At 46.1% G+C, this 72,089-nt stretch overlaps 1 protein-coding gene across 2 annotated transcripts; it reads right to left on the bottom strand.

The window, feature by feature from the left end:
• Window positions 1-20,368: 20,368 nt before the first annotated feature.
• On the bottom strand, window positions 20,369-59,103 carry ERICH1 (glutamate rich 1). 2 transcript variants are annotated; one of them, XR_010664612.1, is made up of 7 exons: window positions 59,010-59,103; window positions 49,051-49,197; window positions 37,366-37,500; window positions 30,149-30,643; window positions 27,582-27,776; window positions 24,180-24,309; window positions 20,369-21,148 (listed from the first exon to the last, which is right to left on the bottom strand). XR_010664612.1 is itself a non-coding variant. In XM_065947206.1 (6 exons), the coding sequence occupies exons 1-6, from the start codon at window positions 59,029-59,031 to the stop codon at window positions 24,236-24,238; spliced, it is 1,068 nt and encodes a 355-aa protein (XP_065803278.1). In that variant the 5' UTR covers window positions 59,032-59,103; the 3' UTR covers window positions 21,155-24,235. The 2 variants fall into 2 exon arrangements, 1 of the variants encoding a protein (XP_065803278.1); XM_065947206.1 differs by lacking the exon at window positions 20,369-21,148 and having other exon boundaries at window positions 21,155-24,309.
• Between the last annotated feature and the right edge of the window lie 12,986 nt (window positions 59,104-72,089).

Here is a 72,089-nt window from a genome sequence, read left to right on the forward strand (position 1 = left end):
TGAGCTGAAGGTGACTGGGGGGCAGTGGTTCCCCTCCCTATGAAGCAGGACAGAAGTGCCCAGACCTAACTCCAGCTCTCCCCAGCTCTCACGGCCACCCACACACACCCACATCCTCTGTGATCCCTCCCCTCCATCGAGGCCTCCCCCAGGCTCCGCCCCGACAGGGCTAACACGGAACAGGCGCAGGAAAGTCTCCTGGAGCACCAAGAAAACCTCTGCAAGCTGGGTGAGAGGGCAAAGCAGGCAGCACGGAGCTCAGAAAACTCAGGAAGGACACCCTGGGAGGCAGTGTAGCCACCCAGCTCCCAGCTCGCGTGGGCCTCTCAGCAGGGCGTCGCTGCAACAGCTGACTCTGCCCTCCTGCTCAGGCACTGAAGCCTGGGTCCTCGCTCCCCTTTTCAATGCTGACTAGTAATTTTATCAACAAAGGTTGAATCTTTCCTAATTCAAGATGGTACAAGCATTGGGACTTCCCTGGTGGTCCAGTATTTAAGACTCTGACCTCCCCATGCAGGGAGTGTGGTCAGGGAGCTAAGATCCCAAATGCTGCAAAAAAAAAAAAAAGGGTATGTGCATAGATAAAATGCATCTTATAAAAAAAATAAGAATGCACATTGGAAATATGAGTGGCATCTGAAGGAAATTAGAGTCAACAATTAACCAACTTGGCCAACTTGGTGTTTTGATTACTGTTAGTTACAGATTCCCTTCAGCCATGGTTGCAGCAGCCACTGAGAAGGCAGAGGAACCAGGAAAGCAGATACAGTCTGCTCTTGGTCCCCAAAGAGCCTGGGCCACAGCTGGGCTGCGGCAGGAGCCTAGCCGGACACAAGTATTCATCCTCAGGGTGACAAGCAGGGCTGGCCTGCTTCTCCTCCGGGCCTAGACCTTCTAACAGACAAGGCCTCTGTGGTCTCTAGACAGGAGACGACACACCATGACTTACAGTGATAAACTCTGTTTTATTCTCACACTCACACCCCAAAGCTGCAGGCATGCTGTAAGGGCATCAAACATAGCAAATAATGAAGCCTGCAGAGAAATATATGTGTGTGTTAGCACAGCCAGGAGTCTCAGGATCTTCTGACATTTAAAAAATCTAGCATGAATTTCATTAGTGTTCTTTTGCTCTTTGCTCACATGGGCTTCAATTTTTACAAAAGTATGGATTTCATGTTTCAAATTACAAGTACTCTGGTGCACCAAATACCCACCCACATTGAGTAGCTAGTCTTTTCTTTGTTGACGTTGGTTGTCTGGTTGTGTGGTTGTGCTGTTGATTGGTTTAGTTCATTGTAAATTTGGTTGTGTGGTTGGTTGTTTGAGTGATTGGCTGGTTAAGTAACTGTGTTGTTGACTGGTTTCATTGGTTGTGTGGTTGGCTGAGTCATTGGTTTGGGGGTTGGTCGTTGAGCAACGGGCTGGCTAAGTATCTGTATTGCTGATGGGTTTAGCTGGTTGTGTGGCTGATTGGTTCTTTTATGATCCCAGCTGCTGAATTAATTGTGTTGCTCACTTTTCCCCACACAACCACTCCTGACCTCTGGTGTGCTTTCTATTCTCATTCATCATCTTATCTCTACTCCCTCTTCCCTCTCTTTGCCATGGGCAGTCTTTCTACCATGAGTCTTTTTATGTGAATACATTCTTGCAAAATTTCTACTATTGTTTTATTTACATGGATTTTTGTAAAAATGTTTTATGTGGTCAAGTCATCGTGTTTCTTACTTTCCCTCTGAGCATGTTCTTTTAGCACTGCACCTGTGAGGCTACATGTCCATCTAATTTGTTGCTTCTAACACACACACTACATCCCCATCCACAGTTGGATACAAGGCAGCTTCCTGCTTGCAGCCACCACAAGTGATGCTGATGCAAGGACCTTTGTGGTGAGCTCAAGGACCTGTGTGAACGTCCCTGAGCAATGCACCCAAAGCAGAGCTGTAGAGCCATAGGTGAGGCCCACGCTTGACTAAGGTGGTTCTTGGGTCCTCTCCAAGCTGGCTGCCCTGCCCAAACCTCCTCCAACACCTGGTCCGAGCCCACTTTCTAAACTCTTCTGGTTGCTTTCATTTGTTCTCCCACAAGACTTACAAGTTCTGTGTGCTCAGCTCTGGGGGTTTACGTTTGCACCATAGGAGCCCCTGTGCAGCTTTCTTCCTGTGCTTCGGAAGCTGGGGGTCCTCCCGGGCTCGACCACCCATCCTGTTCTTGGCACTCCTGTCTCTCACTTCTGGTCCATAGCAGCCTCAGACCTGCCCTCCCTCCTCACACCCTGCGCTGAGTCCCTGGCCGTCATCCACTCTTCCACTCAGGAAGCGTTCACTGAGTCCCACTGTGTACTGAGCCCCAACCCACTGCTGAGGACACAATGTCAACAGCAGGTGACACACTCCCAGGCCTCCTGGAGGGTCCTGGCACCCGCAGGCGGCACAGTCGCAGGTCACACAGACACGCAGGGGGCTAGATAGCATAGTGAGAGCCAAGAAGGATGAGTTCAGGGGCTGGCAGAATTGGGGAACAGCTGGGGGCCCAGGGGAGTGAGGAGGAAGTGGCCTGAGGGATGAGCAGTGAGTGGCGAACAGGGCAGACATCCCCAACACCCACTGTTGGGAGGGGAGTCCTGCTCGAGCTGCACCTGGCCCCATCCAGGGAACCTCTGCTATACCTTCTCCAGAGACCCAGGAAAAGCACAGATGCTGGGTGAGGCTCAGGGCTCAGAGCTTCTTAACTCACCCTCATCTCAGCCATAACCACCTTCTTTGCAGGACCTGATGTGGCCAAGTCCTGAGCATCTGGGCTTAGTCAGCATGGGCTGTCAGTTGCTCAGGCCATGTAACAGCGGACCACAGATTGTGGGCGTGTAAACCATAGACATCTATTTCTCAGTCCTGGAGGCTGGACCTCCAAGATCAGTGTTGGAAAGGTATAGTGATTAAGAGCTTCCTGGTTCACAGATGGCGTCTCCTCACTGTGTCCTCATGTGGAGGAGGGGCTGAGAGCTCCGCAGGGTCCGTTATCAGGGCAATGATCCCAAGCATGGGGACCCCACCTTCATGACCCCATCACCTCCCAAAGGTGCCCCCCCAAAACCATCACCTGGGGGTTAGGATTTTTGGAGGGTCATAGATCATAATAAGTTACAGTAATGAGATGCATAGATGAATTTGGGTGGGGGGAGGGCAAACGTTCAGTCCACAACCGGCTGCTCTTCCAGGTAAATCGTGTTGGTTCCTGTTTCTTATACCAACAGACCAGAATTACAGCTTCCAGTTCTGCCTTCCCCACCATTGTAGGTCATGAATCTGTGCCTTTAAAAAGCCTCTTCACTGCGCTTTGGGGGGGAATTCAGAAGGAGAGGGAAGAGAAGGGAGGAGAAGCTGTCTGAACACTGTTTCCGTTTCCTTCCTAGCTTCCTTCTGTGACACCCATTCCTGGCAGCCTTGCGTCTGTACTGAGTGCAGCTGACCGGTCCACCTACTGCACCAGATGCTCACGTCAACCTTGATCACGACCCAGTTGTGTTCACACCTGGCATCCAATCGGGCCCCTCAGCAGCCCCTCCTGTGAGAATAGATCCCCTGAGTTGGGGGGCGTCGTGCGACACTCTCTCATGCAGGCCTGGCTCTGAGGAGGAACCCACTCTGTTCTCTCTACATCAAGGGCAGGGCAGAAACTGATACTGACCTTTGGTCACATGGATCTGTCCTGCCCCTGGAGCCCAAGAAGGTGAGGGCTGCTTGGGTGGTGACATTGTTGTAATTTAAACTTGGTTTCCATTCCAGGTTCCTGACACAGAGCCTCTAAGACCCTGGATTCTCCAGCATGACACATGACTTTTTATGTGTAAGGAGGTGACTCTTGGTGAGGCCCCAGGGCTGCAGGATTGGGCTGGTGGCCATGGGACTGTCCTGTGACTAGAGGGTTGGGCCTTTCAGCCCTAAACCTGACCTCCCTGAGGAGAGAAAAGAGCTCCTCCCCCGCCCTCCCCATCCTGTCCTGAGTGCCACTATTCATCTGTTCGTATCACTGTTCTCTTGAAAACTTACATTGGTCCCAAACTGCTGAGTGGGAGACTCTTGAAGTTGTTTTGCCATCACTCGGATATGTCTTTTCACAGCTGTGAGCATCTACTTGCTTCCAGAACAAGATACTCTGCACTCACCTCGCACTTGTCTCCACGCCTGGAACTGGCTGCTTCTCCAAGGAGCCTGGTTAACCAGGCAGAAGTGGGGGCAGCACTCCGCCTCTCAGGGTCCCAGATACACTGGAAAGGTGCTGAGGACACTGTGAGCTGTGCTTGTGTGTATCAACATTTACCACACTAGGAATTAAACAGAAATTTTAAAATACACATTTAATTTTAAAAGAACAGTAATAAACCCCTCATACGTTAACAGGAATAACACACTTAAGTAAAAAGTATAATTTTAAAAATAAAATTTTTAGCAAATTTACTACAGAATGGGAAAAGAGAGGAGTATGTTAATATTCTTTCCTGATAATTATGGGTAATTTTTATACAATAGCCAACCTCAACAAGTTGAAGTTTCTTAAAGGCTGGCAGTAACTGGAATATGAAAATCACATCAAATTCAAGCTTTCAGGTAAAGATCTGACTTTTGTCACAGGCTACAAGTACTGTCAGTATGCATTATATATCACACAACATATAACACTGCACACATGGCATGTGATACACAATACTGCAAAAGACATGCAATGCATGTTTGTGTGTGTGTGTATATATATATATATATATATATATACACATATATACGTGCATTTGTATAATGTCTTTAACCTTTGCAGATGGAAACTTCGGCTGGGTTCCAGGTGCTGAGGGCTTGCTGGGTTATTTCAAGACCTAGCCCACGTCTCCCACCAGCCACCTCTCTTCCCTCACAGCCTCACTGGCAGAGTTTTGTTTGTTGTGAAGTGTTTGAATTTCTTTGTAACCTGATTTGGGAGGACAGTTCAACCAACCTTTCGTTCTGTGTGCTTCCCTTCCCACAGCCAGTCAACCAAAAACTTGTCACAATTTCGTTTTTTATCATTTTCTTTCTCATCTGCATTGATGACACAGGCTGCCCAGTTGGGCTAAAAGAGACTCAGACCTTTGAGAACAGGACAAGCCTTCTCGAAGCATCTGTGCCCTGCCCCGCTGGGAAGCCTGAGAGCGCTGAGCCCCTCCAGCCTGGGGGCTCCGTCCATGCTCACACGAGTGTCTGGACTGGAACGCAGTCAGGGGAGCTACGTCCATGTGCATGGCTTGTCTCTCCTGCTGCCCCTGCGACCTCTCTCCTGCTCAGGACTGGAGGAAGCAGGGAATTCTGCCAGCCGGTCCTTCCTCCTTCCCAAGAGCACAATTACCCCTCACTTCTCAGTCTTCTGCCTGGAGCGCCGCATCTGGCCTAACGGCAGACACTCGAGACCCCTGCCCCTCCACACCCCACCCAGGCCCTGACCCCACACACCTGAACCCAGACCATGTGCTGAAGGCAGACAAGCCTGTGCCCTTGGTTGACCCCTGTCACAACACCATGGACGTGGAGGGAGAGGGGCACTCACAGTACCTCCAGTGGCCGTGCTTCCTCAGGCCCAGGGTGCACAGGCCTCCCTGGTGGGAAGAACGAGCCTGGCTCGCCCTGACCTCTGGGGGCCCTGTGTTGCCACCTGTGGGCTCCAGAAGTGTGGGGGCCGGCACCAAGGAGCACCTGTGTCCCCTCCCCATCCCGTGTAAGGCACCCAGGGCCCTTCCAAGCCTCTCCAACCTCCAGGACCAGACTCTCTTCCACAGCCCCCTCCTCACCTCCTGAGCCTCACCTCTCTGCCTCTCTCTTCTCTGTTCTCCCCACAAACCCCAGGTGGACACACCTGGGGAGGCCTCGCCTGGTGGGCTTCTCAGGAGCTGGGCCTTTAGGGGTAGATTAAGGTCAGGGGAGGTCACAGGGCAGACCCACTCTGACGGGGTCGAGTTCCTCTCTCCCCACAGAGGAAAGGCCAGGTGAAGACCCAGAAGGTGCACCTGCAGGCCAGGCAGAGGCCCTTGGCACCCAGCAGGCCTAGGTTGGGGACTCCAGCCTACAGGATGGAGAGGTCAGCGTCCACCTGACAACGTGCAGCTGAAGGCATACACGGCTCTTGGTGAGGTGTCCTGAGGGCTGCCTGCTGGCCCCCAGCCCTACACTCTGGCTGTGCCACCTCATCCTCATCGGCCACCACTCTGCTCGCTCTGAGTAACCACATGTGAGCCACGTTCTACTGATGACCCAGGCAGGCAGGAAACCCCCTTTCCTACTGACAGTTTGCTGAGGCTCTCTTCAGCCAGACTGAGATGCTTAACTCCCCCATCTGGTAACAGGAGCTGAAGTAGGGTGTTTACCAATAGCCTCCTGGGGTTTACACTCAGCCTTCAGGGGACAGATAATCAGGAAAGGGGATCGTGGCATTTTAGGAGGGCTTCTCACAGCATTTCATTGGCAGCTGCAGTGCTGGGGACATGGGCCTGACAAGCAACCTGGACTCCACCCTTTAGCTCTGGACTTGGTCCAAGGGTCAGGGTCTGTATAACCTGAGTTGCCCCATGTGGTACTGACCCTCAACACTGCCACCCAAACAAACACATCTTCTGCCTAAAAGCAGACGTTTCCCCTAAAAGGCAGCACAGATGCTCTTTCTCAGGGTCTACAGGGTGTGGGATCCCCAAGGCTGCCCCGATAGGCCAGCACCAGGGAGCTCAGCCCACACAGGATGGGCCATCTGCGTGCACTGGCCGGTCTGTCTGTCTGTAGCATCCAGCACAACTGTCTTCCCTTCTTCAGTTGTGCTCTCCTGGTATCTTTCCCTCCTGACCTGATGGTGACTTAGCAACACGAGTTGCCATGGGACTGATCTGCAGAGAAGGTGAACAGTTCTTGTTACAAAAGTCACATGCCCCATGTGTATGACAGACCATGGCAGTCCTGAAACCTGCGGGGAATACTGCAGTTGTGTGAAAACTGACTTGTCTTCATACATGAAACAGAGGTGCTGCTGAGCTCAGATGGGGTAAACAGCTTTTTCACCTGCATACCTGTTGCTGGAACACCTGCAGGCCAGGTGGCACCTGGGGAAACTGCAGAAGGGCCTTCCAGCATGGGGGCTGGTCTCCCCACTCTCTTTTAATGCCGACTGACCCGATTTCTCTGATGTCCAGAGTCTCCCAAGTTATAAGGCTCCTCTTGAGAGTTTGGCCCCCCCAGAGAGAATAACTGTAAGGACCTTTAGGAACTAATATTCTTTGGGAGAAGGAGTTTTTTTTACCAAGCTCAGCACCTCCTTTAATATGGTTTCAGTGTCTTTCTCTTGAATATACAACCTTTTACTTATTGAATCAAGCAGAAGGAAATATAATTCCTGTTAGTTTTAACAGGCCCATCTTCCTTTGAGTCTTTTACTATAAAATTCTTTCCAACCATCAGCATGGCTGTCATCCTGCACTATCTCCTGGAGTGTGCTCAAATTCATGTCCACTGACTAGGTGATGCCATCCAGCCATCTCATCCTCTGTCACCCCCTTCTCCTTTTGCCCTCAGTCATTCTCAGATTCAGGGCCTTTTTAGTAAGTTGACTAGAAACATGAGAATACCAGGTGGTTGAAGTATTGGAACTTCAGCTTCAGCATCAGTCCTTCCAATGAACATTCAGAACATTCATGATTTCCTTTAAGATGGACTGGTTGGATCTCCTTGCAATCCAAGGGACTCTTAAAAGAGTCTTCTCAAACACCGCAGTTTGAAAGCATCAATTCTTTAGCACTCAGCTTTCTTTATAGTCCAACTCTCACATCCATACACGACTACTGGAAAAACTATTGCCTTGACTATACAGGCCTTTGTCAGCAAAGTAATGTCTCTGCTTTTTAATACACTAGGTTTGTCATAGCTTTCCTTCCAAGAAGCAAGCGTCTTTTAATTTCATGGTCATAGTCACCATGTGCAGTGATTTTGGAGCTCAAGAAAATAAAAGTCTGTCACTGCTTCCACTTTTTCCCTTTTATTTACCATGATGTGATGGGATGCCATAATCTTAGTTTTTTGAATGTTGAGTTTAAGCCAGCTTTTTACCCTCCTTCTTCTTTGACTCTCATCAAGAGGCTCTTTAGTTCCTCTTGGTTTTCTGCCATTGGGTGGTACCATATGCATATCTGAAGTTGTTGATATTTCTCCTGGCAATCTTGATTCCAGCTTGTGATTCACCCAGCCTGGCATTTCACATGATGTACTCTGCAAATAAGTTCAACATGCAGGGTGACCAATATACAGCCTTGACTTACTCCTTTCCCAGTTTTGAACCAGTCTGTTTTTCATGGTCAATTAAGGTCAAGCAAATATTTCTTCATCCACAAAGTGGGGATGACAATAACTGTTAAAACCTTGATAGATTGTGAGAACAGAAAGATATTAGATGTAAGGGATTTATAACATACCTTGAAGACAGTAGGTGCTCAATAAATGTTAGTTCCCCTCTTCTTCATTCTCCATTATGAATATAATAAAAAAACTGGATGAGCACCTAAATCTGCAATGAGAATATTGTGGAGAGAAGAAAATGTATTATACTGTGGAGTCTGTGAGGATGAGTTGATGAGGCTGCCCTCTGATTTCTGCAGACGTATTTACTTGATGTTGGTTCTATGATCACTGCCTTGATAGCAGATTCCTGGCAGTTGCTGTCAGTTACTGTCTACAATCATGTTGGAATGCCCCAACCCCTTAACAAAACATTTATTATTTTAGGACATTTCTAGCAAGGGTATTGTTTGGTCGCTAAGTCATGTCCAACTCTTTACAACCCCATGGACTGTAACCCACCAGGCCCTTCTGTCCATGGGATTTCCCAGGGAAGACTACTAGAGTGGGTTGCCATTTCCTTCTCCAGGGGATCTTCCTGACCCAGGGACCAGGAACTCATGTCTCTTGAGTCTCCTGCATTGGCCGGCAGATTCTTTTACCACTGAGCTACCAGGGAAGCCCTAGAAAGGGTAGTGGTGTCTAAATCTGAAGAGGAGATATTCTTGGGCATAACTGCCAGTAGAAATGTGTCAACATTTCAAGTCAACAGCATAGCTGCTGACTGAAATATCTCCTTGTTGGTGCAGACAGAAAAGAGCCGTGAGAAGGTGAAGCACCTCCTTCTTTCACCTGCTGTCATCTCCCAGCATTTCTGCCTTCCTCCTGTATTTCCAGACATCCTCATCCTATCTCTTTTAGCTCAGGTATCACCTTTATGAAGCCCTCTTTCTCCCTTGATTCTTCCACGAAGGTAATTCTCTCCATCTAATTCTCATAACCTATCACCTATACATCTCACCTACACCTTGTTCATCTCACTTTCTACTTTCTATCTTTAAAAGTGCTGTGTGATACTGAGCAAGTCCCCTAAATTCTCTGGTCACCAGAGAATTCTCTCTAGCAAAATGAAAGGAGCTGAATGATTCCATATGAACATCCATGGGGCCTAGAAAGTGAAGGTGACCAAGGGCACCTGGTCTACCCTGGTGACTGAAGACATCTGGTCTATGTAGGACATGGACCTGAAGGGCTGGCAGCAGCTAACCACACTGACAGCAGGTCCTCTGGAACGAAGACCTGAGTGATCACCTTAAGTGGTCTGTTAAGTGACCAGTGCAAGATCTATGCCAGGTGCTATGGACCAGGATGGTACCAGAAGGGTCATTGCCAATGGCTGCATGCAAGGACAAAGGACTTGAAGGCCTGTACCTGTTGGTTTTATTTATTTATTAATTTTTTTATTTTTCAGTGGGTTTTGTCATACATTGATATGAATCAGCCATAGAGTTACACGTATTCCCCATCCCGGTCCCCCATCCCACCTGCCTCTCCACCAGATTCCTCCGGGTCTTCCCAGCCCACCAGGCCCGAGTACTTGACTCATGCATCCCACCTGGGCTGGTGGTCTGTTTCACCACAGATAATATACATGCTGTTCTTTCGAAACATCCCACCCTCACCTTCTCCCACAGAGTTCAAAAGTCTGTTCTGTACTTCTGCGTCTCTTCTTCTGCCCTGCATATAGGGCCATCATTACTATCTTTTTAAATTCCGTATATATGTGTTAGTATATTGTAATGTTCTTTATCTTTCTGGTTTACTTCACTCTGTATAATGGGCTCCAGTTTCACCCATCTCATTAGAACTGATTCAAATGAATTCTTTTTAACGGCTGAGTAATATTCCATGGTGTATATGTACCACAGCTTCCTTATCCATTCATCTGCTGATGGGCATCTAGGTTGCTTCCATGTCCTGGCTATTATAAACAGTGCTGCGATGAACATTGGGGTGCACATGTCTCTTTCAGATCTGGATTCCTCAGTGTGTATGCCCAGAAGTGGTATTGCTGGGTCATATGGTAGTTCTATTTCCAGTTTTTTAAGAAATCTCCACACTGTTTTCCATAGTGGCTGTACTAGTTTGCATTCCCACCAACAGTGTAAGAGGGTTCCCTTTTCTCCACACCCTCTCCAGCATTTATTGCTTGTAGACTTTTGGATAGCAGCCATCCTATCCTGACTGGCACGTAATGGTACCTCATTGTGGTTTTTTTTTTTTTTTTTTTTTTTTTTTTTAATATTATTTTATTAGTTGGAGGCCAATCACTTTATAACATTTCAGTGGGTTTTGTCATACATTGACATGAATCAGCCATATAGTTACACGTATTCCCCATCCCGATCCCCCCTCCCACCTCCCTCCCCACCCGACTCCTCAGGGTCCTCCCAGTGCACCAGGCAAGAGCACCTGACTCATGCATCCCACCTGGGCTGGTGGTCCGTTTCACCATAGATAGTATACATGCTGTTCTTTCAAAACATCCCACCCTCACGTTCTCCCCCAGAGTTCAAAAGTCTGTTCTGTACATCTGTGTCTCTTTTTCTGTTTTGCATATAGGGTTATCGCCACCATCTATCTAAATTCCGTATATATGTGTTAGTATACTGTAATGTTCTTTATCTTTCTGGCTTACTTCACTCTGTATAATGGGCTCCAGTTTCATCCATCTCATTAGAACTGATTCAAATGAATTCTTTTTAATGGCTGAGTAATATTCCATGGTGTATATGTACCACAGCTTCCTTATCCATTCATCTGTTGATGGGCATCTGGGTTGCTTCCATGTCCTGGCTATTATAAACAGTGCTGCGATGAACATTGGGGTGCACGTGTCTCTTTCAGATCTGGATTCCTCAGTGTGTATGCCTAGAAGTGGTATTGCTGGGTCATATGGCAGTTCTATTTCCAGTTTTTTAAGAAATCTCCACACTGTTTTCCATAGTGGCTGTACTAGTTTGCATTCCCACCAACAGTGTAAGAGGGTTCCCTTTTCTCCACACCCTCTCCAGCATTTATTGCTTGTAGACTTTTGGATAGCAGCCATCCTGACTGGCGTGTAATGGTACCTCATTGTGGTTTTGATTTGCATTTCTCTGATGATGAGTGATGTGGAGCATCTTTTCATGTGTTTGTTAGCCATCTGTATGTCTTCTTTGGAGAAATGTCTGTTTAGTTCTTTGGCCCATTTTTTGATTGGGTCGTTTATTTTTCTGGAATTGAGCTTCAGGAGTTGCTTGTATATTTTTGAGATTAATCCTTTGTCTGTTTCCTCATTTGTTATTATTTTCTCCCAATCTGAGGGCTGTCTTTTCACCTTACTTATAGTTTCCTTTGTTGTGCAAAAGCTTTTAATTTTCATTAGGTACCATTTGTTTATTTTTGCTTTTATTTCCAATATTCTGGGAGGTGGGTCATAGAAGATCTTGCTGTGATTTATGTCGGAGAGTGTTTTGCCTATGTTCTCCTCTAGGAGTTTTATAGTTTCTGGTCTTACATTTAGATCTTTAATCCATTTTGAGTTTATTTTTGTGTATGGTGTTAGAAAGTATTCTAGTTTCATTCTCTTACAAGTGGTTGACCAGTTTTCCCAGCACCACTTGTTAAAGAGATTGTCTTTTTTCCATTGTATATCCTTGCCTCCTTTGTCAAAGATGAGGTGTCCATAGGTTCGTGGATGTATCTCTGGGCTTTCTATTCTGTTCCATTGATCTATATTTCTGTCTTTGTGCCAGTACCATACTGTCTTGATGACTGTGGCTTTGTAGTAGAGTCTGAAGTCAGGCAGGTTGATTCCTCCAGTTCCTTTCTTCTTTCTCAAGATTACTTTGGCTATTCAAGGTTTTTTGTATTTCCATACAAATTGTGAAATTATTTGTTCTAGTTCTGTGAAAAATACCGTTGGTAGCTTAATAGGGATTGCATTGAATCTATAGATTGCTTTGGGTAGAATAGCCATTTTGACAATATTGATTCTTCCAATCCATGAACACGGTATGTTTCTCCATCTGTTTGTGTCCTCTTTGATTTCTTTCATCAGTGTTTTATAGTTTTCTATGTATAGGTCTTTTGTTTCTTTAGGTAGATATACTCCTAAGTATTTCATTCTTTTTGTTGCAATGGTGAATGGTATTGTTTCCTTAATTTCTCTTTCTGTTTTTTCATTGTTAGTGTATAGGAATGCAAGGGATTTCTGTGTGTTAATTTTATATCCTGCAACTTTACTATATTCATTGATTAGCTCTAGTAATTTTCTGGAAGAGTCTTTAGGGTTTTCTATGTAGAGGATCATGTCATCTGCAAAGAGCGAGAGTTTCACTTCTTCTTTTCCTATCTGGATTCCTTTTATGTCTTTTTCTGCTCTGATTGCTGTGGCCAAAACTTCCAACACTATGTTGAATAGTAGTGGTGAGAGTGGGCATCCTTGTCTTGTTCCTGATTTCAGAGGAAATGCTTTCAATTTTTCACCATTGAGGGTGATGCTTGCTGTGGGTTTGTCATATATAGCTTTTATTATGTTGAGGTATGTTCCTTCTATTCCTGCTTTCTGGAGAGTTTTAATCATAAATGAGTGTTGAATTTTGTCAAAGGCTTTCTCTGCATCTATTGAGATAATCATATGGTTTTTATCTTTCAATTTGTTAATGTGGTGTATTACGTTGATTGATTTGCGGATATTAAAGAATCCTTGCATTCCTGGGATAAAGCCCACTTGGTCATGGTGTATGATTTTTTTAATATGTTGTTGGATTCTGTTTGCTAGAATTTTGTTAAGGATTTTTGCATCTATGTTCATCAGTGATATTGGCCTGTAGTTTTCTTTTTTTGTGGCATCTTTGTCTGGTTTTGGAATTAGGGTGATGGTGGCCTCATAGAATGAGTTTGGAAGTTTACCTTCTTCTGCAATTTTCTGGAAGAGTTTGAGTAAGATAGGTGTTAGCTCTTCTCTAAATTTTTGGTAGAATTCAGCTGTGAAGCCATCTGGTCCTGGGCTTTTGTTTGCTGGAAGATTTCTGATTACAGTTTCGATTTCCTTGCTTGTGATGACTCTGTTAAGATCTTCTATTTCTTCCTGGTTCAGTTTTGGAAAGTTATACTTTTCTAAGAATTTGTCCATTTCATCCAAGTTGTCCATTTTATTGGCATAGAGCTGCTGGTAGTAGTCTCTTATGATCCTTTGTATTTCAGTGTTGTCTGTTGTGATCTCACCCTTTTCATTTCTTATTTTGTTAATTTGGTTCTTCTCTCTTTGTTTCTTAATGAGTCTTGCTAATGGTTTGTCAATTTTGTTTATTTTTTCAAAAAACCAGCTTTTAGCTTTGTTGATTTTTGCTATGGTCTCTTTAGTTTCTTTCGCATTTATTTCTGCCCTAATTTTTAAGATTTCTTTCCTTCTGCTAACCCTGGGGTTCTTCATTTCTTCCTTCTCTAATTGCTTTAGGTGTAGAGTTAGGTTATTTATTTGGCTTTTTTCTTGTTTCTTGATGTGTGCCTGTAATGCTATGAACCTTCCCCTTAGCACTGCTTTTACAGTGTCCCATAGGTTTTGGGTTGTTGTGTTTTCATTTTCATTTATTTCTATACATACTTTGATTTCTTTTTTGATTTCTTCTATGATTTGTTGGTTATTCAGAAGCGTGTTATTTAGCCTCCATATGTTAGAATTTTTAACAATTTTTTTCCTGTAATTGAGATCTAATCTTACTGCACTGTGGTCAGAAAAGATGACTGGAATGATTTCAATTTTTTTGAATTTTCCAAGACCAGATTTATGGCCCAGGATGTGATCTATTCTGGAGAAGGTTCCGTGTGCACTTGAGAAAAAGGTGAAGTTGATTGTTTTGGGGTGAAATGTCCTATAGATATCAATTAGGTCTAGCTGGTCCATTGTATCATTTAAGGTTTGTGTTTCCTTGTTGATTTTCTGTTTAGTTGATCTATCCATGGTTGTGAGTGGGGTATTAAAGTCTCCCACTATTATTGTGTTACTATTAATTTCCTCTTTCATACTCGTTAGTGTTTGCCGTACATATTGCGGTGCTCCTATGTTGGGTGCATATATATTTATAATTGTTATATCTTCTTCTTGGATTGATCCTTTGATCATTATGTAGTGTCCTTCTTTGTCTCTTTTCACATCCTTTATTTGGAAGTCTATTTTATCTGATATGAGTATTGCGACTCCTGCTTTCTTTTGGTCTCCGTTTGCGTGAAATATTTTTTTCCAGCCCTTCACTTTCAGTCTGTATGTGTCCCTTGTTTTGAGGTGGGTCTCTTGTAGACAGCATATATAGGGGTCTTGTTTTTGTATCCATTCAGCCAATCTTTGTCTTTTGGTTGGGGCATTCAACCCATTTACATTTAAGGTAATTATTGATAGGTGTGGTCCCGTTGTCATTTACTTTGTTGTTTTGGGTTCACGTTTATACAACCTTTCTGCATTTCCTGTCTAGAGAAGATCCTTTAGCATTTGTTGAAGAGCTGGTTTGGTGGTGCTGAATTCTCTCAGCTTTTGCTTGTCTGTAAAGCTTTTGAACTCTCCTTCATATCTGAATGAGATCCTTGCTGGGTACAGTAATCTAGGTTGTAGGTTATTCTCTTTCATTACTTTCAGTATGTCCTGCCATTCCCTTCTGGCCTGGAGGGTTTCTATTGATAGATCAGCTGTTATCCTTATAGGAATCCCTTTGTGTGTTATTTGTTGTTTCTCCCTTGCTGCTTTTAGTATTTGTTCTTTGTGTTTGATCTTTGTTAATTTGATTAATATGTGTCTTGGGGTGTTTCGCCTTGGGTTTATCCTGTTTGGGACTCTCTGGGTTTCTTGGACTTGGGTGGCTATTTCCTTCCCCATTTTAGGGAAGTTCTCAGCTATTATCTCCTCGAGTATTTTCTCATGGCCTTTCTTTTTGTCTTCTTCTTCTGGGACTCCTATGATTCGAATGTTGGGGCGTTTCACATTGTCCCAGAGGTCCCTGAGGTTGTCCTCATTTCTTTTGATCCTTTTTTCTTTTTTCCTCTCTGCTTCATTTATTTCCACCATTTTATCTTCTACCTCACTTATCCTATCTTCTGTCTCCGTTATTCTACTCTTGGTTCCCTCCAGAGTGTTTTTGATCTCATTCATTGCATTATTCATTTTTAATTGACTCTTTTTTATTTCTTCTAGATCTTTATTAAACATTTCTTGCATCTTTTCAATCTTTGTCTCCAGGCTATTTATCTGTACCTCTATTTTGCTTTCAAGATTTTGGATCATTTTTATTATCATTATTCTAAATTCTTTTTCAGGTAGATTCCCTATCTCCTCCTCTTTTGTTTGACTTGGTGGGCTTTTTTCATGTTCCTTTACCTGTTGGGTATTTCTCTGCCTTTTCATCTTGTTTAGATTGCTGTGTCTGGAGTGGGCTTTCTGTATTCTGCAGGTCTGTGGTTCCTTTTATTGTGGAGGTTTTACCCAGTGGGTGGGGTTAGACGATTGGCTTGTCAAGGTTTCCTGATTAGCGAAGCTTGCGTCAGTGTTCTGGTGTGCAGATCTTGATTTCTTCTCTTTGGAGAGCAATGGAGTGCCCAGTAATGAGTTTTGAGATGGGTCTATGTGTTAGGTGTGACCTTGGGCTGTCTGTATGTTGACGTTCAGGGCAATGTTCCTGCGTTGCTGGAGAATTTGCGTGGTATGTCGTGCTCTAAAACTTATTGGCTCTTGGGTGGTGGTTGGTTTCGGTGCAGGTATGGAGGCTTTTGTACGGTCACTTATTACTTAAAGATCCATGTAGTCAGGAGTTTTCTGGTGTTCTCAGGTTTTGGGCTTAAGTCTCCTGCTTCTGGATTTCAGTTTTATTCTTCCTGTAGTCTCAGGACTTCTCCAACTATACAGCACTGATAATAAAACTTCTATGTTAATGGTGGAAAGTTTCTCCCCCGTTAGGGATACCCAGAGAGGTTCACCGAGTTACATGGAGAAGAGGAGAGGGAGGAGGGAGATAGAGATGGGCAGGAGGAGAAAGAGGGGGACTCAAGAGGAGAGAGACAGATCTACGAAGTTGTCTGATCCCAGAGTGTTCTCCGTAGCCCAGACACCCACAAAGATTCACAGAATTGGATTGGGAAGAGAAGGGGAAAGGAGGAAATAGAGGTGTTCTGAGGTAGAAAACAGAGTCAAGATTGGGAGAGAATAATCAACACATTCGTGAATAAAAATGGGAGCTGAATATTGGATTCTTAAATGTTCACAATTTATATCATATACTGAAAAACAAAAATTAAAAATCTAGAGTAGAGGTTAGACTCTTAAAAATACTATATTAAAAACAAAAACCAAAACACACAAAAGAAATTTTAGAAATATATATGAAGTTTGGTATAAAAATAGGGCTTCTCTTCTTTTTTTTTTTTTCCCTTTCTTCTGTAAGGTTATAGTGGATTGAAAATGAAAATTAAGGCGCAGTAAAAGGAGTGCTAGAGGGCTTTAAAAGAAATAAGAGAAAAAGAAAAAGAAAATAGAAGAGAAGAAGAAAAAAGAACAGAAAAAAAGAAGAAAAAGAAGAAAAAGAAAAAAAAAGAAAAAAGAAAGAGAAAAAAAATTGTTTTGCCTAATTAAAAAAAATCGTAAAAATCTATGAAAGTTAAGGAGTAATGGGGGAGTAATAAGGAATTTTTAAAGGAAAATAAAAGAGAACCAAGAAAAAAGAAAAAAAAAATTTTTTTTTCCTTACTTAAAAAAAAAAAAAAAAGAAAAGAAAAAGAAAAAATATATCTAGGAATTTCTCTGGAGCTGTTGCGGTCAGTGTGGGTTCGGCTCAGCTTCAGATAGCTCCTCGTTCCAGCTTACACTTCTCGATATCTACAGGCCCTTCCGGTGTAGTCAGTTGGTGGTTTCTTCAGGGATTTTAATCTGTTGCACCGGTCCCTTCTGAAGCGGTTCCCTTTATTTGGGTTCTGTTGCCGGTCTCTCTTCCGCGCCTAATTTCCGCCCTGACACAGGGGGCGGAGGTGGATTCTTATTCAGGTAGCTAGTTCCGTCGCGCTGCGGGGAGGGGCTGTGCGGGGAGGGGCCGTGCGGGGAGGGGCCGTGCGGGGAGGGGCCGTGCGGGGAGGGGCCGGCGCTCCCGGGAGAGGCTTGCGCTCTTTTCTCGGCTTGCGCTCTTTTCTCGGTGTGCGCTGCTCAGGCTCCAGGCTCTTCTGTCTGAAGCGCGCGCCACGCTGCGCGCGGCTCCAGCCCTCGGGTGATTCACAAAAGCACAGCACACAAAGCTGGGCCCGCGCTCCGGCCCCACGCCGCCCGAGCGGCCCAGGCAGTCAGGCGCTTGACAGGCGCTCTCTCCCCGGGTGCGGCGCGTCTTCTGCCCCGCGCGGTCCCAGTCTCAGTCCCCGCCAGCGCCAGTCGGGCGTGCGCGCCCTCTGCCCTCCGCGTCCCCAGCCCCAGTTCCCGCCCGCGCCGGTCGGGCGCCCGCGCCCTCCGTCTCGCTGCGACCCTCCCGGCGGACTTCGGCCGCCCAGAATCTCGGTCCCTTTGTTCTGCGAACGGCCGGCAGTGTGTTCGGGCCGGTTAATTTTCTCTCTCTTTGCTCTCCCACAGTTCAAGCTGGCAACTCACAAAAGCTCCCTCCGATTGTCCTCAGGGCGCTCAGGCCCGGACCCTGCCCCAAGTAATGCCGCCCGCCCCTCTCCGTTCCGCCCCCACTTGCTGGTGGCGGATGCGGGCGTCTGGGGTACTTTTCTGCTGGGAGTTGCTTTTAGGCTCGTAATCTGTGGGTTTTATTTATTCTATCCCTCCCAGTCAGATTCAAACTCTTGAGATTCCAACACTTCCCCCAGGCCCGCCAGTGCGAGGGTTTCCCGGTGTCTGGGAACGTCCTCTATTAAGTCCCTTCCCGGGACGGATCTCAGTCCTTAGCTCTTTTGTTTCGCTTTTTATCTTTTATATTTTGTCCTACCTCCTTTCGAAGACAATGGGCTGCTTTTCTGGGCGCCTGATGACCTCAGCTAGCGATCAGAAGTTGTTTTGTGAAGTTTGCTCTGCGTTCAGTTATTTTTTTGATGAATTTCTAGGAGAGAAAGTGGTCTCTCCGTCCTACTCCTCCGCCATCTTGACTCCTCCTCCCTCATTGTGGTTTTGATTTGCATTTCTCTGATAATGAGTGATGTTGAGCATCTTTTCATGTGTTTGTTAGCCATCTGTATGTCTTCTTTGGAAAAATGTCTGTTTAGTTCTTTGGCCCATTTTTTGATTGGGTCATTTATTTTTCTGGAATTTAGCTTCAGGAGTTGCTTGTATATTTTTGAGATTAATCCTTTATCTGTTTCCTCATTTGCTATTATTTTCTCCCAATCTGAGGGCTGTCTTTTCACCTTACTTATAGTTTCCTTTGTTGTGCAAAAGCTTTTAATTTTCATTAGGTCCCATTTGTTTATTTTTGCTTTTATTTCCAATATTCTGGGAGGTGGGTCATAGAAGATCTTGCTGTGATTTATGTTGGAGAGTGTTTTGCCTATGTTCTCCTCTAGTTTTTTAGTTTCTGGTCTTACATTTAGATCTTTAATCCATTTTGAGTTTATTTTTGTGTATGGTGTTAGAAAGTGTTCTAGTTTCATTCTTTTACAAGTGGTTGACCAGTTTTCCCAGCACCACTTGTTAAAGAGGTTGTCTTTTTTCCATTGTATATCCTTGCCTCCTTTGTCAAACCAGTTGGTTTTAAATGAAGCAGAAGGGAGACCATCCTGGCAGCTTGACTTGACCAGGGGAAGCCTTCCAGACCCTGGCTTTCCCAGATCTCCTACTGGCCTCCGAGGAATTGCTGGCAGGTGGGCAGAGGCTCAGGGGGAGCTGGGGCTTGTGGGGGCCTCAGGGAGGTGAGAGTAGCCTCCGTTGGCAACCAACAAGAAAACTAGGACCTTGGTCCCATAGCCACAGGAACACAATTCTGTGCACAGCGCCTAGGCCCCAAACCCAGGACACAGTTGGCTAAGCCTGGGCCTGACCCATGGTCACTGCGAGGCAATGAAAGATGCTGTTTTAGCCACTAAAATTGTGGTAGTCTATCATGTGGAGTGGGTTTTGGGGACCTTGCAACCCCTTGAGTTGTGCAGTGTCTATGTGTGTGGTGGGCTAGCTCTGTGCACCCTTCATACTTTGGAGGGGACCCAAATTTTCACCAGACTCTCTGAATGAGAAGACAAGTACCACAGAAAAACTGGGCACAGACAGTGCTGGACAGAGAGGAAAACCCAGAGCCGGCCAAGTGGGGATGAATGAACCCAGGACAATTTCTTCTGAAAACGCTGAGCCTCCGGGTCTGGGGGGGCAGCAGTGAGACTCAGCCACCTCTTCCACTCGCTGAGCCTTCAGGATTCAGGAAAGCCTGGGTGTTTGCCTGGCACATCCACCTCACTGTCAGCAAGCTGATGAGCACTCCTCATATTCTTGAGAGCTTCCTTTGTCTGCATTAATTGGTATGATTTACAGAAAACAAGTGACACGACTGAATAAGCATCCTGCAGGATTGTAAAAGATAAGTTGATCTAATTATCATCCAACTGCAATCACGCTGAGAGAATCAGATTATTGTATTTATGTTGACACAGAGACATGATTTACTTGTTTTTGTTTTCTAGATGAGGCATTTTTCTTTTGAAATTAGGATGATCCACAAAACTGATTAACCCCAACTACCCTACCTGTTCAGTTACACCCTTGTTCCTCTGTACCTTCAGGGTGTGGTCAGAGAGACTTGTTATGGTTGGTGACTCATCCTGGTTGGTGACCTGTCCTGGTCTCCCAGTGAGCTGATAGAAGGGTTTACAGGGATTCTGTGCTGAGACCAGAAAGAATCAAGTAAAAGGTCAAGTCCTATCTGCAAATAAGAAGTTTTCCCTGGAATCCATCAACAGTGTATCCACCTGCTGGGCATGGAAAAGATGTAAATTGTGTATAACTAAAAGATGCAAATCAGAGGTGGAGAAATAACAGGAAATTATGAATTAGCCAATACTTTATTTTTATACCGGCAAATACGTCGTTAATTAGGAGGCATCTTAATGGAAGAATTACAACCTGGCGAATCAGAAAGTCAGGTGTCCCGCCCAAGGCAGTGGGATGTTCCAGAGAGGAGGCAGCAGGCTGACATCACCTGCCTGCCAGTGATCCCTCAACCCTGTGGTGAAGGGGATATGATTCCCCAGCCTCTGACCTCACCAATGTGACGTCTCAGGCAGGAGGAAGAGGCAGTGGCGGCGGCTGAGTATGTCTCCATTGAGGGGTAAGTGAAGGCCGTTGTAGGTATAGACAGGAAGCTGCCACAGCTCCTACTTCGGGGTGTGGCTGTGTTCTTTTTCCATCTCCATGGTGAAAATGGATCAGCATCCATTCTCAAGTAGGCAGCCCCTGGGGTACAGTAGGCCCATCGTGCTTGGGGGCCCATCCTGGATGGTGGACCTCTCCTGGTTGGTGGCCTGTCCTGGCTGGTGGATTTGTCCTTGTCGGTGGACTTGTCCTGGCTAGTGACCCATCCTGGTCAGTGGACCTGACCTGGCCGGTCACCTCTCCTGGCTGGGCCTCTCCTTGTCCAGGCCTGGTTTGTGGCTCCACTTACCAGCTTTTATTAAGCCTGGGGAGCTTCACAGAAACCAGTCTTAAGATGACAGATCTCCAGAACCAGTAGGGCATCCTTGCTGATTCACCTGCCTCCAGGAGGTTCCATTTAGTGGGACAGACACCTCTTAAGAACACGGTGAGGTGAGGGGAAAGACGAGCCCTGGAGGATGGTGCATCCATGGTGGAAGGAAAGAAATAAAATTATCTTCACCACAGATGATATGACCTTATATGTAGAAAACTCTAATGAGTACACACACACACACACACACACACACACACACACACACACAACTGTTAAGAGCTAATAGGTGAATTCAACGAACTAGTGGGATACAAAATCAATATGAAAAATCAGCTGCATTTCAAAAAAAATCAGTTGCATTTCTGTATATTTCTGAAGAGAAAATAAAAACAATTCCATTTATGGGACCATATCTCAATATAATAAAAGCTGTTTATAACAAACTCACAGCCAACATAACATTCAATGGTGAAAAGTTGAAAGCCCTGTCACTAAAATCTGGAACAAGACAAGGATGCCCACTCTTACCACTTCTATTCAAAGTGTTGAAGGTCTCACCATAGCAATCAGACAAGAAAAAGGAAAAGTATACAAACTGAAATGGAAGAGGTAAAATTAACATTATATGCAGGTGGCATGACACTATATACAGAAAACCCTAAAGACTCCTCACAGAAACTACTAGAACTGATAATTTCAGCAAAACAGCAGGATGCAAGATTAACATATAGAAATTGGTTGCATTTCTTACTCACAATGAAATGTCAGAAAGGGCAAGTAAAACGAACAATTCCTTTTAAAATTGCATTAAAAAAATACTTGACAGAAAACAACAAAATTCTGTAAAGCAATTATCCTTCAATTTTAAAAAATTTAATTATTAAAAAAAAAAACTTTGGAATAAACCTGACCAAGGAGGTGAAAGACTTATATGCTGAGAACTATAAAACATTAATAAAGGAAACTGAAGAAAGAAATGGAAAGATAACCCATATTCTTGGATTAGAAGAATTAATATTGCTAAAATGGCCATACTACCTGAAGCAATCTACAGATTGAATGTAATCACTAACAAATTACCCATGATATTTTTCACAGAACTAGAACAGATAATCCTAAATCTTATATGGAACCATAAAAGACCCAGAACTGCCAAAGCAATTCTGAGGAAAAACAACAGAGCAGGAGGTATAACCCTCCTGGACTTCAGATAATACTACAAAGCTAGAGTAATCAAAACAGCATGGCACCAGAACAAAACAGATATATGGATCAATGGAACAGAATAGAGAGCCCAGAAATAAAATCCACATGCTTACAATCAATCTTCAGCAAAGGAGGCAAGAACATGTAATGGAGAAAAGACAGTCTCTTCAGTGTTGGGAAGGCTGGACAACCACATGTAAATCAATGAAGTTAAGGACACACCGTCATACAAAAATACACTCAAAATGTAAGACATGACACCATAAAATTCCATGGACAAACATTCTGTGATATAACTTGTACCATTCAGTCTCCCAAGGCAATAGAAATAAAAGCAAAAATAAACAAATGGGACCCAATCAAACTTATAAGCTTTTGTACTGCAAAGAAACCATCAATAGAACAAAAAGATAGCCTATGGACTGGGAGAAGATATCTGCAAATGATGTGACTGACAAGGGCTTAATTTCCAAAATATATTATACAAACAGCTCTTACAACTCATTATCAAACAACCCAATCAAAAGATGGACAGAAGACCTAAGTAGATATTTCTCCAAAGAAGACATACAAATGGCCAACAGGCATATGAAAAGATGTCCAACATCACTAATTATTAGAGCAATGAAAATAAAAATTACAATAAGGTACCACCTTACACTGCTCAGAATGGCCCTGATTAAAAAGTCTACAAATAATAACTACTGGAGAGGGAATGGAAAAAAGAGAACCCTCCTACATTGCTGGTTGGAATGTAAGCTGGTATAGCCACTACGGAAAACTGTATGGAGGTTCCTCAAGAAACTGGAGTTGCCATATGACCCAGTATAAAGAACTCATAATTCAATGACAAGAAGCTAGTAATCTAATTCACAAACGGGTAATAACTTCAAGTATGTCTCCAAAGAGGAGAATAGCTAATGAGTACATGGAATGTAAACTGAAACTACCATGCAATGCCTTTTTACACAACCACGAGGATGGCTGTTACCAGAAAAGTGGAAAACAACAAGTATTGGTGGGGACGCAGAGAACTCAGTACTTCTGTTTGGCTGGTGGGGATGAAGACAGCACAGCTGTTGTGGACCACAGCCTGGAAGCTCCTCAAAAGGTTAATGTAGAATTACCATCTGACCCAGCTATTCCACTCCCAAGAGAAGTGAAGAAAATGTCCACACACAATTTTGTACGTAATGTTCACAGCAGCATTATTCATAAGAGGAAACAGGGGCAACAACCCAGTGCCCAAGGACAGATGGTAGATAAACAGTGTGGAACATCGTTCAGCCTAAAACAAGGGAGGATAGTCATGATGACCTCGTGATGCTGTGAATGTACTTAATGCTACTGAATCATACACTTCAAGATGGCATATTTATGTTACATATATTTTACCACAATAAAAAATGTATATTTTTATAGGTAGAGACAATGTTGTCCTATAACACTGCATTGACTGGTACTTTTAAAACTCAATCTCACTGAAAACTGGTGATGGCTTCCACAACAAGAGGAAACAAGAAAAATATGTTCTTGATATTATTCCCAAAGTAGAGAAGAAGAAAAACAGAAGTAAACAATAAATAAATTCAATTATTGTAGAATCAAACTACTTAAAATGAACATTTTAATACCCATACAACATTCTTAAACTTTCAGACACATGTAATTTAAAACTTTATAAAAATATATACATATAGCTTCAAATTATACAGTTTATTCAGTGTAACAGAATGTCCATTTAAAATTTAAGACATACAAAATTTCAAAGAAATTTTCAATTTTACCCCAATTTATCACTTGAAGTCTCAGAGTACCTTTACCTACTATGTACAAACATATAAATAAATAATATGGCAGAAATGTCCTCAGAGTTCCCAGGGTCTGGGTTATAAAGAAAACTTAGAAGAGAATTCCATCTCCTCTGTGTATAGGAAGTAAGTCTCAGACCATTTCATACCTGTCTTTTCTATTTTCTTGTCAAATATTAGCTCTTTTTAAGTAGATGCACTGATTTCATTCATCATTTTTCTCAGGAAGGATATGCGTGATCCAGTAATTAAAGAAAGCTGAGATTACTCGGGCATATTCTGAAAAGTAAAAGGAAAACAGAACAAAAAATAAAATAAAAAGAAAAATTATAAATTATTATTTTGCAACTATTAGTTCTTAGGCCAAAAGTAAATCCTGAATTAATCAAATGAAACACAACTTAGGAGTTGAAATGACACTTATTAGCACACTTGTGAATCCCACAGAAGTATAGGTCAGTCTGGAATGTTTGTATTTCACTTTACAGCATCACACACAATACTACATGCTTAACACCTGAGCTTGAAAAAACTGCATACGAAGTGAAAGAGAAACATAAGCTTACATCAAAGGTGGACAAAGCAGCAGGAAGTTAGAAGCATAACTCTAAGTGAGATTAGCTGCAATGAATGGCACTCAGGTTTCAGGAACTGTCCCAGAAACGGCCCAGCAAAGTGCCTGAGCTGAGGGCACGGCTCCTAGTTTCAGGCCTTGCTCTTTTTAAAGATGCTCACGGCAGGGAATGCCAGGTCCAAGGCTCCAACCCCAAGAGTTGGACCTCGGTGCCCATGGGGCAGCTGATTGCTGCTGAGGCTGAGATGCATTTCTGAGAAGAGGCTGGGACTGTGGGCCGGGGTCCATCTCGTGCTCCATACAGAAGTGTGCCAAGCTGCCTCCAAACGCATGGTCTGTCCTGCCCCAGGCCAGCCCCCTGGCCCCCCAGCCTCATGCATGATGATGCCTAAAATGGACACAGAGGACTCAGAAGGTTCAGGGCGGGGGTGTGCAGAGCACGATACAAACCCCACAGATGGTGACTGTATGTACATGCAGATGACAGAATGTGGTATGTCAGACCAAGTGTAGAAATACGTGCACTGGCTGTGGGATATGCTGCCACACCCAGTTGATGAAACACCCACAAACTAGGAAAACTAACTGCTGAGGCAGCAGAGAGAGAAAGGGCCTGGTGTCTGCTATTGAAATGTTACTATTTCCAGGCTGATCCCATCGACAGCAGAGACGTAGCTACTGACTAAGCTTCATAAGCTAGTTGTATGAAAGTGAAAACAATTTCAGAATTCTAAAGCCAACTGAATTAAATGGAACCAATATTTGAAAATAAAGCTTCACCATTTGTAAGATTTCATTTTATAAAGTAGCATGACATGGAAACACTTCTAATGCATATCCTACACAGACACACTAAAAAGGAATTTATTTTCAGAGAAGTGCTTCAAACCTAAATTTTAGTTCCATCAACTGGTTAAATAAATGCTGCCAGGCAAAACTTGTCCAATGATTTTCACTAAAGCCCCCAGCGCTGCCCCTGTTCCCCTGACGCATCTCAGCCATGTGCAGGGAGCACCTGCAGTGTGAGGAACTCAGCTGGACTGTAAATCATTTGTTTTCATATCTTATAAAAATACTGTATTAGTTTAACTTAATAAAACTGGCTTTTTGCAAAAACTTTCTTATGGAAGTAAAAATGCTAAAATACTGAATACAATGGGCCCGACAACCAGCAGGAAGGAAGAATGCAGACACGGGGTCGTGGAATTGGGGTCCTGAGAGGCCAGGGCCCTGGGTCCCCCCGGCCACTGGTGGGAGTCCAGCTCTCGAGCGCTCAGCCCACACCTCAGGACCTCCTTTTGGAGCTGCTCCCGTAAGAAGCGCACCCACTCCCTTCTTTGGCACACACACCCTCGAAGGCACCATCTTCACCCCCCAGCTCCCCACTTCACACTCCAGATCCCATCAAGACAAAGCCCCTGTCCCCTAGGCCCCACACTGCTCCATGAAGGGGACTGGCAGCAGCTTGCCAGGGCATGAGCCCCACCCTGGACACAGACAGGCACCTCCAGATGGTCCCGGACCCTCTGACCACCTCTCCTGCTCATGATGAGCTCAGGCCAAAGAGGGCCCTCGCTCGGGCAGCAGAGAAACCCAAGTACACCTTCACACCTGGCCCAAATCTGACCACGCCTGGGGATGGCCCTGTTGCCGGGAGCATGACCAAAGACCCGCTGCCCCCAACCCCTTCTCCGTTCTGAGCGCGATGGCCCAAGAGGCCCTGCTCAGCGCAGCCACATGCCACGGGCCTCCCAGTGGCCCCGTCTCCCAGGACGACGGCCAACACACTCAGCAGGCCCCCCAAGGCCCGATGTGACCAGGCCTCGGCTCCTCTCCCACCCTCTCCTGCTCACCCCGTGTCTCCTCCAGGGGTGCAGCTGTACAAAGCACACCTCACTGACGTCCCCATCCCCATGAGAACACGACCCTGAAGGGCAGGGAGCTCCTCCGCTCTCTCCACTGAGGGTCTGCGGCGGGGCCAGTGTCACAGCGGGGGCAGGTAAGGCCCCTCATGGATCAGCTCTGGATCAAAGTGGAGGCAGGTCCTCCTGAGGACCCTGACTCACAGGGTCTTGTCAATCCCCCGTCCACCTGCTAAATGTATCAGTGCCACACTGCTTTACTGTTGGCTTTACTATCAGTTTTACTGTTATTTCATGTGACGAAACGTGGCACATAGCTTTTTCAACACGTCAGGCTGACTCCTCAGCTGTACTCTGAGGCTTCCGAGGATGAAAGCCGTGCACTGCACTCACTTGGAGACCATTGCCCTAAGGTGACCTGCAGGAGCTTCCACGCACTCAGCTGGCTGGCTGTCCTATGCCTGTCTGGGTCTGAGAGGGGCTCTGCCCCACGCTACTCCCAAACAGTCCTGATCCTCTGATCCTCAGTGTCTGCAGACTTCAGTGGCCTGAACATTCCCACTGAGGCCCATTTCAAGCCACCAGTGTGAAGGCCCCACCCCACGGCGCTGTGAACACATAAGCACGGTCAGCCCCAGTGCCTGACAGTTTGCATGGAACAGGTATCCAACAAAGGTTGAGGAAGTAAACAAAAGAGAAATCGTCTAATGGTTCAACTCCCCCTTTTAACTTCAGGGGTTCAGGAAGGCAGACCAACATACCCAGGGGAGAGAAAATGGACCATCTTCACATCTAGCAGAGGAAAAAGAAAAGGGAAAAGAAATGAACTCTTCCACTTCCATTTAAACCAGTAAAAATTCAGTCCTAAGAGTGGAGTTCATAAGTCTGGAAAAGTAGACTGCACATGAATGTCTGCATATATCAGGAGAAATTTTTACAGCAAGAGAGACGCAAGGAGCATAACCCTCTTTGGGAACCTACTCCTCAGGCATATGTGCAGCCTTACATTTTCTGATACAGGGCTGTTTTGGTGGAGAAAGTTTTTCAGAGGTGAACCTGAGACAAGTTTCTAAAGCAGCACGATGAACCAAAGGCACAATGAACAGAGCACATACCGGGTGGCATCCTGCAATGTTCCGGGAACACGGCCAGGGCGCTCTTCAATCTCTCGGTGTCGTGCAAAAGCAGCAGCGTTTTCATGTGATCCAGAATGAATACGTCTGAGGGGGACACACTGTGAGTTTCTAGTTGTTTAAATAGCTCGTTGGTACTTTCCATAAAGACACCAGAATTGGAATCCTTGGAGACATCTAAACAAAGACAGGGTTGATGAGAATTGAGTTTTTACTCTTGTAAGCTGAAGATAAGCTTTCACCTCTTAAAGAAAGCCTCACACTTATATTTCTACTTAAGAATGATGTGTTTGGGATACAAAAAGTTGCCATGAGGGACAATCAGCACAGAACTCTGAAAAGTAAACAACAAAATACAATTATTGAAGCGCAGTGGAAACGTGGTGTCTGTTAAGGCACCGACTCGTAAAGCAGCTGGGTGTCCCATGTCCTAAAGTCACACACAGAGCACAGGGAACAGACGCCACACCAAGGCCTCTGACAGCATAAGGGACTTCAGAGAACAAACCTGCTGGGTGTCTGCTATGCTTCACGGAAGCCCAGGAGGTTGACCATGGCTCTCCTGTTGCCCACAAGCCACGGCGCCCTCCCCACTGTGTCGGGCTGAGGCCGTTTCTGCACTAGCCCCAGTTGGCGCTCATAGAATGTCCAGAGCCTGTGGCCTTTGCCAGCTCTGAAAATCTCCCAGCTGCCACCTCTTCCCATCCCACTGCCCAGTCCCACGGGAGAGCCTCTTTCTGACTTATGTGGCTGCTATGCCTAGAAGCTCCGTTTGGTTATCCTAATAGGTTTAAAATTTCTGGTGAAAGTCTCTGATTTGTATCCTTGTCCACCTTCTCCCCACTTCTTGGACATCTCAGTCACAGTTATTTTAGATCTGCCGTCTGGTAACAGCAGCGTCTCTACCCCGTGGCCCCTTTCTAATAAGCTGTTCCTCATGGTTTAAGTCATGCCACCCTGCCTCTTGCTGCACCTGACACACTCCATCGAATACATGAGAAACTCTCAGGAGCTCGGGTCACGGCATTCTCCTGCCTCTGCTTGGCAGACAGAGAAGGGGTGGGCCATCGACAGAGCCGACAGCGGGGGGGAGTTGCATGTATGGCCGGCAGAGGTCCAGCTGCACCTGAGCACATGGCCAGTGTGCTGCATGGGAGGGTCAGTTTAGCGGTCTGCTCGGTCCCCAAGATGCCAGAGGCGGCCCTCCCCCCATCCCACAGCTCAGGGCTGGGCCACAGCTTCAAAGGGGACCAGTGCAGCTCTGCTTCTGATCTGCAACCTTCCTTTGTCAGAGCTGCCAACTCTGGGCCCTCCACCTTCCTTCCCAGACCTGGGCAGCCCCAGGGCTCTGCTAGTCGGCCTGCTCCCCAGGGCTGCGCTGCCCCTTCCCCTGGACCCTCACTCGAGCCTGTCTGGACATGCAAACACCTGAGGGGCAGAGCACAAACACCCGATGGGTGGAGGGCAAGCACCTGGAGAGAGGAGGAAAGCAGGCGTCTGGCTCCCTTGGCCTGTGCTGCGCCTCCTCTGGTACCTGCCCTTGGCCTCCTCAGCAGCTCCTGAAACCCCAAGTTCAACTTACACATCAGGCTCCTTGGCAGGAGGGTTGTCTGCCAGAAGCCACTCTCTCAGGCAGAGAGATCATCTACTGAAATCTCTCTAAATCCTATTTCTGTTCTGCAGTGTATCTGCCTCGTCCTCCTATTAGTGTCACGTGGATATTTGCTAAGGATGTTTTCAACTTATTATCAGACAAAGTGTGGGTAAACAGACAAAGAGAGAAAGGGTTAACCTTCTTGGTTAGAATGGACCCACTAAGCACGGTATTTCTGCATCACTGTTTAAGCCCATTCTTTACCCCTCCGGTTATCATATAGTCAATGTTTCTCATCTCGTGTGTGCTACAGTCTGGACGCACTAAACCACCACACTGCCAGAATCCACCAGGGACAGATCAGAACCAGGGGAGGTGGAAGGTACCTCGGCACTCTGCCCTTGGCTCCTGATCCTCAGGGCTGCTGTCAGACTCCACACAAAGGTAAGTAATCAGCACCCATCAGAACAACTCCAGAATAAATTTCATGTCCTACATCAGTACAAATAGTGCTCAAGTATCCTGAACACAGGAAAATTTCAAATCACTGAGTCACACATTGGGTATACACAAATCAATGTGTATACTTCCTTCACGACTCTACCAGCTGATGAAAAAGACAAAAAGTCCATCAGTCCAACCTGGATTTATATTCTCTGTAGACATACAGCTGAGAATACCAACATATTCAGAGAAATGAGGATGAGGAGACCACACTCATCTAGACCCACACCGCTGGCTGTTAACCCTGGTAAGCCTCAAGCAGGGGGTCAGCCCAGATCTTTGGTGGGATGAATTTAAATATTTGCATTTTTGCCTCAAAACTAACAACTTATTTTGAATACTGAATATTTTAATGTATTTTGTATTTTAAACTTTTAGACATTTTACATTTGCTCATTTTTTCCAGTTGAGTGGATGCCATTATTCAACAGAACAACAGGAAAAAACATACCATCATAAAAATAAATTTCTTGTGTTGACTTCAAAAAGTTCAGGATACCATCTGCCTTTTCATTGGTACTTTTCACCTCTTCCTCCTCAGCGTCCGGGACTCCGCCCTCCTCAAGGGGCAGGATCCTCTCCTCCACAGAGCCTGCAGCCCCGCCCCCTGTGGCCCCCCCAGCGCACTCTCCATCAGTCACTGGCACATCCTCCTGCTCACTGCTGGTCTCCTCAGGCTGGTACATGAAGTGCACGCCAGAGGCTCCTGTTAGTGAGCCAGCTGCTTTCTTCCTTTGCATTTGCTGTTTCTTTTTGAGTTTCCTTTTTTTATTTTTGCTTATTGTGGGGCCATCTGTGTGCCGTGGCTGCAATTTTTCTTGCAGAAGACTCTGCTGTTTTTCTGATTCTGTTGGTTCTACATGAATGTTATTGGGATTTTTTAATTTTTTCTTTGATTTATGCTTTCTAATTCTTCTTCTCTTTGGCAGATCGTGAAGATCCTGATCTATAAAAACAAAAATTCAAATACAACAATTTTCTGTAAAGGGAATCATAACAAACTCATTAGGCTAAATAAATTTTTCATTAGGATTTTATAAATTTAGGAATTTATAAATTTATAAAAAGGAACTTAAGACATTTACTTCAGTGATTATTAATTTTATTCAAACCAAGTACACTATCAAGGATCCTGGGATTTACCATAAAGTAAATTAACAACCTACTTGTTCTTCCAAAAAAGGTGTGTGTGTATGTCTGTATTTATTCATTATTGCAATCATGACATATGGTGTGATTTTAAGGATGTAAGAGCTGTTGCAATTTTATCCAGGGTAAAATTTCACTCCTAGTTTTGGGGGAAAAACCATGAATTCTTATGCTTTCTAAGTGTGCTTTAGTACCTTCTAAAGAGTTACCTGTGTGTGGGGACGAGAAGAAAAGTGATGACTGAACCATCCCAGCCAGCAATGGGGCACACCTGAATGAAGGGGAGATCTGGGCTCTCGGAGAAGTTGAAGGTCTGGGGTAGACGTGTGGCAGCAAGGCCTGGGGAGGACGTGGGGCCTGAGAGGAATCACCCCGCCAGTGCTGCCCTGGCCATCCCATCCTGGCACCCTGGTGGCAGTGCCTGCCCCGTGCACACTCAGCACACAGCCACTCTGCTCCAGCAGACCAAGGGCAGCGGTGCTGCCACCCACACTCAGAGGCTCTTACGGGCGATCCCCGGGCCCACCACAGGTCGTGGTGAGACTTCTGAAACACTGTGTCACCCCATGGAACGGAAAGCCCTCTCCCTGAAAGCCCCACTCTGAAGCCTTGATCTGCCACTGATGTCAGACGGAAGGTGCCATGGGGTCCTTGCACTGCAGTTCTCGTGATGAGGGGCTCAAGACTCAGAGCCCACGGCTCGCCCCTGCAGTCCCCGAGGCTGTGGCCGCCCTTGTTATGGGCTCCGCATCCATCTGGGTACCCACATGCCTCCCTGCCACTCCCTGTGACATGGAGGCCCCGCCCTGCAGCCAGGAGCAGTCACCACATCAGGCACTGCTGCTAGAGACAGGCAAAGAGCCCTCCCTGACCTCTGGTCCTTGATTTTCTCTTGATGCACGTGACAACTGAAGACCTGTTGCTGCCTGGAACTTCGCGTGAAGCCCAAATCACTGTTCATAAAGTCATGACATGACAGTCATGTAGTCCCACACAAGCTGTATTTTCTCTCTCTCCTCAATCACAGTGGATGACTAAGCACAGCACCTTCCTATTTCATTTGAAAGGTGATATTAACTGACATTAGGGACCTGCTTAGTGTAACAGACAGGCCACAGGTGATTCATGAGCACCTCCAAATGGCTGGCCCTTGAGTTGGTCTTGTAAAATATTAATGTTTGAAAAATGACAGCAGCTTATGAAAATTTTTTAATTTTCCAGGTTCAGTTAAAAAAAGGAAACATCAGATTTCTCTTCATTAGGATCCATTCTTGCCTTTATTGATTTGGAAAAAAGTCACCTATAGGATGCTCCATCATGTCACGGTAAAGCCGTCTGGGGACCAGTGTGCAGTCATTTGGGGGCATCCTCACTGTCTACCAAGAGTGGTACCCAGGGACCTGCTCTCATTTCTCCCCAGCATCTGCATTCTCCAGGCCCGTCCAGTCGAGCCAGTCACCGGCGTTATCCTCCAGTCATTTCTCTCCCCAAGCAGTTACAGCGCAGCATGAATGCTGTCCTGTGAAGATGGTGAGCCGTCAGCCTGCTACTCTAACTATAAAACAGGGATCCGAGGAGGAGGATGTGGCAAAAAATGCTGTAAAATGTGAGCGCATCATACTTTTTAATATAACTGTGGGTGTGCACTTCTTAAGAGGAAAACAATACGATACTGAGACAGTGAAGGTTCAGATGCTGGGGGTTAGCTGTGGTCTCTGGGTGCTGTGACTGTAGGTTGTTTCCTTCACTGTACTGTTCTGATTTCCAACAGTAAGACACTGAGCAGATACAGCTTTCACAATAAGGAAAATTGACTATTTTAAACTTAGTGAAATTATAACAACTGAAAACATATGGGATGCCACTGAACTCTACTTAAAGGCAAATTTATAATCTTAAATATGTCAGGAAAGAAAAAAGGCTAAAAATCAATGATATAAGCAAGAAGTTGGAAAAACACAACTTAAACCTGATGAAAGTAGAAGAAATAACGATATGAGGCAAAGAAAAGAGAGGAAGAGGAAAGGAAAATCCCAGAGAGGCAGTAGCCAGCATTGACACTGTGAAGACAGACAAACAGCACCAGACAGGACAGGACGGCCAGAGGAGATGTAAACAGTCTCGGTGAAGGCGTGTGTTAACACCCTGCCTGTGGACTCTAACCGACCAGGAAGATGACCCTGTGAACAGCTCAATGCAGATACATCAGCGAGCAATCCCTCAGCCAGCTACAAACCTAGGTGGAGTCACCTGACCTCTGGGAAACCTTTAACAAAGAAACAAACGCCAAACACACAAAACATTTCCAGAGAATAGTGACAGTGACAGTGCTTTGTGAGGACAGCACAGTGTTCATTTCAAAACCAGAGGAGGGCTCCACAGGAAGGGAAGCCTGCAGGCCAGCCCTCCCATAAACAGTGAACACTAGAAAAACACGACTTCTAAACAAAGTATCAATTGATTGACTGCAGCGGCATGAAGTACTCAATCAGTAGTAGCATCACTACATCAGGGAAACGCTGCAAACCAGAAATGGAGGGGAAATGCGAAACGTGACTGACGGTGAGAAAAGCCCTCCCCCTGCCAGCTCTGAAGAAGGCCTGGGCAGGGCAAGAGGGGAGCAGGAAGAGTGTCAGATGTGGGAGGAGGAGCTCCTGGGACGCCAGCCTGATGGCACCTCCGTGAGCCCAGAAGGCCCCAGGCCCTATAGACCGGCTGCGGGGGAGCCTGCAGACACGCAGGCGGGACAACCTGCCCAGCAACCAGGGTGGCAAGACGACACCCAGAGCACCAAGTGCGGCGCACCCACCGGGACAAGAACTGCAGCCCCAGAGCAGCAGGGCACCTCGCTGCCCCTCTCCGTGAGGGCTCCAGATAAGAATGAAACCTGCTAATAACTCTGAGTGTGACTGCTGGGTCCACGAGTGACTGTGGTGTGTGTGGACTGCGGCCCTGGACCAGAGAGAGTCTCCACTGAGAGCCCACCTAGGTCTCTGTCTCAACTTTGGGTGCATCTGGTGAAAGTCGCACCTTCTCAGTCAAACAGAGTGCCCATTCTGCTCCGCACCTGGGAAGCTCTAGAAAGCACACGTCAAGATTTCTTCAGCCCAGACAGAGTCAATAAGATCTGAAATCTGATCTGCCACAGAACTGCGGCCTAAATCTGTCAAAACACATTGAAAGGATGGTTGTTTAACTCACAGTGAATCCACATTAGAATTGTGCACTGAGCTCATGCTTCCAAAAGCCACAAAGTTAATAACTACTTCAACTGGAGCTTGCTATTAGAATAATAATCATAATAGCCTCCCATAAAAACGACTTGATTTTAATGACTTTGCAGCTTGATCTGAACACAAAAACCATGTCAATACAGTCAAACCACTTGTAATTATGAACGAGGAGAGAGGACTGGTGCTTCCTTACCGGCTGTTTTTATAAATATTCAACTTGGTCATCAAATATTGACTGAAGACTTAACTCCAGCAGGCGCCAGTGCCTTAGGGAATTAAGAGCTGGCAGTTCTCACATTTGTACAAGCTTTGCAACAAACCCAATCTGATTGGCACGGCGAGCGTGGGGTTTGCCAGTGCAGGATTATTACCATCAGGTAGCCAAGGAAACAGGTTGGAGAAGCAAAGAAGGCCACACGTACATTCAGCAGTGGGGTCGCAGACCCCAAGCCCTTCCCGCACCCCCAGCCACCTGGCAAGCTGGGGCTCCAGCCCCCAAGAGTTGGAGGTGAGGCTGCGAGAGCAAGAAAGTTGTAGAAATAATCAGGTACTGGATGGAAGGCGGGGGGGGGGGGGGGGGGGCACACCTGCATTTCTGAAATGGGTGTGGGGTCAAGAAGGCCAAGAGAGGAAGTGGGGAAGGACGTTGCGAAGGAGAGGCACCCACACTGGCGTGACTGGGCAGAGGGCCGCAGGAAGCTGGAACCACACCTGACCTGACACTGCCCGCTGGCTGCATGGGGGTAGATCAGAACAGGGTGACAGCAGTTGTGGCACGTCTCAGATAGACACAGGATGTGTGTGAGGTCAGTGAATGAGATACCAACCACTGCACAGCTGGGCCCCAGCAGGACTGACCAGCAAGAACAGGACTGGCAGGAGCAGACAGGAGCCCAGGGCGCAGGAACCCAGGGGCTGTTTCTACAGGCAGGGATGGGAGGAGCCCACAGGAGCCCCATGAGGGGCTCTGTGTCTGCCAGAGCCCACTGGCCCTCTACTGAGAGCCGCATGGCTGGGGGGCCACTCCTGTCACAAACAACACAGCGGGGATTGTTGAAAGTGAGAGAAGGGGGCGTGAGAACCCTGAGCGGAAGAAACCACGCCACAGATGTCAGCGGAGAAATTAAAACCAAAGCAAGGGAGATTTCGTAGGAAATCTGGAAAAGGAAGACATCTAAAGAGGAAGATCCAAAACAAAAGCTTAGCAAGGAGGGACCGGGAAACAGCCTGGACAGCAGGTGGCAGAAGAGTATAGAAAAGACACCTGGGGGCACCTCACAATCACTGAAACCACAGACCTGAAAACAGATACCAGGGTGCTGGCGCCCAGGAGGGAGCATAACTGTCACAGTGACGACAGTGTTCACATGCCAAGGGCTTACCGAGCACCAGGGAAAGTTCTAGATAGCTTTCAATGTGGGAAAGGGGAGCCTAGTTATAAACAAGTTGCTTACATAACACAGATTTCAGCTACTTTAAAAAAATGATATAAATACATTTATATGCAATGAAATGGAAAAAAAAATCTCCATAACACACCAAGTGTGGAAAGTTGTTTATAATGCAGGACATATAACATGCACTTTTATAAAAGCTGCATGTGCACATACATGTACAGGGAGAATTTTCAAAAAATGTTTACTGAGATCTTGCCCTGGTGGTCTTAGGTAATGTTTTACTTCCTGTGTGTTTTCTATAATGCTTGACTTGTCTATAGTGTTCCCATAGTCCAGAAAAACAAAATACTTTTCTTTAAAAAAAAGGATTGGTGTAACAGAGAAGAAAAGGCCCTTTCCTAGAGGCTGGCCTGTTTTTCAATTCATAAGAAAGTTGAGGTTCCTATTTCTGTGTAGAACATGTGAATGTAACGTCTCTCTGTAGAGGTCCCAGAACTTCACCTGCTGGCAGTGGCAGGCAGGGACTCCTCCTTTTCAGAATGAATAAAGGATCTTTGCAAAGCTGCTGAGGCACTGTTACGACGGCAGGATGTGAATGCCTACAGCGGAGGGACATGCCTCTGGCTGCACGGGGTCTGACAAACCAGGGGTCTGGACAAGGCCTGAGGCAAGGAGGGGGCCGGCCTTGGGGGTCACCAGCAGGCCTGCCACCTGTACCCAGGCTGAGCCAGGGGAGGCAGGATGCCATGGGCACAGATGGGGCAACGACCTGCACTGACGCTTCCTCCTCAACTTCTTTAGAAGTAACTTCTGAACTGACTTAACAGTGCTGTGCATTCAAACAGGCAAAAATGGTGGACACTGTCCCATGGGACTTTTCCTGTTTTCTGACTCCAGTCCTCACACTCTCTGCTTAAATTGCCAGCAACAAGACTGTGGAGCTTTTGGTCTCCCGGAAGGACACCCCTCTAGCTTAGCAGTGCACCGGGAAGGCTCTCAGCTGGGGCACCGTGCACAGGCCCGCCTGGGAGGCTTGGGGGTGGAACTCGCTGCGGCAGCAGCTCCAGGATGAGTCCGCGCTTTGTTATTAAACACCCGAGGTACACAGCGAGTATGTCACCAAAAGCGATTTATCTTTATAAGGACATAGCTTAATTTTCTAATGAAACAATCTATTTTTCCAATAATTATATTCCAAAGATTTTCAACAGGGCTTAAAAAGATAAATATATCAATCCTTAACTATCTCACTTTTGATTTTATGGTTTCTGATTCTTAGGAAGTCAGAAAGATCAATCTAGTAGAAAATCATATTTTCTTAATATGCAAACTAATTAAGGCGTATGGTATAGAGTTTCTTAGTTTATTACTTGTTAAAAACCATCTGGGGAAAATTTTATCTGCAAATTGCAAGCTCCTCTTAAGGAAGTTTTAAAATGATAAGTTAAGGGGGAATTTTTAAGGCGTGAATGTGACATGCAGCCTCCGCACCACCCCCAGTGCACCTCCTTCACTCATAAAACATGACAGCATCGTTCAGTTTTCTACCAGACAAGCAACCTAAGTTATTTCCATGATTACAAAACTGATAACAATCTTGGAGATTCTGAAAAAAATTGGAAAGTAAAGAAAAAAGTTCACTTAACAAGAGAGGCACTTTCAAGCTTGGACATATTAACGCCAGACTTCTCCTGATGTGTAATGAGTTAACAATGGGGCTGAGATCACACCGCAACCTGAGTCCCCTCCCAGCCTGAGCTGTTGCTGTTATGCATCTTCACAAGTGTCTCTAATGACTGCAGACCACATGGCCATGTGACACGCACCCCTATTAAAGTTCACGTGAAGTTACGACCCTGGAAGTCCCTGAGGGCCGTTGGCCGTCTTACCTCCTGTGTCCTCGCTGCTGGAAGAGCTCTCTGAACTTGAGCAGCTCGGGGGCTCCGGTGGAGGGGGGACCCACCCCTCGGGAGGCAGGCCCACGGTATAGAGCCGCCGCGTGGGCTGGACCCGAGTGTCACCACCTGCAGGAAGAGGCATAGACAGATGCCGTCAGACGTCCACGTGCCGAGCAGCTTCTCCAGTCAAACTCACTGAAGACGGGAAGCCACAGCCATAACTGCCGACTTCAGTAAGTCAAGCATTTTGCCAGAACAGCCACTCAGCTATATAACCATTCAAGAAAAAGGAACGAGCTATGATTATTTAAATTTACTTTAAGTTACTTATTATATAAACTTCTGAGTTTTTATGATATGATATAAAAACATAATTAATTCATGAATAAGAAGCAGAATACAAAAAGACTCCACATAAGACACCCCTCATTATCATAATATCAATCTCAACATTGAGGTGCCTAACCTTTTGGAACTTTTTCTCTGTAAATACTAACAGGTACGTACTGTGTGTCTGTACATACACCCACACAGACACACACTTAATAGGATCACATGACTCTATGGACATGAGTTTGGGTAAACTCCGGGAGTTGGTGATGGACAGAGAGGCCTGGCGTGTTGTGATTCATGGGGTCGCAGAGTCGGACACGACTGAGCAACTGAACTGAACTGAACACATATTTTATCATTATACATGTATATATTATATGTATAATATCTTTCAAAAGTGAACATGATAAAATATTAAGATACATTTAAATCTATTTGCTCTTAATGGCTGCATGATGTTCCATGTTATTGGCAAATTTAACTGTAATTTAACCACTGTCTTAAATTTTGCACATAGAAATTGACTCTAAATTTTCACTATCAGAAGTGGCTGCCATGACCATCCAGGGTATATAAAACTTTGCACAACTGACCTTGGGGTTCCATTAAATAAACTCCTGGAAGTGGGCTGCTGGTCTGCATGGTCCAGAGCAGCATCAGTGCTGCTCCCCACACCCTCTCAGCATGGGGTAGGATCAGCGCTTCCATCTCCACATCTTCACTCAAAATATGGCAAAGTAACCTTTACCTAACACAAGGGGATATCCCAACTACTCTTTCAAAGAAAAATGAATATTTTATAAATGACAATGACAAGGACTGAGAGAAATCACTAGTGCACATATAACAGAATGTGTGGTTTCAAGACATTTAAATTGTAAAAGCCTTGAAACATTGTCAAATGCTTCTGCCATCAGGGTATTTCACTTTTGTGAAGCTAAGGTGCAAGAACGTAGTTCTTATGTTAGGCTTATCCGCCCGGTTGATTAATGACTGAGTCGTTTCCGCCGGGATCAAGGGCAGAGAAGAAACGTGCTTCCAGGCACACTGTCCCCCGTCGGGCAACATTAACGCTTGATCATTTTTCATAGAGTATGTTTGGAAGCTTTTAATTGGCTAAATTTTTCTCAATAAGAAAATCAAACAGAACTTGGAAACTTTATTGTTCACCAAATTATCAGAATAAATATGGGCGATGCCAAGGAAGGGAGGCAGGAGGTGACTTCTGGGATGAAGGATACGGATGCTGGACACTGAGGGCAGAGCTCTCTGCGAGGGTCCTGTGCTGACCATACGCTGCCCTGAGGCCACGCCTGTGGACGGTGGATGGGACTCTTCGTGTGTAAGTCAGGGTGGCCCAGAGCAGAGCACAACATCAAGGCCTGGCTTCTCTCACCTATTCTCTCACCTAGCAGATGCTCACTGTCAGGACGGTGGTCAGGGTCATGTTCGCCACTGAGTGCTCAGGGGACAGCAGGGCCAGGGCATCCCCTCACCCCCACACCAGGATGCAGGGTGAGGCTCGGGGATCTGGAGGGGGCAGGTCAGCACCCCACTGCTGCTGACAGAGGCCAGTGCCTTCCCAGAAACACTGGCGTGGTCACAAGGTTTCAGAAGAGGCGACTTCAAAGACTCTCCTCTCCATGGCTGACTGGCTTTGATCACGGTTCACCATTCTTAACCAGCTCAGGCTCTGGGTCTGATGTGCAGGATACCCACTCGAGTGTGCTTTCATTTCTGACCTCTGACGCCCCTCTGCACTGTGCATGTCCACACGGCCCCCCTCCACCACCAGCACACATGTGCCCTCTGCCACGGCACCGCCAACAGACTGCCCTTGGCTTGGCTGATGCCTTCAGAATTGCTGTGCTTGTGTTACGGGGCTCACGGCAAAATGACACTGTTTTTTACAACTCTTGTGGGATTATTTGGCTCTTTAAAATATATGCAGATATAATTGACAAGTTAAAAACAATAATAAAAGCAATTAACAAAAAAATAGAGTCCAATATACACTCTTGAGTGACAAATTTCACCAAAACCCACACACAGGTGGTTATGGCCATTTACAGATCATGTCTTTTTTAAGAACAAATGGAATTACCAATGCTCTTCTAAAATAAATAAATGCACTTCTGTAAAGTGACTATGCCAAAGCCTTTGACTGTGTGATCACAAGAAACTGTGGAAAATTCTCCAATACATGGGAATACCAGACCATCTGACCAGCCTCTTGAGAAACCTGTAAGCAGGTCAGGAAGCAACAGTTAGAACTGGACATGGAACAACAGACTGGTTGCAAATAGGAAAAGGAGTACGTTAAGGTTGTATATTGTCACCCTGCTTATTTAACTTTATACACAGAGTACATCATGAGAAACGCTAGGCTGGGTGAAGCACAATCTGGAATCAAGATTGCCGGGAGAAATATCAATAACCTCAGATATGCAGATGACACCACCCTTATGGCAGAAAGTGAAGAAGTAAAGAGCCTCTTGATGAAAGTCAAAAGAGGAGAGGGAAAAAGCTGGTTTAAAGCTCAACATTCAGAAAACTAAGATCATGGCATCCAGTCCCATCACTTCATGGCAAATACATGGAGAAACAGTGGAAACAGTAGCAGACTTTATTTCTTTGGGTTCCTACAGATGGTGATTGCAGCCATGAATTAAAAGACACTTACTCCTTGGAGGAAAAGTTATGACCAAGCTAGACAGCATATTAAAAAGCAGAGACATTACTTTGCCAACAAAGGTCCGTCTAGTTAAGGCTATGGTTTTTCCAGTAGTCATGTAAGGATGTGAGAGCTGAAATATAAAGAAAGCTGAGCACAGAAGAATTGATGCTTTTGAACTGTGGTGTTGGAGAAGATTCTTGAGAGTCCCTTGGACTGCAAGGAGATCAAACCTGTCTATCCTAAAAGAGATCAGTCCTGAGTGTTTATTGGAAGCACAGATGTTAAAGCTGAAACTCCAATCCTTTGGCCACCTGATGTGAAGAACTGACTCATTTGAAAAGACCCTGGTGCTGGGAAAGACTGAAAGCGGGAGGAGAAGGGGATGACAGAGGATAAGATGGTTGGATGGCATCACCGACTTAATGGGCATGAGTTTGGGTAAACCCCGAGAGTTGGTGATGGACAGGGAGGTTTTGTGTGCTGCACTCCATGGGGTCGCAAAGAGTCAGATACGACTCAGCGACTGAACTGAACTGAACTGGAAGTGAACAAATAATTATCAGAATCACCATGCTGTGTCTTTTAATAGTACAGGGAACATTTTCTCAATCTCACCCAAGGGCTGACTGACAAAGGCCCTTTCCTCATTAGGCTGATTCTTCCAACACTGACGAGATCTGGGCACATCTACAACTCTGATTATCAGCAAGCTGCTGCCTCGATAGGCATCAAGTCTTCAAGGAAATTCTCAAATGACCTTTCATTTGACCTCCACACAATTTCTGTCTATTTGATTGTGATTTTGTTGTTTTGTCTTTAGTCAAGATTTCTCTTTTTCTAGCTGCAAATAGTGTTTTTCCTTCAGAATTCCCAAGATATAGTGCTTCAAAAAAATACACTGTTCTTTCATGACTAAAAAACACTCAAGAAATTAGTATAGGGAGAACTTCAACATGACAAAGAGAAAGCACGAAAAGCACATGGCTGACGTCACACTCCACTGAGAAGGCCTGAATGCTTGCCCTAAGACCAGGAAAGATGAGAATTCACACTTATGCCACTTTGCTTCAATATTATACTCAAAGTTCCAAACAAGGCAATAGTCAAGAAAGAAAATAAAAGGCGTCCAACCTGAATAGGGAAAAGTGAGATATCCCTGCTCACAGAGGATAAGATCTTATATACAGAAAACCCTGAAAACTATATACACACACACACACACACACAAATTGTTAGTGCTAGTAAGTTTGGCTAATAAGGTCAATATACAAAAATCTGTGTTTCCATATTTAAGAAACCACTGCCTAATCCAAGGTCAAAGGATTTATTAGTATTTACATACACTAGCTAATCCAAAAAGAAAACAATTCCATTTATAACAATATCAAAAAGAATAAAATACTTTGGGACAAACTTTTTTTAAGGTCACAAAGAATTAGACACAACAGAGAATGCATGGACATACCAAGCATGGATGTACCTGTCTTATAATGAAAACTACAGAGCATTGTTTAAAGAATTTTAAAACAACAGAAATGGGAAGCTAGACTAAATTCATGATCTGAACAACTTAATATTGGTAAAAGAACATTAATCCCCAGAATCATCTGCAAATTCAACACAAAATTGTATCAAAATTCCAACTGCTTTTTTCCCCCAGAAATGGACAAGCTGACCCTAAAATTCATGCATAACTGTGAGGGACACTGAATAGCTAAAACAATCTTGAAAAATAAGGAAGTCAGAAGACTCTTACTCCAATTCCAAAACTTACGACAAACCTACAGTAATTAAAACAGTGTCGTACTGGCACAAGGACAGACATAGAGACCAGTGGAACAGATTGAGAGCCCAAAAACAAACCCAAACAACTATGGCTAACTGATTTTTTTTTTTTCTTCTTTTAATTTGGCCTAATGCGGTCTTAGTTGAAGTCCAGTGGATCTTCATTGGGGCATTCAAACTCTTAGGTGTGGCTTGTGGGATCTAGTTCCCTGACCAGGGATTGAACCCAGGCCTACTGCATTAAGCACAGAGTCTTTGGCTAACTGATTTTTGACAAGAGTGCCAAGTGGGAAAAAGACAGTATTTCCAACAAGTGGTGCTGGTAGGACTGGACATCCGCAGACAAGGGAATGAATCTGGACCCCTACCTCACACCATACACATACATTAACACAAAATAGATAAAGGACTTGACTGTAAAAGCAAAAACCATAAAACTCATAGAAGAAAACTTAGATGTAAAACTTGTGACCTTGGATTTGGTTTCTTAACTATGACACCAAAACCACAGGCAACAGAAGAAAATAGGTATGATGGACTTAATCAAGACTAAAATATTTTATACTTCAAAAGACACCATCAAGGAAGTAAGTAAGAAGCTAATCCATGGAGCAGGAGAAAATATTTCTAAGTCATGTTACTGATACAGTTCCATTGTCCACATTATAACTAACTTGTACAACTCAGCAATAAAAAGGAAAACATTCCAACTGAAACATGGGCCTAGATTTATATACACATTTCTCTACAAAAGATACACAAATGTCCAACACATATCATCAGGGAAATGGGAATCAAGGAGGTGCAACCTCACCTACTAAGATGGTTATCAAGAAAACAGAAAACAGCAAGTGTTGGCAACAATGTGGAGAAGTTGGAACCCTCCTACATGGCAGATGGGGTGAAGAATGACACAGCTGCTGTGGAAAATAGCTTGCCAGTTCCTCAAAATGGTAAACACAGGATTACCATGTGACCCAGCAATTCCACTCCCAGGTTTACATCCAAGAGAACTGAAAACACACGTCCACACAAATACTTGGCAGAGATGTTCATTGTTTATTGATAAAAGCCTAAAAGTAGAAAAATTTCAAACATCTATCAATTGATGAACAGATAAACAAAATGTTATATATACACAGAATGGAATATTACTCAGCAAGAAAAAGAAATGAAGCAGTCATACTCCTAACAACATAGATGAGCATATAAAACTGCTCACCTACGTTGGATGGGACTGGTGATAGAAGCAAGGTTCGATGCTGTATAGAGCAATATTGTATAGGAACCTGGAATGTTAGGTCCATGAATCAAGGCAAATTGGAAGTGGTCAAACAGGAGATGACAAGAGTGAACATCAACATTCTAGGAATCAGTGAACTAAGAGGAACTGGAATGGGTGAGTTTAACTCAGATGACCATTATATCCACTACTGTGGTCAAGGAACCCCTTAGAAGAAATGGAGTAGCCATCGTAGTCAACAACAGAGTCTGAAATGCAGTACTTGGATGCAATCTCAAAATTGACAGAATGATCTCTGCTTCCAAGGCAAACCATTCAATATCACAGTAATCCAAGTCTATGCCCCAACCAGTAACACTTAAGAAGCTGATGTTGAACAGTTCTATGAAGACCTACAAGACCTTCTAGAACTAACACCCAAAAAAGATGTCCTTTTCATTATAGGGGACTGGAATGCAAAACTAGGAAGTCAAGAAACACCTGGAGTAACAGGCAAATTTGGCCTTGGGAGTACAGAATGAAGCAGGGCAAAGGCCAATAGAGTTCTGCCAAGAGAACGTACTGGACATAGCAAACACTCTCTTCCAACAACACAACAGAAGACTCTACACATGGACATCACCAGATGGTCGACACCGAAATCAGACTGATTATATTCTTTGCAGCCAAAGATGGAGAAGTTCTATACAGTCAGCAAAAACAAGACTGGGAGCTGACTGTGGGTCAGATCATGAACTACTTATTGCCAAATTCAGACTTAAATTGAAGAAAGTAGGGAAAACCACCAGACCATTCAGGGATGACCTAAATCAAATCCCTAACAATTATACAGTGGAAGTGAGAAATAGATTTAAGGGACTAGATCTGATAGAGTACCTGATGAACTATGGACGGAGGTTTGTGACATTGTACAGGAGACAGGGAGCAAGACCATCCCCAAGGAAAAGAAATGTAGAAAAGCAAAATGGCTGTCCGAGGAGGCCTTACAAATAGCTGTGAAAAGAAGAGAAATAAAAAGCAAAGGAGAAAAGGAAAGATATACCCATTTGAAGGCAGAGTTTCAAAGAACAGCAAGGAGAGATAAGAAAGCCTTGTTCAGTGATCAATGCAAAGAAATAGAGGAAAACAATAGAATGGGAAAGACTAGAGATCTCTTCAAGAAAATTGGAGATACCAAGAGAACATTTCATGCCAACATGGGTTCAATAAAGGACAGAAATGGTATGGATCTAACAGAAGCAGAAGATATTAAGAAGAGGTGGCAAGAATACACAGAAGAACTATACAAGAAAGATCTTTATGATCCAGATAATCACCATGGTGATCACTCACCTACAGCTAGACATCTTGGAATGCAAAGTCAAGTGGGTCTTAGGAAGCATCACAATGAACAAGGCTAGCGGAGGTGATGGAATTCCATTTGAGCTATTTCAAATTCTAAAAGACGATGCTGTGAAAGTGCTGCACTCAATATGCCAGTAAATTTGGAAAACTCAGCAGTGGCCACAGGACTGCACAAGGTCAGTTTTCATTCCAGTCCCAAAGAAGGCAATGCCAAAGAATGCTCAAACTACCACACAATTGCACTCATCTCACACGTTAGTAAAATAATGCTCAAAATTATCCAAGCCAGGCTTCAGCAATACGTGGACCATGAACTTCCAGATGTTCAAGCTGGTTTTAGAAAAGGCAGAGGAACCAGAGATCAAATTGCCAACTTCCACTGGATCATCGAAAAAGCAGGAGAGTTCCAGAAAAATGTCTATTTCTGCTTTGTTGACTATGCCAAAGCCTTTGACTGTGTGGATCACAATAAACTGTGGAAAATTCTTCAAGAGATGGGAATACCAGACGACCTGACTTGCTTCTTGAGAAACCTATATGCAGGTCAGGAAGCAACAGTTAGAACTGGACATGGAACAACAGACTGGTTGCAAATAGGAAAAGGAGTACGTCAACGCTGTATATTGTCACCCTGCTTATTTAACTTATATGCAGAGTACATCATGAGAAATGCTGGGCTGGAGGAAGCACAAGTTAGAATCAAGATTTCCCGGAGAAATATCAATAACCTCAGATATGCACCCTTATGGCAGAAAGTGAAGAAGAACTAAAGAGCCTATTGATGAAAGTGAAAGAGGAGAGGGAAAAAGTTGGCTTAAAGCTCAACATTCAGAAAACTAAGATCATGGCATCCAGTCCCATCACTTCATGGCAAATAGATGGGGAAGCAGTGGCTGACTTTATTTTGGGGGGTTCCAAAATCACTGCAGATGGTGACTGCAGCCATGAAATTAAAAGACGCTTACTCCTTGGAAGGAAAGTTATGACCAACCTAGACAGCATATTAAAAAGCAGAGACGTTACTTTGCCAATAAAGGTCAATCTAGTTAAGTCTATGATTTTCCCAGTAGTCATGAATGGATGTGAGAGTTGGAGTATAAAGAAAGCTGAGTGCCAAAGAATTGATGCTTTTGAGCCGTGGTGTTGGAGAAGACTCTTGAAAGTCCCTTGGACTGCAAGGAGATCCAACCAGTTCATCCTAAAGTAAGACAGTTCTGGGTGTTCATTGGAAGGACTGATGTTGAAGCTGAAACTCCAATACTTTGACCACCTGATGTGAAGTGCTGACTCATTTGTAAAGACCCTGATGCTGGGAAAGACTGAAAGGTGGAAGAAGGGAAAGACAGAGGATGAGACGGTTGGATGGCATCACTGACTCAATGGACATGAGTTTGAGTAAACTCTGAGAGTTGGTGATGAACAGGGAGGCCTGGTGTGCTGTAGTCCATGGGGTCACAAAGAATCAGACACAACTGAGAGACTGAACTGAACTGACAGAAGTCAGACACAAAAGGTCACCTATTATGCAATTCCACTCACAAAATGTCCAGAATACACAAATCTGAAGAGACAGAAAGTAGGGAGGTCTCTTCTATACATCTGCGACTCCATTCCTGCTCTGCAAATAGGTTCATCAATACCATTTTTCTAAATTCCATATATGTGTGTTAATACTTGTTTTATACTTCCTGACTTTCTTCACTCTATATAACAGGATGTGTTTATTCACCAGAATAGAACTGACTAAAATTCATTTTTTTTGTATGGCTGAGTAATATTCCATTATACTTATGTACCACAACTTTATCCCTTCATCTGTAGATGGATATCTAAGTTGCTTCCATATCCTGGCTATTGTAAATCATGCCGCAATGAACAATGGGGTACATGTGTCCTTTAGAACTATGGCTTTTGGGGGAAGGAGAGAGTGGGACAAACAGAGAATGTAGCATCAGCATTATATACACTATCATGTATAAAAAAGATAGCTGGTAAGACGTTACTATACAACACAGGGAGCCCAGCCTGCGATGGGTGGAGGGGAAGGAGGCTCATGAGGGAGGCGAAAGTGAAACGTGAAAGTGAAAGCCGCTCAGTCATGTCCGACTCTTTGTGACCCCATGGACTATATAGCCTATGGAATTCTCCAGGCCACTGAGGGGGGGATGTATGTATAATTATGGCTGATTCTCACTGTTGTCCAGCAAAAATCAACTCAACATTGTAAAGCAATCATCCTTCAATTATAAAATAAATTAAAGAAACAAAATGTAGGGACGCACAAATGGGGATAACTGTAATGGATATGGGTTTCTTTTGGGGTGATAAGAATGTTCTGGAGTTAGTGGTATGTTTACATAACATAGTGAGTATGCTAAAAATCACTGAATTGTACATTTTGAAATGGTTATAGTAAACTTTAGATTAAATGAATTTTATCTTTAAAAAAATACATTGCTGCTGTACACTGCATGGAGTTTTCAGGAAGGCAAATAAGTTAGGCTCATTTGCATCTGTGAAAAAAATGAAAACTCCCAGAAGTGCCTCCTCTACTCATTGCCTGAGGCCGTGAGGAAGCGTGGAGGATCCTACCCATCAGACTCTGCCTTCAACCCCCAATCCAAGGATCCTCGCAGCCAGAGGGCACTCTGCAAGGGGAGGAAAGTGCAGGGTGTGCAGAAACGGAGGGACCAGATGCCCCCCCAGGACCTGATGAGACCATCCTAGCCACACTGCATCCTTCTCACCACTCCCCCGCCCCATCTCACCCAAGTTTAGACTATGGCAGGTGACCAGTGTACCCTGCACGGGGTACACAGAGGCCATGACTCAGATAGCAAGCACCACTCGCAGGGTCTGTGGTCTGAGAAGCACACAGGTTGACAGACACTAAGAACACGGCCGAATCCCACCTGCAGTGCCCTCGCATCTCTCCCGGCCCTGGTGCCGCGCTGGCCATGCAACCTCTCCCAGGATCCTGGCGTGCGCCCTGTCCTAGCCTCCAACGGCACCACACAGCTGCTGGCACCAGCCATCATAGCGTGGCTCACATGGGCCTTCACACGGAACAACTGCCTGCTGAAACAATGTGATCCAACCTGGAGCTTCTGAGGAAAGACACTGCCCAAATTGCTGCACTAATGAAAGTGTGTGTCTGTGTCCTTAGTCGTGTCTGACTCTTTGTGACCCCGTGGACTGCAGCCCGTCAGGCTCCTCTGTCCATGGGTTTCTCCAGGCAAGAATACTGGAGTGGGTTGCCATTTCCTCCTCGACGGAATCTTCCCAACCCAGAGACTGAACCTGCATCTCCTGCATTGGCAGATGGGTTCTTTATCATTGAACCACCTGGGAAGCTCACTAGTGAATAATCACATCAGGTTAGAAGAGGAAAGAAAACTCAAATAAACCCTAAATACAAATTAAAGAAAAAAAAAGACTAAGAACATCAGCTCAGTTACATTTGGACAGATAACCAGCAATGCAGAGGGACGCCCACTCCACTTGCATAGCACATCTCCCCAGGGCGCCTGCCTTTCTAAGCTACGTTGTATTCACACAAAACCAAGCATGTGTTTTGCAGGTGGAGCAGGTGTCAGGGTAGTTTTCTGGGTGGCACCACAGGAGGGCCTTGTTCATTGTCTCCCAATTCTCCCGGGGGCTGGCTGTCCGAGATGGAGGTGTCACAAGACTGGTTCCTGAGGCCTCCTGCCTTGGCATGTGAATGGCCGTCTTCTCCCACACCTTCATATGGTCGTCTTGCTGGGTCCTGATCTCTTCCTATCTCACCAGTTGCCCTAGATTAGCACCTACCCTAAAGGTCTCATTTCACTCCATCTCCTCTTTGAAGGCTCCATCTCCGAACATGGTCAACATCCTGAGGTTCTGGGGTCAGGACATCAACACATAAATTGTAGAGGGTACAGTTCAGCCCAGGACAGGACCATCTTTGAAAGGGAAAAGCACAGTAAACAGCAGCCACTATTCTTGAGTGTGACTCCAGGGCTGAGAGGCTGAGCGTCCCTCCTTTACCTCTGGCTCTCCGACAGAAGAGCAGCAGGAACACTGTGGGCAGTGGTCCTGGGGCAGCAGGGCCCATTCACTGCACCCAGGAACAGCATGGAGTTGAACCCAACACCAGAGATGAACCTGACCCTATCCCCAGCTGGGGACACTTCTTCCCTCACAAGTGAAGTAACCATCCCCGAAAAGTCTGAGCAGAATGACCCCGCTGCCCCCGTGGTGGTGCCACAGTGGCCTGAGGCCAGTATTCGCTCTCCAGGGAAACAGTGCTCACCTGTCTCAGGACGGTCGCTCTGGCCCTTCACTCTCTCAGGAGGCACTTTCTCAGGTGGGTTTCTGGAGGCTGGAGTCACAGGGCCCCTCTTTTCTTGTCCGTGGGAAACCTCAGGATAAAGTTTCTTCAGTACTTTTCCAACAAACACTACAGAGGCAATCAATTTGCAAAAGAAAGAAAAGTATTACTGATTGAAGTTTTATTTAAATTGCAAATGAATTTTATATAAAACAAGACATATCATGGCATCACCATCTCAGGGCTAAGTGACTGCCCCTCCACAGGACACAACGGAGGGGTGCCTCCAAGACCCCCAGCACTGTCCCCATGAGGGTCAGCCCCAGCACTGTCCATCACAGCACTCCCACTTCTGACCCAATCACAGGACCCCCAGCACTGTAGGCATCAGGGGACCCCCAGAAGTGTCCACATCACAGGAGCCCCATAGCACTGTCCATCAGAGGCCCCCAGCACTGTCCTTGCCCTAGGTACCCCACGGGTGTGAGCACAGGTGGGGAGGGTGAGGCTGGGAACTGGTGGGGCACGTGGGCTCACAGTTCTGTTCTTCCTCCACCTCGTCGCTGGATGAATTTATGCACAGACCAGACTGAACTGTTTTCAGACTCTGGTTTGTGGTCCTGGGCCGCAGAGCAGCACTGGAGAGGCTGGATCCACGCCAGTTCATAGCAGACAGGCTGGGCAGCCCCGAGGCCCCATCTGGGGCCCCCACAGGGACAGCATAGTTGGCACAGCGCCCACAAGGATGCAGATTCTTCACTTGGCTTATCTCAGGGCACTCTCTGCTCTGACTAGAGGGGAAGCGCTGCCACAGTGAGTCAACATTTCTGTCCTGATTTAAGTGTGAACAACGAGCAGGGACAATCTCAAAACAGCAGCCAAGAAGGATGAGGGGAAAGGTTAATCCAGTGAATCTGTTTTGAAGTGAAGTGAAGCGAAAGTTGCTCAGTCGTGGTAGACTCTTTGTGATTCTACGGACTATAGCCCGCCAGGCTCTTCAGTCCAAGGAATTCTCCAGGCAAGAATACTGGAGAGGGTGGCCATTCCCTTTTCCAGGGGATCTGGATCAAATCCAACTCTCCTGCATTGCAGGTGGATTCTTTACTGTCTGAGCCACCAGGTAATCTGTTTTAACCTCATTAAATTTAGAAACAAATCAAGAGAGAGAGAACTGCTCTAGTGACCAAGCACCATGGGGCAGAAACCAAGAGCAGCACTCTGGAGACAGGCTCGAGGTATTCAGATGACAAAGTGGGGGACAGACATTAGGGCCACTGAGGAGGCGGTGATATGAGAGGGGAAGTGTGACGGGGCTGTTGAGCAGCCTGTGGGTCATGGAGGGCAGGCTCCTGCCCCACAGAGGGAGCACAGGCCTAATGGCACAGACCGCTCCTCCTTTCATCCTGTGCACAGATGGCCCTTGCTGCAGAAATAAGCCCCTCCAATTGGTGCTAGTTGGAAAACACACAATTTGGGTCTAAAAACACAACAGGCCTCCTGAGAAAGCTACTCAAGCCCAGGTGGTGCTCGGCCAGGTGCCTGGGGGGAGCAGGGGGTCTTGGTGTTACCTGCCTCCCCACCCCGGGGAGTCCTGGCAGGAAGAAGCCAGTCCTGGTGGTGATGCCCTCATTTCCCTGGCCAGCGGAGGCCCCGCCTCCCAGCTCTGCCAGGTTCGGCAGCACAGGTCTGCAAGCATGTTCCCCAGGCCACCGCAGACAGCCGGGGCAGCACTTGGGTCACAGGGAGGCAGCCTGTTCCATTAGACCAGCACTCCAAGACCTGTCCAAAGGGCAGGTTCCAAGTTTCCAACAGAAACTGAATGAATGGTCACGTGCCTTTCCTTAAACAGCAGAGGGAAAAGCTTCTACTTCAGAAAACCGGGTGCAATTTCTGGGGGAACCAAAAGCAGTTGACAAAACCCTAACCAGTCACCCTGCTCTAAAATGAACTTGGGGATGCTTGGAGCCCAAGAGCCACCTGGGCTGGCAGCAGCTGATGTGGGCATCCTGCTGCGGTCACGGCTGAGCTCTACACACACGTGTGTGTGAACACATGACCACACTACAGGAAAACCAGACATGGGTCATCACCAAGCAGCGTGTGCATCCACTGTAGTGACCCCACAGCCTGAAGGAGTCAAAATACACAGCAATCCCAGGGAGACACCAACATGGTCACCAGGAAATACTGAGATGAATCAGTCACCTGACAATTTTGCTTCCACTGGTGCCCTGACACAGTGGCAAGGGCGTGGCACATAGCAGGCCAGCCATGGGCGGAGACACAGGCTGTGTGGCTGCGGCACTGTCCCTGAATTCAGCGTGTCACCTGCACACACTGTATCTATAGCCTAACTGGCGGCCTGTCTGCAAAGTGGGTCTCGAGGCCCTCTGGTCTCCACTCACTGCCTTTCGGTGTCACTGCATGACCCTGGTGTGTGGTCTCCAGTCCTGCAGGAGATTCAGGATATGTGGTCCTTCCTCAGGGACAAGACTTAACCCAGAGCCCAGGCTGAGAGCTCCAGGGCTAAGGTCCCGGGGCCAGGCTCTGGGTCTCTGACTTGGGTGTGGTCTGGGGGCTGCAGGCTTGCCTCACGCCTGGCTCTGGAAGCTGATACATGTCTCATATGGGCTTCACAGGTGACTCAGAGGCAAAGAACCTACTTGCCAAAGCAGGAGACAAGGGTTCAGTCATTTGGTTAGGAAGATCCCCTGGAGGAGGAAATGGCACCCTGCTCCAATTTCCCCTGCCTGTGAAATCCCATAGACAGAGAAGCCTGGTGGGCTACAGTCCACGGGGTTGCAAACAGTCAGACATGACTTAGTGACAAAACAACAACAACACATGTCTAATACTTTCAGTTGCCACAATTTAAAGCACAGTCTTTTAAAAAATAACATGATTTTAATTTTCCAAAATCAACTTTAAAAGAGCCATGTGTAACAAACAAAACTAAAGTAATACTTTCTACCAGCTAATACTGCTGGAGGATTCCTCAGTGAATTTCACTTCTTAGTCCTCACTCTGTGTTCTTTCACAACACAGAGAATAAGACCACTCAATGCATAAACATTGTCCTCTAAAGAAAACAAGCTGTCAACGAGGACCTGTCCCCACCCCCACCCTCCCATCAGCTCATCTGCTTTTCAAACGGAGGATGGGGTCGCTCCAGTGCAGTCACAGAAGAAGCTCATAGCTTACTTAAATAGAAATCACTAGCTATTAATATTTTATACCAAAAGAAATGTACAGCCACTGGACTCTAACTTCTTGGAGCCTCTAGGGCTATGAAGGAGATTGGGTGCATGTGAACTGCCTACCAGTTTACTACAGATAGAGACTTCTGGCCACAGCTATGTAGGGATTCAAGTCAAAAGCAGAACAGAAATGAAAAGTTACTTTTTTCAGGGTACTGGCAAGCAGTAAAGTATCATTTTTAAAAAGCATTTGTCACCTTTGGTTTGTTGAAATGCACCTTGTGACTGTGTGTATGGGTGTTTGTGTGTGTTGATTACTGCAAATGTAGCCCTAAAAATCAATTTAGAGGTTAAAAGTCTCTTTTCTGCTTAATCTCCACTGTGCTCAAAAACAAACAAAAAAGAGCTGGGTGCTCAGGTTCAGGAAGGCAGCTCTGTGTCACCACAGAGACCCAGGGACCTGCCTGCTCCTCCCTTCCTCACACCTCATCCTCCTGCTGTGCCCCTACCCCGCTCCCAGAAGCGGGAGCAGGTTCTAACTTGAAACTCTGGTGTCTGTCAAAAAGTAATCAGTAGAACATAAAAAAGCAGGAGAACGGACATGGATGCCCGCAGGAGATGAGTACAATCACCACGCAGACAGGCGCCTGGAGCTGGGACACAAGAGACACAGCAAAAGGTCACCGTGGAGAAAACCATCTCGTCTGAAGTTAATACGATGGAATACCAAACAGAGAGATCAAGTCTCTGTGTCACAGGGGAATCAAGCCATTTTGATATGATTTTCAGAGAGGACTGTCACCCACACTTGCTGTTTCAGGCTAAAGACATAAGACAAAGAAAAATAAATCTTCAGTCAAGTGTTCTTTGGAAATTAGATACCTGAGAAGAACTGTGAATACATGTACCTCAAAAGGAAATAGATGGCTTGATTGCTGGTGGTAAACTATTCAATCTGACCTCTTCTTCCACACAGCTACATGTTTAGAATCTAACAGCTGGGGGTAAAAAAAGGCAGGGGTTTGTTCCATGTTTAACAGAGGTGTTAGTGGCAATATTTCAAGTTATTAGGCCTCCTTCACGGTGGTCTTAGGAAGGAGGGTCTAACAGGCCCCTGTCTGAGGGACTTGGTTCCCAACACACCTCCCAGAGGGGAAAGCCTCCTCATCAGGGGATCTGGGTGAATATATTTTCTATTAGAAAAGGCTCTCATGAAAACAAAAACAAAAACAATGGAAATAGAACTTTTTCTTCCATAATGTTCCACTCTGAAAAAAAGCAAAGGAAAATGAAAACTATGAGTTTAAAAAAAAAAAAAACCCTCTTGAACTTTGAGGTCAGTAAGTCACCCCATTAACATCAAAAATATTTTCCTTTTCCTTAAAAATGTTCACTTTGGTGGCAAAGTAACACACATTTCCCTCAACATCTATGTTCACATCTACATTCATACTTTATTTAACATGGGTGTAAAACTACACAATTCTTTTTACTACATTTATACTGGAGAGCTTTCTGGTAATGGAAATGATATTGATGCATTTGTGATTCTCTTGCCATATCATCCGTATGAACCACTGTCTCTCAGAAAAGCACAATTCTCAGAGGACAAAAAAACATGTGTAGAGCTAATCTGGAGACAGGAAGAAAAAAACTAGCCAAAAAACTGTATTTTCAAGGGTGGATGTTAAATGGGAAGCAGTAAAACTGATGGGGCCACCTATTTATAGAAATTACACAAAAATAAAGAAGACCCTAAGTATTAACAAATAACTTTAAAAATGTGACTTCTAGATATTTCATTATGAAAGAAAGCTACCAGAACAAACAGGTTTATGACATACCTTTTAAAAGTGATTATCTAAAACTAGAACACTTTCTAACACCATACACAAAAATAAACTCAAAATGGATTGAAGATTTAAATGTAAGACCAGAAACTATAAAACTCCTAGAGGAGAACATAGGCAAAACACTCTCCGACATAAATCACAGCAGGATCCTCTATGACCCACCTCCCAGAATATTGGAAATAAAAGCAAAAATAAACAAATGGGACCTAATGAAAATTAAAAGCTTTTGCACAACAAAGGAAACTATAAGCAAAGTGAAAAGACACACTTCAGAACGGGAGAAAATAATAGTAAACGAAGAAACAGACAAAGGATTAATCTCAAAAATATACAAGCAACTCCTAAAGCTCAATTCCAGAAAAATAAATGACCCAATCAAAAAATGGGCCAAAGAACTAAACAGACATTTCTCCAAAGAAGACATACAGATGGCTCACAAACACATGAAAAGATGCTCAACATCACTCATTATCAGAGAAATGCAAATCAAAACCTCAATGAGGTACCATTACACACCAGTCAGAATGGCTGCTATCCAAAAGTCTACGAGCAATAAATGCTGGAGACGGTGTGGAGAAAAGGGAACCCTCTTACACTGTTGGTGGGAATGCAAACTAGCACAGCCGCTATGGAGAACAGAGTGGAAATTCCTTAAAAAACTGGAAATAGAACTGCCATATGACCCAGCAATCCCACTCCTGAACATACACACCGAGGAAACCAGATTTGAAAGAGACACATGCACCCCAGTGTTCATCGCAGCACTGTTTATAATAGCCAGGACATGGAAGCAACCTAGATGCCCATCAGCAGACGAATGGATAAGGAAGCTGTGGTACATATACACCATGGAATATTACTCAGTCATTAAAAAGAATTCATCTGAATCAGTTCTAATGAGATGGATGAAACTGGAGCCCATTATACAGAGTGAAGTAAGCCACAAAGATAAAGACCAATACAGTATACTAACGCATATATATGGAATTTAAAAAGATGGTAACGATAACCCTATATGCAAAACAGAAAAAGAGACACAGATGTATAGAACAGACTTTTAGACTCTATGGGAGAAGGCAAGGGTGGGATGTTCTGAGAGAACAGCATTGAAACAAGTATACTATCAAGGGTGAAACAGATCACCAGCCCAAGTTGGATCCATGAGACAAGTGCTCAGGGCTGGTGCACTGGGAAGACCCAGAGGGATGGGATGGAGAGGGAGGCAGGAGGGAGGATCGGGATGGGGAACACATGTAAATCCATGGATGATTCATGTCAATGTATGGCAAAAATCACTACAATTAAAAAAAAAATTTTTTTTTAATAAATAAAAAAATAAAAGTGATTATCTAGAACTTAAAATGAGGGTTGTCAGGCTTTTTAAAATCATATATAAATGAAAAACTACTTCTGAAAATAAGATCAGTAATGGAATTTCATTGAAACTTTCCCAGTGGCCAGTTTGATGACAGCCTCCCAACTATAGCCTGGCTTGGTAGAGAAAATCTTCCAAAACAAACACACACCAAGAAAATCATAAAGAAAAGGAAGAGTTCCCCAACCTCAGTAAACAGTGACTCAGATGATTCCCTTTCCCACCTGATATCTGTATAGCTTAAGAGACACTTTAAATTTCCTTAAGTTTAAAGTATTTCTTGGAATCTTAAACAGTATTTTCAATTTCCTATTTTCAGTAAAGAGTATGTTTACCTGCCAACCTCTCTATAGCTTTTTCCACCATGATATTCAATATGGGTTTTTTTGTCCTGTAATACGAAAAGGCTGCCTAGGAATAAAGGAGTACATTGATAATAGCATTGCATCAATTCATAAGAAAGAGAAGGTCAATATATATGCAAATTCAATGACTGATAGTTTCTTAATGAGTTTCATCATAGAATTATAAATGGAAAAACAATTAGCTAAGATTAAGCAAGAGTTGCCAGGCTTTCTGAAATATTAATTAAGAGGAAACTAGTTCTCAAAATAAGACTATAAATAGTATTCAAATAGAACATAACTGGAATCCCACACCATGACCAATCTGAGGTGGCCTCCCCATCTAAGAACTAGACATATACTAAACACTGTTTCTCACAAAACTTTAACACTTAAAAATATTTCAAACTCTGTCCAAAATTTTTCCTCACAGCTTTTTTTTAGCAGCAATTACTATGCTATTAGCCATTCTAAAACACTTTAAGCGGATGTAAGGCTGTGATCATTTTGTGCAGAGAACAGACACTGCTTTTGTCACCAAGACACGATGCAAGGGATCTGGCAGGGCAGGCTGAGGGGACACTTGAAGGCAACTCAGAAAGCTGCCTCATCCCATTTGGAAGATTGGGGAGAACCCGTTCCTTCTACTCCAGTACTGTTACTAAGGTGCAGTGTTCTCCTACAGAGGAAGCAGACTGGCAATGCTATCTACTTTTCTCCATATTCTGCCTTACAGAGAAATTAGTTTCCTTATTTTATGCAAATATTAACTATAGTTGCCACTGGGCTTTTCCTTTCAAAGGGCAAAAACGCAACATCTGCTTTTTGTTTTTTTTTTAAACAACATCTGTTTTAATGGAGAGAAGGAAAGAACATAATCATGGCCTGAACTAATCCAAGTAAAATGAGAAACATATCCAAAACCTTCACCTTTACTTGAAACCACACAACTCCTAGAAGAAAACACAGGGAGAAACTTCTTTGACAACAGGAGTCTTAGTGAAGATTTTTTTTTTTATTTGACACCAAAAGCAAAGACAACAACAGTAAAAACAAACAAAAGAAACTAAAACGCTTCTGCAAAACAAAACCACCAACAAATGAAAAGGTAACCTACTGAAGGGGAGAAAATATTTGCACACTGTAAATCTGGTAGGGGCTAATATCTAAAATATATAAAAACCATACAATTCAGTAGCAAAAAGGCCCCAAATAATCTGAGTAAAAAGTGGGCAGAGAAACTGAGCAGACATTTCTCCAAAGAAGACATACAGGTGGTCAACAGGTACACAGAAAAGATGCTTAAGATCACTAATCATCAGGGAAATTGAAATCAAAACACAATGAGATATCACCTCACACCTGTCAGAATGGCCATCATCAAAGAAGACAGGAAATAACAAATGTGGGTGAGGATGTGAAGGAAAGGAAACCCTTGTGCACTGCTTGTGGGAATGAAAACTGGTGCAGCCACTATGGAAAAGAGTCTGAAGGATCCTCACAAAATTAAAAATTAAACTATGATACGATCTGCAATTCCACTTTTGGATATGGGCATTTATCCGAACAAAATGAAAACACTCACTTGAAAATTCAGACACATGTACCTCAGGGTTCACTGAAGCATTATTCACAATAGTCAAGATATGGAAACAACCTAAGTGTCCATGGATGGATGGATGAATAAGATGTGGAATACTATTCAGCCCTAAAGAAGGAAAGTGCCATTGCCAATAACACAGATGGCATTATGCTAAGTGGAATAAGTCAAAGAAAGACAAATACTGTTAAGATCTCACTATTTGTTGAATCTTTAAAAAAAAAAAAAAAAAAAGGAGCTCACAGATGCAGAGAACAGACTGGTGGTCACCAGAGGTCCAGAGGTGATTGAGGGATGGGACAAACTGGTAAAGATGGTCAAAAGGTACAAGCTTCCAGTCATAAGTAAACAAGTCCTGGGATGTAGTTGTACAGCATGGTGATTACTGCTAACACTGCAATGTGGCATATTTGCTAAGACAGAAAGTAGGTCCTGAAAGTACTTATCACAAGGGATTTTGTAACTATATGAGGTGATGGATGTTAGCTTACTGGGTGATGGCTTTGTAATATATAGCCCGTCATGTCACTATGCTGTACACCTAAAACCCATACAGTGCTGTGTATTGATCATATCTGAATAAAACTGAGGAAAACATTATCTTCCCTTTTTCTTCATTTTAAAGTTGATGATTATAGGGTAATGAGAAGTTAGCTGGGCTTTCCACGAGGTGTCTGAAGTTCCCTGTATCTCTGACATTCATTCTAAAGCACGTGTCGCTTAGCCAATTAAATGTATCCATTCTGCCTTTTGAGTGTTGGCTGCTCTGTCCTGTCTGACTCTTTGGGACCCCAAGGACTGTAGCCCATCAAGGTCCTCTGTCCATAGAGTTCTCTAGACAAGAATATTGGAGTGGGTTGCCATTCCCTTCTCCAGAGAATCTTCCTGACATAGATATCAAACCGCCGTCTCCTGCATTGCAGGTGGATTCTTTACAGTCTGAGCCACTAGGGAAGTACCATTCTGCCTTTGGTGCTGGTTAAAAATACTGCCATCACTTAATAAACACTAGTTATGTCCCCAGAAATTCTGGGTCCTTGCACTTAAATGGTTTGAGAGTCTGAATGTGGGGTTTGGGCAGGTCTTCACACCCGTCCCCCATAGTCCCAGCTCCCGTCCCTCACAGTCCTGTATCCTCACAGTTCGCGTCCCCGCAGTGCCGAGGCCTCAGACTCCGAGTTCCTCATAGTCCCGGGTGCCCAGAGCCCCCGTCCCCAAAGCCCCGGATCCTCAGAGCCTCGGTCCTCACAGTCCCCGTCCCTCACAGGCCCCCTCCCCGCCCCTCAAAGCTTTGTGTCCCTCACAGCTCCCATCCCCACAGTCCCGGGTCCCTGAGAGCCCCAGTCCTCACGGCCATTGTCCCTCAAAGCTTCAGTTCCCTCACAGCCCCCATCCTTCACAGTCCTGCGTCCCCGCAGACCCTGTCCTCACAGCTCCCTCGTCCCTCACAGTACCCGTCCCCACAGCCTCGGGTCCCCACAGTCCCGAGGCCTCAGACTCCCCACTCCTCACAGCCCCGGGTCCCCTTCCTCCAAAGCCACCGGTCCCTCGACATCCCCGATCCCCGCCTACCGTGCCTTCGCAGCGCGGCCATGCCAGCCTCACAACCCCGGGGACCCCAGCCCAGGCCGGAGCAACTCTGCTGCACTTCCGGCCTCCGCCTTTGTAGGCCCGCCCACCACAGCAGGCTTGTCCAATCAGGATCCGGAGCCTCTGCCGTTGGACGCCAATCAGTCGCGCACCGGCTGCGGATTGGCTCTTACGCGCTCCGGGGCGCGGCCCGCCGGCGTTAGTACTCCGAGCATGCGCGGAGGGAAGGGCGTGAACCCCGGAAAGCCGACCAGGAGCGCAGGGGAATCTGCGGGAGGGGATGAGGCGTTAGGGGCTCATCAGAAGAGCGTCACTGGAAGGGGGTGGGTACGTCAGCCGGAGGGGAGTCAGGGACTGGGTCGTTGGGAGGAGGTCAGCGAGGGGTGGGATTGTGCTCCTGGGTGACCGCCCGCAGTCACTCTGGCTCCCAGCGCTGCACAGGGATGCGGGTAGTAGGAAGGGTCCGCTGAGCGCCCACTGGGCCAGGGCCCTGAGGTGCGAAAGAAACTGGGACTAAAAGCAGAAAGGAAACCGGGAAGAAGGGAACCCGGGGGCCGCCCACTGACCCCGGACTCTGTGGCGCTGATCCCTTCTGCCCACTGTTAAGATTTCTGCTTTGTGCTCCCGTCCAACCGTCTCACCTACTCCTAGACCTTGGTTTAAGTTTACTCCTCTTCCTTGAGTCCGTTTCTTGGAGAATATATTTCCTGAGAGCCTGTCTGTGCGGAGCCCTGCTGTGTAAGCTAGGGTTCCTCCCTAAGAGCAGAGAAGGGGTTTCAGACTGGGGAGAGGGGGGGGTCAGGAAGGCCTCCTCGAATGTAAGGACATTGGTGGCTAACGCCAGGGTGGTGGCTGTGGGAAGAGGTGGTTGGATCTGGATACGTTTGAAGACAGGGCAGCAGAGGTTTTCTGACTGAGTGGCTGTGGCAGGAGAGGTGTGGCCTGGCTCCAGGTTTTGGTCTAGAAACTGGGAGGCGGGAGTGGTTCCGAGGAGTTGAGAAACCTCCTGGGGGTGGGGGCAGTCACTGTTGGGTGGCGTGCAGTTTGAGGTGCTCCTCGGATGTGTGAATGTGGGCATGGATCAGGCAGTTGAGTGATTTTTGACAAAACAGAAAGGACCTGGATGGGATACGCAGCTGGGCTAGTCGGCTGCAGGTGCATTTAAAGCCTTAAGGGGGAGTGTAGACAGAGAAGTGGTTCAAGTACAGCTCTGAGGGGTTCTAACTCCTGCAAGGTGGGGAGATGAGGGAGTGGGCAGGGGGGGAGGGGAGGACAGTGAACTATCCTGAAGCCAAGTTATGTCATCACTGGTCGGAAATGATATTGAGGACCCATCACAGACAATTGTACTCATCTAGTGAGTGAAAGTTCTCAGTGACCTTGATTACAGTCATTTTGTTGAAATGGTAGAGGCAGAAGCTTGCTGGGAATTCAGTAGAGAGAATTAACTGCAGGAGAGAAATGCAAGATACTGGATGCAGACCTCTCTATTGGACCCAGGATGGGGCAGCAGCTGGAGGGTCCCTAAAGACAGAACAGACATACACACATATAATTGAAAGAGAGTTGTTTAGAAAATACACTCGCCGTACACACCAAATTTCTGAAAGGTCTGATTAAGTTGAGACTGAAAATAATGGAACACAAATGACACAATAAAAAAAAATGGGCCAAAGACCTTCACAGACATCTCATCAAAGACAGACAGATGGTAAGTAAGCATATTGAAGGTTGCTGTTGTTCAGTCCCTAAGTTGTGTCCAACTCTTTGCGATTCCACGGACTGCAGCACGCCAGGCTTCCCTGTCCTTCATTATCTTCCGAAGTTTACTCAAACTCATGTCCAGTGAGACAGTGATGCTATCTAACCATCTCATCCTCTGCTGCCCCCTTTTTTTTGCCTTCAGTCTTTCCCAGCATCAAGGTCTTCCCCAATGAGTTGGCTCTTCGCCAACTCAGGTGGCCAAAGTATTGCTCCACATTATATATGTCATCACGGGTTGCAATTTAAAACAATGAGACACCACTACACATCCATAAGAATGCTCAAATCCAAACACAACATAAAGGGAGTGGAGCAGCAGGAACTCTCATCATTGTTGGTGGTTCAGCCACTTTGGAAGACAGTTTGGTGGTTTCTTACAAAATGAAACATACTCTTATGATCCATCAATCCCATTCCCTGGTATTTTCCCAGATGAGATGGCAACTTATGTGCACAGAAAACCCTGCACACAGATATTTATAGCAGCTTTATAATTGCCAAAACTTGGAAGCAACGGAGGTGTCCTTCAGTAGGTGAATGGATAAATAAACTGAGGTGCATCCAGACAATGGTATATTATTCAGCTAGAAAGAAACGAGCTATCAAAAGATGTGAAAAGACATGGAGGAAACTTAAATGCATATCACTAAGTGAAAGAAGCCAATCTGAGAAGGCTATGGATTGTATATGATTTTAACTCTATGATGTTTTGGAAAAAACTAAACTATGGAGAGAGTAAAAGGATCAGTGGTTGCAAGGGATTGGGTTGGGAGGACTTTCAGGGCAGTGAAACTACTCTGTCTGATATTGTAATGGTGGTAACGTTATTATTCATTTGTCTAAACCCATAGAATATACAACCCCAAGAATGAAGCCCAATGTAAACTAGGACTCTGGGTGATAGTGAGATGTCAACATAGGTTCATTAGTTGTAATAAATGGACCATGTAGTGGGGATGTTGATAGCAGGGGAGCATGTGCATATGTAGCAGAAGAGGGCATATAGGAAATCTCTGTACCTTTCCCTCAATCTTCCTGTGAACCTAAAACTCCTCTAAAACAATTAAGTCTATTTAACAATAGATGGTGTATGAGAGAGGGAATATCCAGAATGCTGTCCTTGATTAGGTCACATCGTGACCTCGTTCTCTACTTCAGCTTCCCAGCAGTGTAAAGCAGCTCTGGTCTTTCTAACCATACAACAAGATCTTCCCAGAAACCATCTCTTTTCCTCCAGCCCTGTTCCTTTCATCTCTTTTACACCCAAACTTCTCGAAAGAGTTGACCACAAAGTCAGTCTCTACTTTTGTCACCTTCAGTTGACTCTGCTGCCCAGATACTGTAGCTACTCTTGCTCAAGTCATAGGATCTCACATTCTGGAGCTAGCCCACACTTGGCAGTGTCCACATACCATTTGGTGGTCTCCCAGAAGCACCACCTACCCAGCTGCAGAGACCTGGGATTCACTGGCATCCTCTCCTCCTTGTCTCTCCCCCATGACCCACTGAAGAAATCACAGCAAGTGTATCCTTCCTACATCATTTCTAACTTACATTACTTGGTTCATGTCTTCATCATCTCTCACTATGGTTTATCCAGGCATTTTTAAATTGATATTCACAATCCCACTTTTGTTTCCTCACTCTCACCCCACCTCCATGTCTTCTCCTCACAGCAGTCAAAATACCCTTTAAAAAATCTCATTGCCCTTCAAAAGTCAGTGGATGTAATCCATCACATTGACAAACTAAAGAAAAATCACGTGATCATATTAATAGATGCAGAAAAAGCATTTGACAAAATCCAGTAAAAATCCAAAATTCATGATAAAACTGTCACCAAACTAGGAAGAGAAGGGAACTTCTTCAACCTGATAAAGAACAACTGCAGAAAACCTATAGCTAGCATCATACTGGTATGGTGCTGGAGAAGACTCTTGAGAATCCGTTGGACTGCAAGGAAATCAGACCAGACAATCCTAAAGAAAATCAACCCTGAATATTCATTAGAAGGACTGATGTTGGAGTTAAAGCTCTAAGACTTTGGTCACCTGATGTGAAGAGCCCAATCATTGGAAAAGACATTAATGCTGGGAAAGATTGACAGCAAAAGGAGAAGAGGGCAGCAGAGGATGAGATGGTTAGAGAGCATCACCAATTCAAAGGGCATGAATCTGAGCAAACTCTGGGAGATAGTGGACGTGGACGACAGAGCAGCCTGGCATGCTGCAGTTCATGGGTTCACAAAGAGTCAGAGATGACTCAGCAACTGAAAAACAACAACAACATCATTCTTAATGGTGAAAAACTAGATGCCACCCTGCCATAATCAGGGACAAGGCAAGGATACCCTTCTCACCCCTTTTCAACATTGTACTGGAGGTCCTAAGTAATGCAATAAGACATGAAAGGGAAAGAAAAGGTATATAAATTGATAAGGGAGAAATACAACTGTCTTTGTCCACAGATGACATGATTCTGTATGCAGAACATCTTATTTCCCTGCTAAGAATCCTACATCAAATTTCACTGTATATAAGATACAACTCAGAGTCCTTAAAGTGTCCTTTGAACACCCCTGACTTGTTCTCCAGATGCACTCATATTTTCTCTCTTGCTCCCTCTGACTGTTCTTCCCCTAGGTTGTCACACCAGCTCTTCCTCCTATCTGAAAGCATTTCCCTGCCCCGCTCTCTTCTTACCTGAATCCCATTCCTTCTCCAGGGCTCTGGTAGAAGTGGCTGTCTGACTGCATGCTGGTTCTTCTGCAGAGACCCTTGCACTCACCTGTGGGCACTTTAAATCCTACAGGTCTTTCTCTGAAGCTGTGAGACTTACTCAAGGAACCTGGGGTGGGGGGAGCGACAGACAATTATTGGCAGATGGAAATCAGATGGAAAAATGCCCAGCCTCAACTGAAGGCAGGCAGTTCTGAGGGACATTCCATGTGGTGCCTTTGGGGATCCCCAGCCAAATTGAGATCCCACTCTCCACAGGGGTGGCCAGCTTGGTAACACATCCTATTAGCATTCCTTTGCTCTTTGTCTCACTCTTCCTGCTTCCTTTCTCATTTCCTGCATCACCCTCCCAAATGAACTACCTGCACCCAAAGCCACATCCCAGGACCTGCTTGTGGGAGAACTGAGAGGAAGATAAAGTCTTAATGAAGATTTCCCCAAAAGGTTCTTCTCTCATCTCAGAGCTGTGTGATTGCCACTTAAACATTGAATAGCACCCTCTACTTTCCTTTAGAAAAGTAATTATAATTTGTGATTGCATGTTACTGTGTTATTTTTAAAAAGTGATTGGAAGCTCCAGGGGCCAGAGAAGGCTTCTCTGTTGTGCTCACATATGGATGGACATGTTGGGCACTCAGCACACTTTTCTTATATTTGTTTTTGCTCTTGCATGAATGAATAAATGAATTTTTAAAAGATGAAAGGATGAAGGACCTACTGTATAGAGAGGGAATTCAATATTCTGTGATAACCTATATGAAAAAGAATAAATACATGTATATATATAACTAAATCACTTTGCTGTACACTTGAAACATTGTGAATCAATTATACAATATAAAATTAATTCATTTAAAAAAGATGAAAGGTTGAGGACAAATATGGAGAGGAGGGAACTAAAGGGAAAGTATATTTTAAAGTAAAAATGATCTAGAATTTAGATTTGTGGTTGAGGTTTGAAACACACAATTCATTGGTTTTGACAGAGGAGAGAAGTTGGAAGATAAAAACTAAGGAGAAATGTGACTGTGGGCAGGTTTTCTTAGTTCATCTTATATCCACTCCCTCAGCATTTGGAACTCTGCTGTGAAGACAAGCTGCAGTTGATTAAGGGAAGTGATCAATTATATAAAGAAATATTATGGAGACAGTGCTCTTATTTAAAGACCTTGAAAATTTCAGAAAAGATTGGTTAGTCTCATCCCAAATAATTTTGGTCGCCTGATTCTCTATTCCTATTGTTTCTGTTTGTCACTCAGTCGTGTCTGACTCTTTGCAACCCCATGGACTGCAGTTTTCCAGGTTCCTCTGTCCATGGAATTCTCCAGGCAAGAATAATGGAGTGGGTTGCCATTCCCTTCTCCAGGGGGAAGGGACTCCTGTTTCCTATTCTAACGCCTGTCCATTTTCCTATAAACTTTCTTCTCGGTGTTTTCTCTTATTCTAGCAGCTTTCACGTGCTTTTTGTTTGTTTGTTTGTTTAAATCTCATTTAAACTTCACAACAGCCCAGTTAGAGACGTGATAAACTTCGTTTTTGCAGTCTTATAAAAACCGGGGCTCCGGGACTTGCCCAAGGTCAGGTAACACGCTGGCATAAGCGGGAAGGAAGCCAGGTGGTCTCCGGTTACCCGTGCGGCGGCTTTGCGCTAGGCCGTGGTAACTTTCCTTCCCCCTGGCTATCCAAATATGGACAACATCGCTAAATTTTCCAGTTCGCTGCAGGTTGTGAGAGCCCGGTTTCCACTGAACCATTCTCCTTCCTCATCCCTGGGCTAGTGCGGTGTGTGCGTAGCTGGGAGCGGACGAGCGAAGGCGGCCAGACCCCCTCGCTCCAGGTTTACCGACAGAGAGACTGCTCCTGGGCCTGGGGACGCCATGGGGGCCCTTCCTCCCTGCGAAGGCAGGCGGCACGTTCCTCTCCGCGGAAGAGCTCGAGTGGAAAGGTGGGGGCCGGTTTAGGTGCCCGCGACAGCAGGAGGGGCAGCCCAGCGACACTCGGGCCAGCACGTAGGATACACACGTCTCCGCGTCCTCTGCGCCGCACGAGCATCCTGGGTGTGGAGACTTCACCCCGTCCACGAATCCCTCGCACCATGCGCCCGCGTGCCATTCTTCCTTCTCCCGAGCCGGCCGCGCTGTGCCGGGTGTCGGGGTGCGCGTCGGACCCGCTCCCTGAATTTCCAGCGCCCGGAGCACTTGCTCCGCGCGCAGCCGGGAGGCCGTTGCCCCCGGAGACCGCTCAGGAGCCTCAGGTCCCCTGCCGTCCCCGCGTGACCCACCGCTCCCCGCGCAACAGTTGGCGGGCCAGGCGGTGCGCGCGCTCCCCGGGCCGTGCGCGCCAGGCGCGCCGGGCGGCAAGGCGGCAGGCGCGGGCAGGGGTCGCGGCGCGGAAGCCTGGCGCTCCCCCAGGCGCGGGCCCGGCCCCTCTCCAGATGCTGCCGCGCGCCGGCCGCCCCCCCGTGCGCCAGTGCCTCCCCGGGCGCCCAGTGCGCAGGCGCCGGCCGTGAGGAGCGACCGTGCGCCGGGCTCCAGCGGGTCGGAGAGGCGGTAGCGGCGGGGACCCGGGGACTGGCGGACTGACGGGCGGACGGGCCATGTCGCCCCGCATCTGCTGAACTGGAGTGCCCGAGGATGTCTGCGCTGAGGAAGGTGCGAGCCGCCGGGGCCGGAACCGCGCTGGGACGGGGCTCGGGGCGCTAGAGCCGTCGGGGGTTGGGGGGGGCGAGGGCGGCCCGGCGGGACGGACAGCTGGGACCCCGAGAGGGCGGTCGGGTGGGGGACGAGGAGCCCGAGGCAGCCTGTGCGCCGGGTCCCCTCACCCTGGGCTGCCGGGTGTGTGGGAACGGGCGCAGAGCGGGGCTTAGCTGAGGGGTGACATTCTCAGCTCGGCCAGGCAACCTGGGGGACCCGCGGAGACCCGGGAGGGAGCTGCACGCCGGGCTCCGACTAGGCACCGCGAGGGGATGGGGGCGGCAGGCAGCAAACGGCGCCCCCTCCCCCGCCCTGCGCAGGCGGGGGACGCCGACCGCCCCTGGGAAGGCGAGGAAGGTGCCGGGAGCCCGGGCTGCGCGCGGGGGGCGCGGGGGGCGCGCAGCAGGGAGGCCAGAGGGTTTGCTCGAGCCGGGGCGCGGCGCCCTAGGCGCCTGGGGGGCTGGTGGAGCGTGCCGGGAGGGTGGCCGCCGGCTCTCCAAGTGGGAGCGGAGCGCGGGGGCTTTTTCGGGGCGGTTGCTAAGCGAGGCGCTACCCGGCGCTGGATTCTGTAACCAAGCCTCCCCCGGCAGCGGCTGTTGCCGTTCTGGGCTCGCTCGCTAACGGTAGCAGGAGAAATAAGGAAGATGTCATTATTACAGCCTGGGCGGCGAGGGGTGGGGGCGGCGGGCACGGGGGCCACCTGGAGGGCCAGCTGGGTGCCAGGCGCCCGGCCCCCCTCTCCAGCGTGCGGCGCCGAGAGACGCGGAGCAGAGTGGACGGGACGCGGCGGGGGCTGGGCGGAGAGTCAGGGGCGGCGAGGGGGCGGCGGGGCGCAGAGCCCCCGGCCCCGCAGGTGTGCAGGGGGAGGGTGGTGAGAATGAGCTCGGGGGGCGACCTGCGTCGGAAACTCAGGAGTCGCTTCTCCGGCGCTCGCGCTTCTCGAGAACGTGGTCAGGTCTCCTGCGTGTCGTTTCCCCGGTGGATGGCGACTCGGCCGGGCTCGGGATTCGGAACTCAGGACTTGTCCGTGCGGCTGGCTGGCTCGTATCGATCAAAAATAAAGCGATCGGCAGCGAGTCCTTCCTGTGATTAATTCTGCCAGCATGGGCTGTGGGTGGTTTTGGAGCCGGAAATGTAAAGCACACCTGCTGTTTCTGGCATCCGAAGAGGATTTCTGACTAGGGCTCTCCCGAGGGGCCTCAGCCTCGGGGGTCTTGGGCCTGTGCCCATGGCCACCAACTCGCGCGTCCTGTTGGCCACTGTGTCTGGAACTCGCGGGCCTGGTGATTATGACTTAAGGAAGACTCTTACTTGAAGATGTAAATCGATTTTTATTAGTTATTAGAAAATCCCCCAGCGTCTCAGTGTGGCCTGAGGGACCCTAGCCTCTTCCAAAAGGACCCTTTCTCTTCTTCGAATCCGACACCAGAGCCCTCTCCCCTCCCCCACACCTTGGAAGGAGCGTTTGGGTTTGAAGTAACGTGCAACATCGTTTTCATTTTAACTTCCTTTATATTCTCCAAAAGATAATAGGTAACCAAGGCAAAAAATGGTGAAATGATGAAAAAAATGGTAATTTTTGGCAGGTCAAGTTGTTACTCTGGTGTTTAAAAAAATGTCATTAATCAGGATTTTCCAGTAGCCAAATTGTCTTGTGCAGGCGGCTGGGTGACTCACAGATTTGGCTCTGATAGTAATTGTAGAGTGTGTGTACCATTTCCTTTTAGACGGTGTGACTTTCTCATTGCTTGGAAGGGAACAAATTAGAACATTTTATGCCCCACATCTGGCAGCAGGACCAGCGGGCTGTGGGGGACACTTTCTGCCCCAGCATGTCTGGGCTGGGAGAGTTCAGGTCCCAGTGGATTAACACCGTGAGAAGCGACAGTGCTGTCCTGGAGCCCGAGGCCGTCCCCACCACCACGTCCACGCCCGGCTGGCTCGGGTCAGTGTTCCATCAGCCGGGCCTGCTCTGTGCGCAAGCTTCTGTCCTCCTGTGCTTTCCATCCTCAGTCTCCTCTGCTCTTGGTTAAGAAATAAGCCCAGGGTGACTTGCCCTAGCGACCAATCATGTTGTATCTGCATATTACATTTCAAGTTAAAGAGCAAAGTGAATTCTGTGTAAATAACCCAGGGTGATGAAGTAACTAGCAGCACAAAGATCTTTTCTGAAATATGTATTCTATGCAACTTTATACAAAGTGATGCTGCTAGAGACAGAAATAAACATGTATTTATTCACCAGTGTGTTAGTGCCTTAGGTTTCTTGTGTTGTAGATGACTTAATAGCAATGTATCTTATTTTTAGAGAATTCAGATGCTTTTGCATCATTTCTCCCCAGTGACAGAATGTGTCCCCCTATGGCAGTCTAATGCTTCTCTCATTTTTGCCTATTTCTTTTTGAAATTGGTGGAAATTTCACATTATACACTAAAAGTGAAAAGACACTGCAAAACTTGAGTCACATCGGATTCCAGATACCCAGAATCCAACCATTTCTGAAACGAAATTCTAATGTTGTAAAAACTGTGAGAGGACTTGCTATCTGTGTGTTTAACAGAGTGTCTTCCATCATGTCCCTACATGATGAAGTTGAAGAAATGCTGGCATTCTTTTATATTTGAGGAAAAACTTCATGATTTCTCAGTTCCTTAAGGAGTTGAGTGATACACATTTTGATCATAGATTTTAAAGGGAAATTAATTAAATGTATTATTTATTGACCCTTGGAACGGATACGCCATGGTCATTCACTAGATACAATAAAAGTAACAGTGATTCATCATTTTGTCCAGATGGGAGTCATATTTAAAGCACTGGCAGCATGTTTGTTAGAATTACAGGCCACCCAGCAGGAAGTTAGCGGGCAAAGCGTTCTCTGCAGTTAAAAATCGTTCTGATCAACCACAGCTTTACATACAAGCTACTTTTATTTTGTAACCATATTCCCAGCCGATCACCAGCTTTTTTAACAGTAGGTGTTGTGGTCTTCTGGGCATGTGTGTCATGAAAACTGAGCCTGACAGCGTCCTGTTTATTCATGGCAGACACTCTCGTTTTCTGGGAGCTAATAATCACATGGGCCTTGGTGTTGCTGGGAAGGGCTGGGGGTGCAGAGTCCCCTAAATCCTGCATCTGCGGCTGGGAGAGCCTTCCCCTTCACAGCGCCCAGGACTTCACTACAAACTACAGTTTGGCGTCAGTGCTAATCTCCTGAGCAAAGACAGTGGGCATCCACGGCTGAGGCCAGACCTTCCGTTCTGCAGGGGCCTGTGCGCCGGCCGCACCTGCGGTGAAGGGCCGGTCAGGCTGCAGCCCCGGGGCCCTGGAGGGTCCCCTGCCGTCAGCACCGCCCGCTTCCAGCACCGCCCACTTCCGCCCACATTCCCTCAGGAGCGGCAGCTGGGGTTACTCTTCAGCGTACACACCCCTCTGGAATCATCCGCAGGGGCTTTTCCAGGACCCTGGTTGGGATCTGGCTTTCTTGCTGAGTCTCTGAGGAGTTCGACTTGCCAGGCCGAGTCCAGTCTCTGTGGTCCGTGTCTCCTGTTCTCTGGGATAACTGCGCGCTGACTTCCTCGGAGCCGGCCTCGCTGCTTTTACGGTTAGGCTGTGGGGCCCGGCATCTGCTCAGAGCAGGCTCCTAGTTGATAAGGAAGTCAGGCCTCCACCCCTGTCCCAGGCGGACGGTCTCCGGGAAGAGGATGGCACTTCTTCTCAGCTGAGAACGGCTTGAGGAGAGGAAAGCTTTGGGAGGTGCATCTGAAAGGATGTAGGTCCAACACCACGCAGCCTGGGGTGAGGGGGTGGGGGCGGCGGTAGCCTGTTTGGAAGGGAAGTCGGAGCCCAGGACGGCTGGGCCACGGTGGACGGATGCACTTTGTCCTGGGACGTCACTGGTGTCCAGAGTCAGGGAGGGCCTGAAACCATCGTTCCTGCTTTGTTTTCAGTTTTGTCAACCAAGAAATCCCCTTTTGAAGTGGATGTCTGTCCCAACCACCCAATGGGATGTAGAGGTTTTAGTTTCCCTTACAGTTTTCTCTTCAATGCGCCCACCTTGTCCTTCACCCACTGACACCGTTCTCTGGTATCCCTTTTTGTGTGTATACCCAGGGGAAAAAAAAACAATAAAAGTAATTTTTGCTAGAAAGGAATAAATGTTTTCAACCAGCCCTGCATAAAATCTTATACACATGTGTAAAATCATATCAACATTGGTTAAAAAGTAAATCTATGTAAATAAGAAAGAAAGAAAGTGAAGTCACTCAGTTATGTCCGACTCTTTGCGACCCCATGGACTGTAGCCTACCAGGCTCCTCCGGCCATGGGATTTCCCAGGCAAGAGTACTGGAGTGGGTTGCCATTTCCTTCTCCAGGGGATCTTCCTGACCCAGGGATCGAATCCTGGTGCCCCTCATTGCAGACAGATTCTTTACTGTCTGAGTCACCAGGGAAGCCGATGGTACTTGTAAATCTAAGTGCCGTTATCTTTTTAAAACATGGGCCATACTCTGCATGAATGAGAAAAGTACTGACATGGTCTCCCGGGCCCCATAGAGTACACATTTTAAGCCAGGAAACATAAAATTAGGCTTTGAGCAAAACGGAAATTTTCCCTACCAGTTTTGTACAATGCCGACCAACAGCTTCTTATTGGCTGTAGGTAGCAGTTAGGAATGAGGGTTCTGGAGTCAGAACCCTGGGTGGCTGAGTGGCACTGGCAGCTTATTTGCCTTCATTATATTTTCGTCTCTCATCACTACATGAAGGATACAGTATTAATGTGGTGGTGTTGTCAGGAGGATTAAATGAATTGATGCGTGTGAGGCAATTAAAAGTGTGCATAGCAAATGCCTAATACATGTCCACTGTTTTGATCATGAAGAAGTGAGACTGGGACCCAGGTTGAGCCATCCTGCACTGGATGTAATCAAGTCACTCTCCAGTTTCCCATAAAACTTAGATATTACTGTTTCTAGTCTTCTTTTACTTTCTTATATATCTGTTTTGCCACCTCTTTCCAAAAAGTTTTTTGACTCACCAACGAAAGGATGAGGTTGAAGAAATGAAATGAAATAGAGCCAACAAGTATGGTAACCACAGGGTTAACACGGTCCTTTGAGTCTGAGTTTCTGGGATGTTATTCAGTTGCTAAGTTGTGTTCAACTCCTTGCAACCCCATGGACTGCAGCACCCCAGGCTCCCCTGTCCTTCACTGTCTCCTGGAGTTTGCCCATTGAGTTGGTGATGCCATCCAACCATCTCATCCTCTGTTGCCCCCTTTCTCCTCCTGCCCTCAGTCTTTCCCAGCATCAGGGTCTTTTCTAATGAGTCATCAGGTGATCAAAGTATTGGTACTTCAGCTTTGGCATCCTGGAAGCCAACTTGACAAAAGCAGAAGAAGAAGACACAGCCCTCACTTCATTCCCTTATTGAGTGGGCACTGCAGACTCGTTTTTCAGTGAAGAAAATATTTTCTTGAGTGCTGAATCTTAAAAGATGCTCTTTTGGAAGACTTTGTGTATAGGAGTTGGGTTATAGCATATACATCAGTTATACCAACACAGAAGTGTTTTTCACGATTACAACAGACTTTGAAGGAAACCAAAAGAAAACACACACTGACAACCCACAAGAGGGTCAGTGACCTTTTCCTTGTATTTCCACATTCCCTCCATGACCAGATGGGAAACTGCGGGCTTGGAAGTCGTACTCTGGACCCCAGACCTTCCCCTGGTCTGTTTCATGAACCGTTTATATTGAGTTCAAGCTGTGCGTCTTAGGGACGATGTGGATTTCCCGGGTGGCCTTGTCTTATGTGCACAGTGCTTTCAGGTAGCAGCTCGGGTCTTGGGTGTGAGTCCTC

Source organism: Muntiacus reevesi, chromosome 10 (genome assembly GCF_963930625.1).
Source record: "Muntiacus reevesi chromosome 10, mMunRee1.1, whole genome shotgun sequence".
Lineage (NCBI taxonomy): Eukaryota > Metazoa > Chordata > Mammalia > Artiodactyla > Cervidae > Muntiacus > Muntiacus reevesi.

What these genes read in the sequence shown, in the direction of transcription:
- ERICH1 (XM_065947206.1), bottom strand. Translation starts at nt 59,031, where the DNA reads ATGGCCGCGCTGCGAAGGCACG. An exon ending in GGCCGCGCTGCGAAGGCACG is followed by an intron (nt 49,198 to 59,009) that starts GTAGGCGGGGAT and finishes TTGCCTCTGTAG; the next exon opens with TGTTTGTTGGAAAAGTACTG. An exon ending in AGAAATTTATTTTTATGATG is followed by an intron (nt 27,777 to 30,148) that starts GTATGTTTTTTC and finishes GTCTTTGTTTAG; the next exon opens with ATGTCTCCAAGGATTCCAAT.